Raw genomic sequence first — 60,948 nt, forward strand, 5'->3', positions numbered from 1 at the left:
TGCCCTGCTCCCTGTAAGGCCATCATTCAACCCTCCACATTACCTTTAATGGAAGAATTATGTAGAGAGTGAAAGAATTGCTTGTTATCAATGGGGGAAGATATCTTACTATCAGGGAATCATTTTCCATGTAAATATTCCATGGCGGAAATGTGCAAATTTGTAAAGAGCAGACACAAGCATTTGATTTACCTGGCTGAAAAATGGAGACTGTAGCCTCGGCACCATATTCTCCCTTTCTGGTCTCTTTTCATCTTCCTAAACCTTTAACTCTGGAGCACTCCCTTAATCAGTCTGGGGACCTTTCCTTTTCTCTCTCTAAACTATGCTCATTCCCATAGTGATCTCGAGTTTCATGACTTAAAGTACCACCTATCATTGATGATGTCACATTTACACCTCTAACTTGAACCTGTCCTGTGAAATGCAGATCACACGTCCAGCTGTTGATTAGACAGATCCACTTGGACATCTAACAGACATTTCAACCTTAACACGCCCCTCACTGAATTTCTGGCCACTCTTTCTCCCCAGAGTCACTCCACCTGAGGCCTTCCTCATCTCAGGTAATGATGGCTCTATTCTTCCTGTTTCTCAGGTGAAATATCATTCTGACCCCTCTCTTCCTTTCCCATCTCATATTCAATCCATCAGGAAATTCTTCTGCCTCTACATTTAAAATGTATTATAAAAATATTAATAAATCAAGTGTATTCAAAACCCAACCTTGTCTCACCACTTCTATTGTTTTTCTCATCTAAATCATATATATTTTTTTTTCATCTGGATTATTGTATTGCTGATTTCTGCTTCCAACCTGGCCCTCTAAAGTTTATTCTCAGCACAGCAGCCAGACTGGTTTGTTTTTTAATTTTTGTCTTTTTTTTAATTACAGTTATTTTGGCCAGTTTCTCACAGTTCCCTGCAAGGTGCCTCCTACTGGCCATCCACAGCTTTTCTGACCTCATCTCCCACTCTTCTGTCCTCGCTCCACCCCAGCCACCCTGGGCTCCTCTCTGTAGCTCAGACCCACCAGACCTGCTCCCCCATTCAGTATCTCTCACTGGCTAATTCTTCTGCCTGGATGCCGTTACTGCAGACATCCAGATGATTCACTGTTGTATCTCCTTCAAGTTTTGCATCAAATGTCTCCTTCCCATTAAAGTCTTCCTTGAGCATCCTGTTTAAAATTGCATGTCATCCCCTCACATATCCTAGCCTCCTTTATTTTTCTCTTGGACTTACTTTCAAATACACCACATTTATCTAATTTGGCTACTGTCTCTCTCATCTCCCTGAAATGTAAGCTTCGTGAAGACAGAAATTTTTGTCCATTTTGCCCCTTGATCTACAGTACTTATTACTTGATCCCATCCAAGTACTAAGTACTTAGTACTTGATCCCAGTACTTAGATCGAAGCCTGGCACATAGTAGGTACTCAATAAGCATGTGCTGAATTGTTAAAGTACAAGTGAATGAGTGAATGGACTGGAACAGATGACCTCTGAGCCATATGTTGCTGGTGCACATATGCATGCGGATAGGAGGGATAATAATCGAAAAATCAAGAGCAAGTCTTCAGCTCCCAAACTTAGAGAGACCTGCCAGTGTTGTCAAATTCATGCTCCATACTCAGAGTCAAGGTCAAGTTCATACTCCAGAGTCAGGAGTATCCTTTGGTGGAAACGGCCCAGTGCAGTTTCTTGGGGTCCTTGCACACATGTGAGAGTTAAAAACAATCCATTCATGCATCTCAACAGCCAGCTCCCTGCTCTAGACACTGGACAGGCTAACACATCTTAGACCTGTGGAGCACCTGATCCTTCTCAGCAGGTTCTAGAACTTCCCCCTGGTCCAGCATGCACAGATGGGAATGGGAATTGCTGTGATGACAGAGGAGCATGGAACACTCCAGGGAGTGAGTGGGCACCAGTGGGACAGAGGGTATTCTGGGCAGGTGGTCAAGATGAAACAGGAAGCTGTTTCTCTCTGGACAGCTGCAGAGTCACCGTGTGTGCGCCAAGCCCTCCTAGGTGTCCAAACTTGAGGAGGGATTCTATAACGAAAGAATTCATCACAGGAACCTTTTGCTCTTGCCCTCCCTCTGGAAGGGACTAGTATATCCCTCTCCTCCCCATCTCCCCAGCTCTCCAGGGATATAAAGCGAGCTATGGTTAAAGGACCGACCAGACACAGCTAATCAGAAGCCGCTGTGGAAATCCCCTCCGGGTGCTCACCCTTCTGCAGCCTCTCCATCCTCACTCGTCTCCTTTCCAGCCCTCCACCTCCTCCGCACCTGCCCGCTGCAGTTCTGGAGTCTGCTGTTTTCACTTCACCTGTGATCTCTCTAACCTCCAGTCACCATGATCTGAATCTCCTGTCCACCCCTGTCTCTGAGCCCAGGTAAGGAGAAGCCTGTGGGGTAGGAGAGCAGAGGATGAGAAACACCAAGAGCAGAGCATGGAAACTAGGGACTCACAATGCTTCCCAAGTAGGTTTGCCCTGGAGAGATCACTTCTTGTGAGGGAAAGACCCCCCTCCTTAGATCAGATCTGCTGCCCCCACAGCAGTAAACCCTGGAGCACTCGATGTTCAAGGTGCTGTCTCCTGTGGAGCCCTTCAGCCCCGGGTGCCCTGAGGTGGGGAGAGGGCTTGAGAAACGTGAGGTGGCCACAGATGCCAGCACTGTTAGATTCCGCTTCTATTTTTATTGAATGGCCTTTGCCCAAATGCCTCTCTTCTGCCTCAGCTTTCTCATCTAAAAAGGGGAGAATTCTGTCTTATCAAACAAACAGAGGTTTTCACAGTGAGGGACATCCAATGATATTTCGGTTCTCTAGAATAACATGTAAGAATAGAATGGAAGAAAATATGATTTCTTCAACTCTCAGAGGCAGAAAAGAAAGTACTCAAGAACATTTTACCTGTGATTATCATTTTACTTCATGGAACACAAAAACTTGACCTCTGACAATGCCATGACAGGGAAGCTTCCACAGACACCTCCCATACTGGACAAAGAATAAAATCCCTGGGCCCTAGACACATCAACCACAGGGCCTCCCCTTGAAGAAGATCCAGGCCCCCGTCAGAGCCCACCTTTGGGCTGGCTGAATCTTGTGCATTCTATCTTATTTCCTCTAGGAATTTGTTGCTCCTTCTCAGCAACCATGGGAGTTTTCTAAAGCAGGAGGTTGGTGGGGGGATATCCCATTGGAAAAAAGGTCCTGAAGCCAAAAGTACGCACACAACTCTTGCAGATAATGGTTTTCCTGAGATGCCTGTGACTTTCTGAGGAAATATTCCAAAGAAATCAGCAGCTCTGTCTTCTGATAGGTGGCTGGCTCAGGAAATCAACATTTTTCCTTAACCATGGTGGGTTTTTTTCCATTTTAATGAATCATGAAAATATCCTGACAGAAGAGAGGTAGCTTCAATTTCTTCACGCATTTCTTAGTCCCAGCTCTCTCAGTCTGTGACCAACAAGAAACAGTCTTCTGGGTTTTGGGGGGAACTCTCTATTGTGTAGCACCAGATGAAGTTGGAAATTAAAAATATTTTCCAACCTACTAAAACCAACTTCATGGAAAATGATAGTTGATTTTCAAAAAATTTTTGAGAACAAATTAGATTTTTTATAGAGTGAAAATGAAAATATTTACTCAAGTAGACAGAGTAACTGACCCTAAGGCCTAGAATACTTTTTAAAAATGTAACATTGTAAAGTAATTAGCCTCCAGTTAAAACAAATAAATTTATATTAAAAAAAATGTAACAACACAATGATCATACATTTATGTGTGATAAGCTGACCTTCGTGGTCCCAGAACTGGGACAGTCTCCTTGCCAGACAATTTTGATGTTGAAGATTAAAATGCTCATTTTTGAAGCATATCCCTCTTCCTCTGGTGGAAGGGATATTAATTTAAATGGGTGCTGCTTCGTTCAAACGGAGTTTTTTTTAAAGCATTAAAGGCAGAGCCGGCTCTAAAATCAGCAGGACGCCTAGGTTTGTATGGTTCAAAGCTCCTCTCCAGATGAAAGTGGAGAGACCGGCAAGCCTGAAATGACACTTCACTCAAAGTTCTAATCCCACTATTGATTTTTGGAGAAAAGAGAACTAACAGTAGCAACTATTCAACTAACAGCGGAACTCAACACAAGTGCACACATTGTCACGATTCTGAATTGTCAGGCAGCTGAGGACAATACGTTGACCAAAATGCAAAACCCAAGGTAACATATTGACCCAGAGCTGAAGAACCAAAACGTCCAGAATTGTAACCATCATTTAAGAAGGGGTCCAGAGCAGACACAGGAAATACCAAGAGCATCTCATTTTTATAACATGTAGAAGGGGAAAAGCAAGAGTGTTTGTATAAGGAAAACATTCCCCATTAAATCTACTTAAATGCTTCCAGGGGATAAAGATGCCAAAAAGAAACTAGCAAGGACTTCTTTTATTTAGACTTTCAAAAGCCTTTGACAAGCTATCTTACCAAATTTAGTCATGGGGACTCAGTAGACTGCTTTATCATGTAAGAGAAACTGGTTCACAAGACAGAAACATCATGCCAGAAAGGAGGCTCATATCCCAGGGGTCGACGCTGAGATCATAAATGGTTGGAGGCGGGAGCACAGTGAAATCTCTACAACCAAAGATGATATTTAGCTCCTTTGAGTAAAGAAATTACTAGACTGATGCAAAAATACACACACACACACACACACACTAAAAGATGTAATTTTGCATGACAAAGCATGAAAAAGGTAAATGAGGTTTTTTTGTAAACAAGTTTTTTAATTTAGAACACAAATCTGAATTTGAAATATATAAGAATGCAAATATATGTTAATTAATGAGGTTCACATTACCTGTCATAAACCAAGGAAAAGGCCGATGACATAGGAAAAAGAGTTATTATAGTAATTACAGCTGTCAGTTGCTCTGCAGGTGGCACCCATAGGCTGACATGATGCTGTAGAAGTTGGGTGATAGCATGGTGTGATTAACAACCATCTCTTCATGACTGCTTTGTGCCCAGCCCTGTGCTGTGAGCTTCCTCTGTAGGACGCCTAGCAATTAGACACTGTTACCTCTGTTGAGATGTACAGAGATGGAGAATCAGGGAAACTGAGTACGTCAACCGCAGGTAATGTGGCCAGCAAGTGACTGAGCCAGGATTTGAATTCACAGATGTCTTCTTCCAAAATCTGTACAGGCTTAGAAAGATGATGGGAAACCAAAGGGAAAAAAAAGTGGACAGATAGGGAGGTGGGGGAAAGAAAAAGGACAATGAAGATAGACAGAGACTTATCTATTATGTCTATCTTTGCTTCTCTCCCCGTGAGAGAAGCATTCTTCCTTAAATCCAGAATACTAGGACACCTTTGTTTCACAGATCCCAGACAATCAAGGGGTGAGGAGATTTTCGTGATGGAAAGATGAATGTTCAGAGGAAATGTGATCTAAGCTCATCGAGGCATGAAGGACAGAGACGAGAATGCTTTCAGTCTTGTGGGTTTTGTGCTCGCTTTTACATGTTATCTCACAGAATCCTCACGTGTCCCTCCTTTGCTGCCCCCATTCAACATAAGGAAGCAAGGTTTCAGAACGTTAATTAACTTGTCCATAACCTGAATCGAGCATCAAATACCAAAGCAAAAATTTAGACTGTAGGGAGTCTTTCTACTTCACTGAGGATTAAGGAAAAGAAAAAAAAAAATCTTTCCTGCCAGGCTTCTCTGTGCATGGAATTTCCCAGGCAAGAATACTGGAATGGGTTGCCATTTCCTCTTCCAGGGGATCTTCCCGACCAGGGATGGAACCCGCCTCTCTGTGTCTCCTGCACTGCAGGCAGATGCTTAATCACTAGCACCGCCTGGGAAGCCCTTTAATGCACAGTGTGTATTTTTCGTAAGAAGATGCACTGGACGAAAACAGATTTCAGAACAATTTGTGTAAATTCATAGGCCAGATGCTCATGACAGGTTATTAAGTCAAATAATAGAAATTCGGGCATATTGGCAATTCTTTCTTATGGGACAATGATCTGATATTTCTGTGACCTCTCCCCTGGTGCTTTTGTAAACAATAATACTAGATCCATGGCCTCAGGTCTACTCTGGAAGACAATTCTGGCAGCAAACAGAACCATCAAACAGGAGTTCTGAGTCCAGTTCTGCTGCCAACAGATAGTGGCGAGGTCCCAGGCTGGTTCTATGACCTCTCTGCAGCATCCCTCGCTGTAACATGAAGATCCGGACCATTTGACTTTCAAGTTGGTTCACTATCATATTTTATGGAATCTTCAAGAGGGGCCTGACCTGCCTGCCTTTCAAATCTCCCCACAACCTCTCCTTCGAAATGCTTCAACTGGCTATTAAAATGACCAGCTAAAAACATCATTATTACAGATAATTGTATTTATTCTACGTAGTGAGGAATCAAATCCCAGATCTATGTCCCCAGCCCAACCACATCCAGATGTCCTGAGCCACCAGGCAGCCATTAATCTGCGAGTGCTCCACAGAGCCTTATACAATCAGGAAAGCAGATCGGCCAGGACAGTAACAATAGGAATGAAGAATGTCAAGGCGAAGTGGAAATTCTTTTTAAATCTGCTGTCTTAGATCATCTGTATGCCTGCTTACATCCACATGTCCTCAAGGGAAATGTCAGCAAAGGGAAATGTGAGGACGGAAATGTCTTGGAGGGTGCAGGTAATTCCTGGGCAAGGGGAGGTGGGAGATGTGGGTAGAGGATCAGAGTGTGTCTTATGTGAGAAGAATTTTTAGGAGACTGATAAAGAGGGAAGACAGTTATAGTGGATAAAACCATGGACTAGCAGGGACTAGAATTGCTTGAGTAGAAACCTGGCTTTACTGCTAACTAGCTTCATGACATTTAATTCCTTTAGTCCTCAATTTACCTGTTAGATAAGTACAATAAGAGTGCACCTCCTTCGTTAGATTGTTGCTAGGATTAAGTGAGTTAAATGTACGAAGTCTGTACACGCATTTGCCTGACACTCTCTCAGCTGAGGATATGGCCCTTCTGGCCCTGAAGGAGGAAAGTGAGGCTTTCTTTTCCCTCTGTAGCTTCTCCCACTAGGCTAGAGCCTGGTTTTGAACAAACCACTGCAGTTGTGAAAGTGTCTGTTCTCCTTCTCCCTCCCAGGGAAAAGACTTTTCTAACACACATTCCTAGAGATTGTGAGAAATCCTTCTAAAAACTCTAGACAAAGTAGAAACACTCCTCAGTCTCCTTTAGATTGAACTGAGCTGTCTGGCTTGCTTTCCATGTTTGTAAACATGATGCGCCTCGAGCTTAGGGTTACTGGAGCCACTACCCAGCCTTTTGCAACATCTCCATTTCTGTGAAGTGTGAACGTGAGGGGGAAAGAAATGGATTGCTTGAGTCTCTCTGCCCTCCACTCCCTGCTTCCCTAAGGAGATGAAAAGGAAGAAGTAAAAGACGGAGGGGGTCAGCAGAGGCAGAGTGAAGAGAGCTGGTCCCTGCAACAGCTTCGTCCTGCCTGAACCTCCAGGACACTAGGCTTCTGTCTCTTGGTCACACCTGGAGGCGACGAGGCTGCCGACTCGACACAGGTTTGTCAAATTTGTTCAAATGACTGAACACAGCGGGGCGAGGAAGGGAATGATAGGAAGTGATTCCACATCCCCCAGACCCACCCACACCCCCACCCTATTCCTCCCCCATCAATGCAACAGCGCAAACATCTGTTTCAAGGCATTCCCCTCAGATGACAAAAAAGAGCACAGGCTGACACTGACAGATGCAAATCCCCAGAACTCTCTTCAACAAGGAGCATCAATAGCAAAGAGCAAGCTCTTGGCATTCCTTCCCGTTCCTGTATTCAGTTTACCTGTTGCCAGCGCCCCAGTTTTACTGCTGTTGCACTCTGTAGTATAACAACAAATTCCACCTCCAACACTGATTAGAAACAGTGACTCAAGGGCACTAAGAGGAAATAATAGTTGAGCTTATAATTTAAATTAATTTAAAAAGAGATATCATTAATAACTAGTGGAAAAATCAGACATCCTCCTCTAGTTGGCACGGCTCTGAATTTCTTAGCACTTGATGGTCCCTGACTCCGGAGGGTTATAACAATTGCAGCCAACCTACACGCTATCAATGCTCTCCACTGTTGCCTGTAATGAGTCACCGGATAATACTCAGAGGCTCTGTTCTGACAGCAGATCTGGAATGTACTGCTACCTCCGAAGGGCAAGTTAGAACAGATGTACATGGCTTTTTGTCCTGCTGACGCAGTACTAATAAGACTGTTAGGATGCATTGTTCCAGATGGGCCCAGCCAGGCCTTTCCGCTAACCATTGGCTGCTGTCTGTGTCCGCCTTAATGCCAGGCACAGACTCGGGTCTCTATTTAAAGCTGAATCAGTATGGATTGACTAACTAATGCCAGGGACCTTTCACATCCTCATATAGGATCATGGGAAGTTCTGGATTCAGTCTCAGGAATGCAGATTCTGATTCTAATTATCTGTCAACAGTTAAGCCCTTTATCCTGTCCCTCCCCAGCTTTTTTCTTTTTTTTTATCTTTAAAATTATGAGGTTGAATGAGATGGTGACTAAGGTCTTCACCTGCATTAAAGTGAAGTCGCTCAGTCGTGTCCAACTCTGTGACCCCACAGACTGCAGCCTGCCAGGCTCCTCTTTCCATGGAATTTTCCAGGCAAGAATACTGGAGTGGGTTGCCATTCCCTTCTCCAGGGGATCTTCCCGACCCAGGGATCAAACCCAGGGCTCCTGCATTGCAGGCAGATTCTTTACCTTCCGAGCCACTAGGGAAGCCTTATGTTTTTCTAATTCTGCGGTACAAGGAAAGCAACTCAGAAATAGCAGCACAGGGCAGGAAGGAGGAAATAGAAGCAGAACCTATAGACACAGTGCCTGCCTCCGGGCAGCCAGCTAAGGCTGAGGTCGACTAACACTGGTGGCTGTACAAGACCCACAAAGCAAGTGGAGTCTGAAGAAAGGGCATTCTTCCTAGGTGGAGGTCAAGAGAGATGCAAAGTAAAGAAAGGGTCTCAAATCAAGGTTTCTTTACAAAGAGCATGTTGAGAAAGGAGTTGTAAGAATTCTAGTCCAGGAGGCAGGAAAAACTGGACCAATTTTCAGAAGACAATAAGATGTTCCTGGTGGCTCAGAGGGTAAAGAATCCGCCGGCAACGCAGGCGACCTGGGTTCAATCCCTTGGTTGGGAAGATCCTCTGGAAGAAGGCATGGCAACCCACTCCTGTATTCTTGCCTGGAGAATCCCCAAGGACAGAGAAGCCTGGTGGGCTACAAGCCCATGGAGTCACAAAGAGTCGAACAGGACTGAGCCAATAACCAAAAGGCGGGGTGGAGTTGGAAATAAGCACATCACCCGGCCCCTCTCTCTGCAGCTCTACTGGCTCCTACCCTCTTAATTCCATCCAGCCCTTTCTTCACCAGCAGGGCCAGAGGAGCGGAGCCCACAAACTCCCCCTTCCCCTGCTTCTTTCCCACAGGTGCCTCTGGACCTAGACAGGTGGGTGCATGGCCAGCCCCAGCAATGCCACCCTGCACCGGGGCTTTCTCCTGCAGGGCTTTGCGGAGTTCCCGCATCTGAGGCCGGCGCTCTTCCTGCTGCTGCTGGCCCTGCACCTGGCCACCCTGAGCGGGAACCTGCTCATCCTGCTGGCCGTGGCCTCGGCGACCACCCGGCCGCCCATGCACCTCTTCCTGTGCCAGCTGTCAGCCATCGAGCTCGGTTACACGCTGGTGGTGGTGCCCCGCACCCTGGCTGACCTGGCCTCGCCGAGCCTGGGCCGAGGCAGTCCCATCTCCTTCCTGGGCTGCGCCGTGCAGATGCAGATGTTCGTGGCCCTGGGCGGGGCCGAGTGCTTCCTGCTGGCCACCATGGCTTATGACCGCTACGTGGCCATCTGCCACCCGCTCCGCTACACGGCGGTGGTGACCCCCGGGCTGTGCGCGCGGCTGGCCCTGGCCTGCTGCCTCGGGGGCCTGGCGGTGTCCGTGGGGCTCACGGTGGCCGTCTTCCACCTGCCCTTCTGCGGCTCCCGCCTGCTGGTGCACTTCTTCTGCGACATCACAGCGCTGCTGCACCTGGCCTGCACGCGGAGCTACGCCGAGGAGCTGCCTCTGCTGGGCGCCTGCCTGCTGCTGCTGCTGCTGCCCTCGCTGCTCATCCTGGCCTCCTACGGCGCCATCGCCGGCGCCCTGCGCCGCCTGCGCTCTCCGCGGGGCCGCCGCAAGGCAGTCTCCACCTGCGCCTCGCATCTGACAGTCACCTTCCTGCACTACGGCTGCGCCACCTTCATGTACGCGCGGCCCAAGGCCAGCTACTCCCCGCACCGGGACCGCGCGCTGGCGCTGGTCTACACCCACGTGACGCCGCTGCTCTACCCGCTCATCTACAGCCTGCGCAACCACGAAATCGCCGCGGCCATCCGCCAGGTGCTGGGGCGCTGGCGACCCCGCCAGGCGTCGGGTCAGGAGGGTCTGTCTGTGTGAGCCCTGATCGCAGGCAGGGACCAGGCCAGAGTAGGCAGCTCTGCTCGCTTAAGTTTCCCCTGTCAGCACGTGTCTGCATTGTGGAGTGCCCGCGGGGAACTCAAGAATCAGATTCAAGAAGAGAGAATCTGGAAGCGTGTCCGCCTAAGAAGACCCTCCCAGCAGTGGCTCCATCCTCCTCCCCTCCCATGTGGAAGAGAACCCTAGACCCACACTTAGCAGCTTCAGGAACTAGACAGGTGACCTGGGTTCAGTCCCTGGGTTGGGAAGATCCCCTGGAGGAGGGCATGGCAACCCACTCCTGTATTCTTGCCTGGAGAATCTGTGTAGTTCTTCGCACATGGCAGGCCGGGGCAAAATCGTGGGCTTGGGGTGACAAAGAAGCCACAACACATGCCCCAGAGAGCTCACAGGGAGAGGGGAGGATGTGAGGAGTAAACAGGAGATGGATGAAGTGGGCTCGTGTCAGAACTTTCATGGGGAGAGGGGAGTCAGGCGAAGCTTCTTGGGGGACAAAGATGACTCAGTGGAGAACTGGACGATGGGAAGAGGTCAGCCTGATGAAGAGGAGAGTGAAGACTGCTCCAGATAGAAATGGTTAAACAGGGGTGGGGGCATTTGGGGGAAGGACCTTGCAAAAAACTGAAGGGTTTGAGTTCATGAGAAAATGTGATAGCTTGCGTCTCCTTGTGTGGTCACTCTGGCCGCAGCGTGGAGACTGGATTGGAGACATGGAGACCCATGGAAGCTGCTACCATAATCCAGGAGAGAGGTGATGGAGTCTGGACCAGAGTCGTGACACTGGTGACTAAAGGATAAGGAAAGACCCAAACGATATGCAAGTAGAGACAACTACAGCATCTTGGTGAGATGTGAGGGTGAGGAAGAAAGAGGCGCTAAGGATCGTTTCTAACCTAGGTCACAAGGTGGACGGTGGGACAATTTGCTGAAAAGGACACAGGAGCAGGTGCAAGGGAGAAGTGGGGGATGATGGGGATTTCCACTTAGAACATGTGGAGTCAAAGGGCGGCCAGGACAAGCCAGTGAAGACAGTAACTAAGGAGGCAAAGGCACTAATCTAGAGTTCAGGGGAGAGAGCCAAGAGGAGGGATGGATTTGAAATTGCAGAGAGCTACCGAGATCAGGAAGTGATCATTGCTCTCTAGGTGATGAGACTACAGGTGATTTATATTTTCTTGATTATATATTTTCCAAATCTCTCATAATAATTTTCAGTGGGTGTTATTCTTACATATAAAAATTATTATTTAGGGCAAATAATATTGGAGTCCCTCAGTGAATCAGAGGGGCTCCTCTGATCTGTCGATCCCTAGGATAAATGCCTGAAAGCTGTCTCCTGAAAGGTATGGAGTGAAGTGGCAGGGAATTCTACCCATGTGGTTCCACAGAAGGAGGGCATGGAGGTGGTTTCATCCAGTAGCTTGGTGGAAATATTACTGTCAAAGATAAAGTGAGAGGAGGTTCAGAGGAAGAATTACTAATCCACATTGCCTTGTAACATTGACTACAGTAAATGTATTCCCTTGAGGTAACTATTTCTATACAATGTTACTACATCGGTATATCCTAGTATAGTAAAGGGAACACATTGGCACAAAACTTAGGCTACATTAGGAAAACTCAAGAATTTATTCCTCCATCCATATGTGCAGCAAATAAATGTTTTTTGAATGATGGTTCCATGCCAAGGACTAGAGAGTTAAGGATTCAACTCTGATCAAAATGCCACTATATACCTGGCACTGCAATCCAAATCATTAAAGGAATGAAGGTGAAGCTCATGTGGAGTTGGAAGTCTTCTAGGGGATTCAGGCAAATAAATAGGCATTGTATTACCATGCGACGAGTACTATGGTATGACAAGATCCTGTTGGAGTGTTTTTCCTGGACTTGGGGTGGTGGGAGTTATCAGGAGAAGGTTCAGTTCAGTTCAGTCGCTCAGTGTGTCCGACTCTTTGTGACCCCATGAACTGCAGCACGCCAGGCCTCCCTGTCCATCACCAACTCCTGGAGTTTACCCAAACTCATGTCCACTGAGTCAGTGATGCCATCCAATCATCTTATCCTCTGTTGTTCCCTTCTCCTCCTGCCCTCAATCTTTCCCAGCATCAGGATCTTTTCAAATGAGTCAGCTCTTTGCATCAGGTGGCCAAAGTATTGGAGTTTCAGCTTCAACATCAGACCTTCCAATAAACACCCAGGACTGATCTCCTTTAGAATGGACTGGTTTGATCTCCTTGCAGTCCAAGTGACTCTCAAGAGTCTTCTCCAACACCACAGTTCAAAAGCATCAATTCTTGGGCACTCAGCTTTCTTTATAGTCCAACTCTCACATCCATACATGACTATGGGAAAAACCATAGCCTTGACTAGATGGACCTTTGTTGACAAAGTAATGTCTCTGCTTCTTAATATGCTGTCTAGGTTGGTCATAACTTTCCTTCCAAGGAGTAAGTGTCTTTTAATTTCATGGCTGCAGTCACCATCTGCAGTGATTTTGGAGCCCCCAAAAATAAAGTCTGACACTATTTCCGCATCTATTTGCCATGAAGTAATGGAACCAGATGCCATGATTTTAGTTTTCGGAATGTTGAGCGTTAAGCCAACTTTTTCACTCTCCTCTTTAACCTTCATCAAGAGGCTCTTTAGTTCCTCTTCACTTAGTAATGTATGAGATCTAAGGGCAAGTGAGATAGCTAGAGCCAGACAAAGATAGCTGAGGAAGGAGAGTCCAAGCAAAGGAAACAATAGGAGCAAATATTCCCAAAGTAAAAGACCATGATTCATTCCAGGGACTTGTCAAGAAGACTGATTCTTATTGATGGTGATGGGGAGTGGAGTGCTCTGTGTTGTCTGTATTAAGAGATTATGCTAAAGGTACAAATGTGGGCCAGATCATGTAAGCTCTGTGTGCCATATTAAAGAGTTTGGATTTTACCCTAAAAAAAAGGAGAAAAAGGAGGAAGGAAAGGAGAGAAAAGTAGGGAGAAGAGGAGAAGAAGAAAAAAAGAGAAGGAATTGAAAATATTTAAGCAGGGTAGTGACATGATCCAGTGTGAGCACTCTGACTACTATGTAAAGAATAAACTGGAGAAGGACATGACAGAAAGTTTATTTATTAGGCAGCTAGTGTAGAAACCGGAGAAAGCAATGGCACCCCACTCCAGTACTCTTGCCTGGAAAATCCCATGGACGGAGGACCCTGGTGGGCCGCAGTCCATGGGGTCACTAAGAGTCAGACACGACTGAGCAACTTCACTTTCACTTTTCGCTTTCATGCATTGGAGAAGGAAATGGCAACCCACTCCAGTGTTCTTGCCTGGAGAATCCCAGGGATGGGGGAGCCTGGTGGGCTGCCGTCTCTGGAGTCACACAGAGTCGGACACGACTGAAGTGACTTAGCAGCAGCAGCAGCAGTGTAGAAACACAGGTTAGAGATGATGTTGACTCACTTTAGGCAAGTGGTAATGGAAATGGAGAGAAATGGACAGATTGAAGAACTGTTTAGAAGATAAATATAATAGAACTTTGCAGATTGAATGCTTAGGGATAAAATAGAAAAGGGATTCATTGATAATATAGACTCTGATCTGGAAAAAATGAAAAATTGGGTTTGCTGAGATGGAGTGCATAGAAAGAGTAATCAGTATGAATGCAGGACAAAGCTAAAGCAATGAGCTTGGTATTGACTATGCTGACTTAGGCTGTGGAGATGTATAGTTGGCAGTGAGTATGTGTCAGGAGAAACATGTCTAGAAATCATTAACACACCAGTGGCAATTGGCATGGCTGAGATGGTCCACGGAGAGTGAGCAGAGGAACAACAGAGCAGTTCCAAGATAGGACTCAGGAAGACCAGCAATGAAGGATGGATGACTGAATGAAACAAAATGCATAATTTATTAACTCCATTAATAAAGCGAAAACTTTACTCCTGGGACACTGTCCTAAAACAAATGAAAAGAAGACAAACTGGGAAGATCATATCTAATGTAGGAAAGAGGTTCATAAGGAATTTTTGCCAATTGAGAAAAAGACTTAATACATCTGCTAAGTCACTTCAGTCGTTTCCGACTCTGTGTGACCCCATGGACTGCAGCCCACCAGGCTCCCCCATCCCTGGGATTCTCCAGGCAAGAACACTGGAGTGGGTTGCCATTTCCTTCTCCAGTGCATGAAAGTGAAAAATGAAAGTGAAGTCGCTCAGTTGTGTCCGACTCTTAGCGACCCCATGGACTGCAGCCCACCAGGCTCCTCCGTCCATGGGATTCTCCTGGCAAGAGTACTGGAGTGGGGTGCCATTGCCTTCTCCGATAATCCCAAAGAAAAATGGGCAAAGAGTATGAAAAGACAGTTCACAGAACAGGAAAGGCAAATGTCTTTTAAACATAGGAAAAGAGTTTCAACCCCACTCAAGAGAAATGCAACACGAAATTAGAAAATGTTATTTAGAGCATTTCCTCCTCAAAAATGTGAACACAGAGTTTGGAGGGTACAACAGTCTCCCCCATATATTGTTGGTGAACATAGAATATAGAATATATTTCTATGTTCAATTTCTATGGAGGCCAATTGGGTATATTAATTAAAATAACTTAGAATTAAAAGATATATCATTTGTTCCAATAACTCTACTTCAAAAATTTGACCTTGCTAATGTATTTGCCTTGTGGGCAAATATGTACATACAAAAATATTCATCTCAGCATTACTTGCATCAGCAAGATTAAAGATTATTTAAATAGCAGTATGTGACTGATTAAATAAATTGTGGTTTAGCCCTATAAGGGAGTCCTGTGCAACTGCTAAAGAGAATGAAGCAGTTTTATCTGTGAGAGATCTGGAGCCATCTCTCATAAATGCTATTAAGTGAAAAAGCAAGGTGCATGGCAGTATGTACTAAGGAGTCATCCTTAATTCTGGCGCATCTTTGATTCTGGCCTTTTCCATGTTATTTTCACTCCTGAAATCCTATTCTTCATCATTCAGATGCTATCTTGGCTCAAATATTAGCTCCTTCTAGAGGCCCTCCCTGGTCACACTATCTAATGTTATCTTTCTACCCTCTCTCATGAACATGCTCTAAATTCTAATCATGTGTCATTACTGAAAATTATCTGACTTTCTCTTAAATTGCCTGCTCCTCCCAACAGAATTAAAAACTCTATTAAAATTTTCTGCTTTACTCACATGGTCTTCCCTGTGCCTAAACAGTGTCTGGCATGCAGTAGTTGCTCATTAGTAAACAGCAGTAAGTTGTTAAAGAAATAAATAAGTATTGTGGAATGATAGTATATACATATAAAAGCACTCATGATATTCACAAGAGAATATCATGTATGTATGAACATATGTGTTGCTTCTATATGTCCTATAGTTTTACACACACACACACAAATTATAATCAAATTAAGAGTCTGAGCAACTGAGCGGCAGAAGTGGAGTAGACTTTTACTTTTTTTGAATACTTTCCTTAAACACATATATACACTATTTACTCAATAAATACTTTCAAAATAAAGGCTAGGCAAAGGAAAAGGAATGCACAGAGGAGTTTTTTTTTAAAGAGCAGTCAAAAAAGTAGACAAAAATCCAAGACAGTATGATGTCATGGAAACCAAGGAAAGAATTTCAAGGATAGAGGGATCAACAGTGCTAAATGATGCTCCCATTTCTAGAACAGTATGATACCGGAGCCAGAGATAACTTTAGAGATGTCTAATCTGGCCCAAAGGGCACTAAACTCACCTGCACAAACCTCAGCAAAACATGTGCAAAGGCCTGGCAGCCAAACTACACAGGCCACTTTCAGAAATGCTATATAGCCAGAGATGATGCAGGGACTGCCTGGCTCCAGTCAGTCCCGAAGAAACCAACTCAAATCGTGTTTAATCACTTGCTGGAGGAGGAAGCAACATTGGCTTTCATTTTTAACGCTGAAATCGTTGGCACCCTTTTAAGATCTGTCCCTGGGATTTGTTTTACTCCAGTATGGCAAGGTGACAGATACAGAGACAACTGCCTTTGAAAGAAGAGTTTATTAGCAAGGGAAGGGGGTGGGCCCCACCATGCAGGCAGCCACGGGAAAGCGCTAGTCAGTTAGGAAGCAGAAGGAGAGGGAGTTAGGACCAGTCCTAACTGGTCATTAGGAAGTAGGAGAGGGAGAGAGCATGACCCTCAGCCACTAGTGTGGTTTCTGAGGAATGGATGGATAAGGCGGTGTAGGAAAGCTGGAGGAAATTTAGGCTTGGATAATTTGAGTAATTCTGGCAGCTCTGGGTCATAGGATGGGTCTCCAGCTGTCCAATCTAGTTGACCTGGCTCTGAGATGATAGAGCATGGTGGCTTGGTGTCTGAGAGTTAAATAAAGATGACTGGGTGTGGGCCCTGGATTGGCTGGTTTGCATATGAAAAGCACACGAAAGGACGGTGCTTTGCAATGTCTGGGAATTAACCAGCTCTTGAGAGGGGCAGCCTACCCCACCAGCAAGGCCCCCAAGATATCAAAACATCATAAAGCATGAAAAATTTAAGACATGATTAATACAAACACAAACTCTACAAACTATAACTGAGACTGTATGTGTGGAATAATTATAATCCTTCTGCCTGGGTTCCAGATTCCATATCTACTTCCTCAGAGAGCTCATACATTACTTACTGCTGCGTCTCCCATGCCTTGAACTCGAGCGTATAAACATCTTTATGATGGGAAAATTTCCGATTACTTTGATTGCAAGGTGCTTTTCTTGAAGTGGCAAATTCCAACCGGGGTGGTAGTTAGACGAATGACTACTCCCCGACCTGGGGTAGGTAAAGGGACAACCTGGTTAGAAGAGGGTAGAGGGAGGGATCTAGAATGCAGTCATCCAGAGAAGAAAAAGAAAGGTGAAGTGAGCATGGAAGATGTTCATTAAGTCTTTAATGAAACTTCCCTATGTATGAGGCAGTTGCCCACATCTAAACTAAGGCTCGGTTAACAGGTGCATGAAAATAGACCTTGAAAGTCATTCCACTGATGTTAATGCTATAAAAACTAGTAGAGGAGGATTTTAAATATATGTCTGATATGGTGATAAGAATCACCATGGTTACAGTACTTCTCCCACTAGAACTCTTAAAAGAACCCACCTAATACAACCCTTGGAGTAAGACTTAGGAAATTCTTGATAATGGGCACTCTTGGTGTAGCCTAAACAGCCTCAGTTTTCTCCTTCCTCAGATGAGATTGTGTCTGTGACATTGCTTGAAAGTAATTAAGCATGATATAAATGTAAGTTCTTTTTTTCTCTTTTCAGGATAAGGAGAAGACAACGCCCTTCTAGCTGAATCGCAGCTGGAGAGTTGTCTTTCTTCCGGGAGCCCAAGGAATTTCTTTCAACTTTTTTTCCACTGGGCTTGGAGAAAGGAGGGAAGAAGTGTATAAGGCAGTTTCTCAGGACAGCACTCTGCACCTGCTCACCCTTTCTTCAGGACATTGGCAGTAAGTTCTCCATCAGCCTGAACAGAGGCAGGATGGGAAGGGCTGGTCGCCTCCATCAATAGCTTCTGCACCCATATCTACTCTTCAATAATCCTTCTCGGCCCCTGCACTCACTTTCCTCTTGAACTCCCTTCAGGCTTCAGTATCCCCGTGCCCACACCACTTGGTCAGAAGAAGGCTTCTTGGGCTGGAATCTGTCCTCTCCTTTGGCTCAGTCCCAACTGCCCTCTCCAGCTCTGCAGAACAGGAGCTTGGAAGTTCTCTACATATACCAAAGCATGAGCATCAGTTCCAACCAGTGACGTTTCTAAAAAGGTACTTCCAAAACGTCTCTCACAAAATCCCAAAGTGGCATGAAACATTCTGTATCTGATGCAGAAAACCGTGGGAACAGCTTGTATCTTGCAAAAGAGAAAACAAGAAAATTTTGAGTTTACAGGGCTCAACGGGATAGAAGTAAATGTGTGAAGGCGAAGAAGTAGTTTTCTATTTGTAGCGCTAGTTTGGCTAGCATCTTTTTTCTAAAGTGTTGAAAGTATTTTAAACATAAAAATACCTAACATTGGTTGAGGATTCACCATAGAATAAGACCCTATGTTGAGGGCTTTATATGTGTTCTCCATTTAATCCTCAAAAGAGCCACACGAGACAGATATTATCATTCTCAACACTTTACATTTGAAGAAACTGAGTCAAAAGAGGCTTTAACGTGCCCAGTGTCATCAATACACCAGGCGGAGAGTCAGGATTCTGATGCTGGCATTCAGGTTTAGGCACTTACACTCTTAGCCACCAGGCTTTGCTGCCTCCAGCCATGGTCATGATCTGCTAAGTAGATAAAACCACCTCTGCTACATTGAGTCCATTTGAGACTTTTAAAAGGTTTGAAAGTCTTAGGCAAGGGTCACAGCCAGGATGGAACTCCCAGACTCTAGACCACCGGATCTCAAGGGAACTAAGAGGAACTGGCTCATCAAACACCCTGAATTCTCAAGGTATAAGCAAAAAATAACTTTATTCCTTCTCACCTCCATACCCTCACATCTGCATTGTGGGGTACCCTTGGGCTAAATCCACAGCATGGAGCATAATGTCCTGGTTCCCATAGAAAATATAAAGTTTTATAGCCACTTTAGTTTCCCTAAACATCCCCATTTCGGTATATCAAAAATAGCCAACTTTGTTAGGGCAAAATTGAGGCAAATGTTGAGGCCTGGAGGTGAGAAGACTCTGGAGAAAAAGGCATTTCAGCTTCCTCATCTAGCAGCCCGGCAGCCAGTTGTATCTAAGAGTAGCAGGAAACATCCGGCCAGAACTTTTCTCTGCTCCTTTTGAGTGAGAGACTTGGTTTCCTTAACTGGGGCATGGAAAAGATCCCAATGCAGGAAGATACTGCTTCCCCTTCTGCTGACCTCTATGAAGTGAAGTTCAGAACATCAGGGCATGAAGAGACTTCTCTATTCTTCCACTTGCAACCCCTTCGTTTCAGAAGGAAAAGAAGGGTGGAGGTAGCATGCTCTAGTGAAAAGAGACTAAGATTTGATGTCAGACGTATGATAATTTTCATCTTAGCTGCATTTTACAAATAGCCTAGCTCTGGCGGAGTCTGTATCACAGTTGTTCTGAATTTGACAGAACACTGTTATCCTCTCCTCACTCCCTGCGACATGGCAGATACCATGTTCAGTATCTGGTATGGCAGATACCAGACCAGTCCCTCTTTAGGGTCAAGCCCATACTAAGCTAGGGGAACTCAGAAAGTGAAAGTGAAGTCGTGTTCAACTCTTTGAGACCCCATGGACTGTAGCCCATCAGGCTCCTCAGTCCATGGAATTTTTCAGGCAAGAGTACTAGAGTGTGTTGCCATTTCCTTCTCCAGGGAATCTTTCCAACCCAGGGATCGAACCCCGTTCTCCTGTACAGCAGGTGGATTTACCATCTGAGCCACCAGGGAAGCCCTAGGGGAACTCAGAAGGGACTCTCAAAAAGAACCAAGCAGGCTCTTTAAGCAAAGCGTTTCACACGTCTTATGCTTGAAAGTGAAAGTGAAAGTTGCTCAGTCGTGTCCGACTCTTTGTGACCCCATGGACTATACAGTCCATGGAATTCTCCAGGCCAGAATACTGGAGTGGGTAGCCCTTCCCTTCTCCAGGGAATCTTCCCAACCCAGGGATCGAACCCAGGTCTCCCGCATTGCAGGCAGATTCTTTACCAGCTGAGCCACAAGGAAAGCCCAAGAATACTGGAGTGGGTAGCCTATCCCTCCTCCAGCAGATCTTCCTAACCCAGGAATCGAACTGGGGTCTCATGCATTGCAGGTGGATTCTTTACCAATGGAGCTATGAGGGAAGCCCATCTTATGCTTAGTGATCACAATCTGATTGTCATGTAGCTGCTTGGTCCTGTGGTCAGAATTGTCCTGATATATTCCTTTAATCTTTCCTCTTCCTAGATGGTTCCACAGTACTAGTCAATAGCATCCATGGAAGCATGGAATGGAACAGAATGACTGGAAATTCAGGAAAAGGCCAAGAAGGAGAAGCTGCATGCTAGATGAGGGCTGGGACACATATGGAACACAGAGATTAAAGGATGGAGAAGTAATAGAGGGAGGGGAGGGTCAAAGGTAGAAATGTGTTCTTGATCCCCATTTGGAAACCTCGAAGGAGATAGTTGTTCAGGGAGGCCAGAGTACAGCAGGGGAAGAGGGCACCAAATAGGTCTGGGGCATGTTCCTGGCTCCTAGAACATGGGCTGGATGCCCCAGTTCCTGCACATTTCAAATGAGAGGTACAGAAAGCAGCTGAAAGCTCTACCAGAGGACCTGCCAGGATAGGATCAGGTACAGAAAAAGGCCTCCACGTGGACTTTCTAAGCTATGGCCCCAAGAGAAATCACAGTCAGTTCTTGGAGGTGATGTGTGTTCTTGAAGGCAGGGGGAAATCACATCAGAAAAGTCTAAAACAGAGCCATCTCAACAAAAGGATTGCCACTGAACCCTGACAAAGCCAAGACAACAAACTGCCCTTTGGACCCTTGGCCACAGACTTCAATAGCGGATGCCATGGGCTAGATCCAGATTGATCACATCGCAACAGAAACCAGCCATGTGTGTATGCACAGATAAGAGTGATCACCCAACTGCAAAGACCAGTGCCAGCACCAGCCTGAAACACGGTGACTCTATACCCTCATCCCACATTCCACGTTGTCCCATAGCGGTTTTCTCTTACACCCAGAAGCTGCCTTGAGAAAAGAAAGAAACCATTCTGAGCAAAGGCTGAACTTTTAATTAATTATATACCTGGAAAGATTATTTTTAGTCAAAAGATAATGTTTGTACTGTAGGAAAACAACATCCTTCAGTTCAGTTCAGTCGCTCAGTCGTGTTCAATTCTTTGCAACCCCATGAACTGTAGCATGCCAGGCTTCCCTGTCCATCACCAACTCCTAGAACTTGCTCAAATTCATGTCCATCGACTCAGTGATGCTATCCAATCATCTCATCCTCTGTCGTCCCCTTCTCCTCCTGCTTTCAATCTTTCCAAGCATCAAGGACTTTTCCAGTGAGTCAGTTCTTCGTCAGGTGGCCAAAGTATTGGAGCTTCAGCTTTAGCATCAGTCCTTCCAATGAATATTCAAGACTGATCTCCTTTAGGATTCACTGGTTTGATCTCCCTGAAGTGCAATGGACTCTCAAGAGTCTTCTCTAACACCACAGCTCAAAAGCATCAATTCTTCGGCACTCAGCTTTCTTTATGGTCCAACTTTCACATCCACACATGACTCCTGGAACGATATCCTTAATAGGCCATATTATATTGTTTGCTTTTTTTGGCTTATCCCATACTAAGCATCAGAACATAGACTTAGGATGATAAGATCACTGTAGGAAACAAAGCTACACTTTCATTTAACATCCATGAAGAGTGTATTTAAGGTTGTTTTGCCATCTTGAAGTACAGGCTGCCCCGTGCTCCATGTGTGTGCTAGTAATCTACTACGGAAAGCCTTCTTTTCTAGAAATGGGCTGTACTGTTCCTGCCCAATGTTAATACATAATAAGGAAATTGCATACAGTTTCAAGGAGATGACTCATATAGCATTGAGTGCTCATCACATATTAGTTGTCAAGTGTTTCTTTCTCATCCCGGCCACTACCACTTACGTGGTTTCCCCTCAAGTCGCACAGTTGGTTATGCACAGAGAGGAGACCAAAGCACAGAAGCATCATTTTACATTGCTTAGCGCGTGAGAGGTAAGAATCAGGGTATTCAGACTCTCTCATGACAGAGATAATTAGTGATGAATTGTAGCCAAAGCTATTTAAGCTACTGTTAAATGTAGAGGTCATCAACCCAGGTAACCTGCTTCCTATAAGTTGCCTATTGACATTTCATGGGAGAAAGCTTGTCCTGGTTAAGAAAAAACAGAGTGGGAACTTCCCTATTGATCCAGTAGTTAAGAGTCCACCTTCCAAAGCAGGAGACACGGATTCCATCCCTGGTCCAGGAAGAGTCCACACGCCTCGGGGCAACGAAGCCCATGCGCCACAACTACGGAGCCCACGCGCCTACAGCCCACGCTCTGCAACAAGGGAAGTCACTGCAATGAGAAGCCACGCCCTACAATGAAGAGTAGCCCTGATTGCCACAACTAGAGAAAGCCTGTGCACAGCAACGAAGACCCAGTGCAGCCCAATAAAAACATAAATAAATAGATCAATAAGTTTTAAAGAGAGAGACCTCTTCTTTAAGAAAAAAAAAAAGAAGAGTGGAAAGAACTAAAAGGGGGTGCTTAACTGAGAACTAGATAACTGGGAATAAAGTAAACTATTCCTAGTGACAGGAAAGTCCTGTGTCAAGGAGATAGCCTGGGAGAGAAATAAGGGTGAGGAAGCAGCAGTGATGCGGCAATTTCATCAGACAGAAGGGAGAGACCAGGGAAGCAGCAGGCCTGGGGCTGCACAGATAATTCACTGCAGGAAGTGAACTATCTCCAAGGGCTGGGGATTCAAAGAGCGCATAAAATATCAGTTCTTCCAATGAAACTCCTCATGGGAATCAGGCTGGAAGGAGGTAATTACTCCTGTGGACCACAGTGTGGATCCCATGATGGCTGACTCCAGTCTCAGACATCAGTAGCCAGGAGAATGCGTCAATGTCCACCCTGGAAGACACAGACTTCCAGAGCTGCAGGGCCCCTAGAGTCTCACTGAATCTGTTTCACAGTGTAAAACAAGGAAAGCAAAGGACGTGCCCAAAGTCATAGAGCTATTTTCACCGGAACCAAACACCAACTATCCTATCCCCAGTCCAGAGTGTTTGTTATAGAATATTTACAGATTTACCTTTCATGGTATAAATGATTTAAAGCCTGTAGTCATCTCTATGTTGCTAAGGCAGAATTTTAATCACTCCTTCTCTCCACCCCTTAACACTCACCCATTTTGTCCAAGGGCCAGTCAGTAGTGTGGGACATTAAGCCAGCAAGCTAACTTCCCAGCATCCCTGTCTCAATGTGATATATCAATAATAATTTCAAATTTTAATTTGGATTCATATTGGAACAATTATGTTTATTATAGACATTTTTTAAACTACAGATGAGCAAAAAGAAGAAAATAAAAATACCTCTAAACCTATTTCAGAGAAAATCCGTTGACATTTTATGATCATCCTTCAAATTCTTTCTCTGTGTTTGTCCTTATGCACATCTAACTGTATGTGTATTATTCTTTTTAACTTATAATCTTACTAAACCTACTGTCTTTAACCTTTTCATTTCATCCAGTTACAGGTCATCTGTAACCTTGATACTTGGGAAAGTATGAAAGATGATTTTTTGCTTTAACAGCAAGGAAATATTTGTATTAGATGATCAGGCACTATGTCACCTGAAAGACGGTGCCCAGCAGTCCTTTTACCCTTGAGTCACCTCTACTGGTTTAGAACTCAGTCCATCTTTGGTGTGCACCAAGAGTCCCGCCTGTCAGTTGTCAGTCTCTCTTTCTCTTCTCCCTCATGGCACCCTCAGACTTCTTTTTTACCTCCATGCTCCCTTCAACTTTTGGCTCAAACTTTCAGTTCAAAGGCCCCATCAGTTTTCGCCACTGGAGGCTGGGAGAGCTTCAGATCCTTTGAGTCCTGGGTTTATCTGAACAGGGGAAGGAGCGGAGGTGAGCCTGAGGCGGGACAGGTCCTGCATAAAGGGAAGGGCAGGGAGTGAAACTACCTTTCCTTAGCCCATCTTCATGAGCATGACAAACCTTCAAGATAGTTAAAAGTTTACCTTCCTGATACTGGGCAACTATTACAGAAAAAACTCTAATGGATTACTCGATAACACTGTCTCTCTTTTTTCTTCTCATCTTACTAAAGAATCATGTTCTACTGTTCAGTTCAGTTCAGTCGCTCAGTCGTGTCCGACTCTTCGCGACCCCATGAATCGCAGCACGCCAGGCCTCCCTGTCCATCACCAACTCCCAGAGTTCACTCAGACTCACGTCCATCGAGTCAGTGATGCCATCCAGCCATCTCATCCTCTGTCATCCCCTTCTCCTCTTGCCCCCAATCCCTCCCAGCATCAGAGTCTTTTCCAATGAGTCAACTCTTCACATGAGGTGGCCAAAGTACTGGAGTTTCAGCTTTAGCATCATTCCTTCCAAAGAAATTCCAGGGCTGATCTTCAGAATGGACTGGTTGGATCTCCTTGCAGTCCAAGGGACTCTCAAGAGTCTTCTCCAACACCACAGTTCAAAAGCATCAATTCTTCGGCGCTCAGCTTTCTTCACAGTCCAACTCTCACATCCATACATGACCACTGGATGGAAATGGATAAGTAAATAGGGAAAAATTCCCACACTGCCCTACTGTTTTCTCTGCTCCTTGGAGTGATTCTGGTGAAGAGACTGAATCTTTCATGGAAGATGATTAAGAACTGGGAAGTCAAGTTTAGTGAAAAATGGACAAGTGTTTGATAGCATGAGAATACACAACTCAACAGTAATGTGAGATGGGAGACCACCAAGGAGACTGTGGGAGGATTTCAATGACTGTGAACTTGCGACTTCTCAAAGGCTTCCAGGGCATGGACGTGACAGTTCTCCTTGACAATTTTTACTTTACTCACTACTCCCTGGTCACTAAAACTATATATGTGGAAGGAAGGGAGAAGACGCATTCATCTTTTTGGAGTTTAGTTCTACTTCTTCCCAGTTAACTTCAATCCTTCCCCCTCAAGTCAGAGGTGTAAACAGTCTTGTCTCCTGACTCCTGCCGAAAGTCCTCAGCAAGTCATAGCCTTGAAAAGCAGTGAAAGACCCAAAAAAGTCAGGGAAGAGCTCATCAGTCTGGAAACTAGAAGGACAATTAAAAGTTGGGATAAAACATTTTCAGAATGTCTATCCCATTGGGAACTTAGAAGAGTGGGGAGCTGTGGTTGCTGAGACGAAGCTGGAGTGGGAGGAGGGGAAGAATGAGTGAAAAAACACAGCAAGAGCAAGTAATTGCCCTCTGGGGATTCTTAGGTTGTGAAAAGTTATCTCTAAGACTGAGAAAGTAAAGCTTCATTTCCAAGAAGAGGATGGACAGCTGCCTCAAGGACTTCCTGAAAGACGGTTCCCCCTCACCTAAAGTGAGTTCCATGCATAAGGTAAGCACTCAGCCTTGGTGAGTCCTCCACCGAGAAGAATAGGAGGAAGGTGAGAATATAGAACCCAAACCCCCGGGAGCAGCCAGGACTGTCCTGGGATCCTCCACTGGGTTTTTCTCACTGATTGCAGTTGGAGGCACTTTGATTCTTCCCACCCAACAAAATCCTTGGCCTGGTCAGTCATCCAATCCCCCCTATAAACTGAAGTGCTCAGTATATACAGACATACATTCAACGAGCTGAAGAGTGGAGATCAAAAGACTTAAGATTCTTTTCTTAGTCTTATGACATTTGTATTATATTGAAAAGGAACAGAGAAAGCGGGATTGGTATAAGAACCAAACATAGGCATGGACTCCTTGTTTTCTCAGGTTTGGACCGGGATCTGGTGTTAGGAATTACCTGGCTATATGAAATATCTGGGATGAACTTTGAAAAGAAACTCGTGTTAAAGCCTACAAGTCTTTCTCCTGTTTCTATTTGTTTTGTCCCTTCCCTATTCCCTTAGCCTCTGGTTTTCAAGCCAACCTGGTCTCATTCATTGGCACCTCACCAAACAGCTATGTGTGATATTAATGCTTTGAACTTTAAACTCAGTAACCCATATCTTATTTCCTACAGTCTCACCAGCTACCCATATTTAGGATGATCAAAAGCAAAGATTTTTATCTTACATGCAGCTTACATAAATTCATTTATTGCAGAGCTTTAGAACTGGTAGAAATGTTAGCCTAATTCACTCATTTTACAGATGAAGAAATTACAGTTCAAAAACATAGTTACTTACAACAATACCTAGATGGTTTATCGATACAAATTGAAAACCAGGTCTCATTACTACCAATCTACATATGCCATAAACCATATCTACTTTTTCAAGAAGCAAATGCACTGTTTGTTTCTTTGCTTCTACATTAGTATTTCTACATACCTCCCTGGCTATTTACATAGTCCAACTCTATTAACTCCAAGGAGATCAAATCAGTCAATCCTAAAGGAAAGCAATCCTGAATATTCATTGGAAGGACTGATGCTGAAGCTGAAGCTCCAATACTTTGGCCACCTGATTCGAAGAACTGACTCACTGGAAAAGACCCTGATGCTGGGAAAGATTGAAGGAAGGAGGAGAAGGGGACAACAGAAGATGAGATGGTTGGATGGCATCACGACTCAATGGACATGATTTTAAGTAAACTCATGGAGTTGGTGATGGACAGGGAGGCCTGGCGTGCTCTAGTCCATCTACGGGGTCACAAAGAGCTGGACACAATTGAGCGACTGAGCTGAAGTGAACTGATGTCTCCAGTTACCACTTGATACTCAAATGTTCTCTGATAAGATCATGGTAATTTATCCTCTCTATCCACCTGCCAGGCTGAGTTTCTGGAGATGGAGACCAGGCTGTTTTGATCCTTCTCACCCCCGCACCTGCCACTGGTCCAGGCTCTACTCAGTGCTCAGTAAATGTTCACTAAGTCAAGCAAAGTGGAAAGAAATTCTCTAATTATCCTCAAAAGCTGAGAACAAAGCCATCTATTAATACAATCAATGTTTTATCATCATCTAAAAACATCAAATTTTTGTTGGAAAAAAAGATATTATGCTTATACTGTATGTGGAGCATGGTATACTCACTGGGTATAGACAGACTCTACCTTAATTCATTTGATTTAAACAGATCTTTTTAATTAGGTGACTTAGGTAAGAAGATTTATTGCAAAGGGGCTTTATGGCCCACATTCTGCTAACTCTCTGGCCATTATAGCACAAATTCATATTGTTTCTTATCCCCTTATCATCAGGCAAATTGACCTCACCTGTTAAGTATAATAAAATAGCCCTTTGTGTTTACTTAGTACTTTACAAAGCACATTCATATTCATATCTTTATCTGTTCTTACTCAAAATACAGTGAGACAGGCATTATTATTATTACCACATTTCACATGGAGAAACTGAGGTTCAGTGAGGTCAACTAACTTGCCCAGGGCACACAGCAAGCTAACTAGAACTTGGATCCCTTGATTTCTCATTCAAAGATTTCCCCATTCATCACTCAGCATTTCTCTGCATGGCAGGATAGCTGTCCTGGATTTCCAATCTAAGATTCTTCAAGTGCCTCCCTTCCTAGACCACCCTTCCTAGCCTCAGTGAGACCTGAGGCTGTGCAGCACAGCGTGAAGCCTGGTTCTAGGTTTGCTCCCGGGTAGATCTGACACCAGTGTCAGTCACCTCACCCCTGTTCCTTGGTTTCCATCTGTAGAATGAAATGGATGCAACACCTGATCTCTGTGGTTTCTTTCCTTTCTAACATTTTTAACTTTCTCATACAGTAACAGGGTCCTTCTGGAGGGAATGTGAATCCATGACAGCAACTCTGAAGGTGAGGATTCTGGATGGTGCACCACCTCCAGAGATCAGAGCTGAATTGCTTTCTCTACTGACTCAAGGACTAGGCTCTGCGGGTAGCCACGGACTCCTTGGGGCAGTGCTCGGAATCCCAGCTACCAACTCCTGCACTCCGGACACAGAACTGAGTTCCAATCCTGAGACCCTAAAGCCAGTTTCTATTCTTTGCAGTTTCTACAGTGACACCTGCTGGCCACTGCAGGCCCGGGGCTGAACAGAAGGCAAGAGCTGCCTGCTTCATCCAGCTCTTGGCTCTCGCCTCCACCAGAGTCCAGGCCCTGCTCCCAGCCAGAAAGACTCTGAATTAGATTACCCTTCTCAGTTCTGTTGTACTTGATTATGTGGCTCCACTCTGGTTTTCTTAACACTGATATATTGCCTTTGTCCTTTGTTACACTGTCTCATTTGATTCTCATCGACTTTCCCAAGATCCAATTTTTTAAATTTTTTATTTGATTCTTTGGCACTGCTGATTTTCTAAAACAAACTCCTAACATAGAAAGGCAGGATTTCCCAGAAGTTGGTTGAAAGCATAGTGCCTCATGTACTTAATAAATATTTTGAATTGAATTAATTAATTTACTAATTATTTTAAGAGCAAGAAATACACCTTAAGATTCTGTTTCTATTAAGAAAAAACTGATGACATTTATTTATGTTTATAGAAGACTGGTCGATGTGCTGGAAGGAAAATAACCCAGTGCAATCTTAGCTGAGAAAGAATTCACTCCCCCTAAAAAAATCAGCGGATGTCTGTCACTTCATACTCAGTACAAACATGTAAGTATCAGTGGTTTATGAATGCTCTCATTACATTGTTTACCATTTATTTAAACACCTAAATAAATGCCCACAACTTACTATATAAATTGCATAGTATTGAGAAATAAGGCACAACTGCAGTCATAATTTAATTACAGCTGCAAATTTAATTAACTAGTAAACTTGTTCTTCTCCTTCCTAGCACTTACCACAATTATACTTAATTAATTTTTGTAATTATTATTTAGTCTGTGTCTCTGATTAAATTATAAGAACCAAAGGAACAGAACTTTCACTTCTGTATTTCTGTTTCACAGACAGGTGTCTGATGTCTCGCACAGTTCGTGACACACAGCAGGGGCTTAGAGATACTGATTTAAACTTTATCCAGACTGCTGGGCACAAGAGCTATGTGAGGAGACTAGGCAGAGACCCAGACCTGAACCCCAGAGAAAACATAAGGAGCAAATGAGTTCAGACCTTTAGGCATCGACCCCTAGGCCCTCCTCTTAGTCTCAAGGGGCTTCTTTGGCCACCCACACTGGAGACTCTTTCCTTTCTTCCCTGCCTTCCACTTTCCTTCCCTCCTTTTTTGCTTTCCCACCTCCCTTCCCTAGTTTTTCTTTCTCTTTTACTTCCTTTTTTCTTTCCTATCACCCTTCCTCCCTTCTCTCCACCACCTTTTCCTCTATCTTTCCTTTTACACTGATCGTTTATATCCTATGTAACTGTAACTGTGTTGGATCCTAGATGTATAAGGACGAACAGAACAGGGACTTCATCCTTGAGTCCACCGTGAGAACTCAAATCTTTTCCCTCCCACCTCATGGCATTGTCCCCTCAGCACCTAGGTTAAGGAACCTGAGGGGAGGTGCCCCACTTCCAGCTCCAGTCCTGGCCCATGGCTTAATCCCAGACTCCTAAGGAGAGACCTTTACTTGCCCTTCCCTGCCTCTGCTCCTCCCTTGGCAGCCTGGCCCGCCTGCTCCATGGGGAGGGACAACCTGACCTGGGTGAGTGAGTTTGTCCTACTGGGCCTCTCCGGAGACCGGCAGACCCAGGCTGGGCTGTTTGTCCTGTTCGGGGCCGCCTATCTTCTGACCTTGCTGGGCAACGGGCTCATCCTCGTGCTGGTCTGGCTGGACCCCCGCCTCCAGCTGCCCATGTACTTCTTCCTCGGCAACCTCTCCGTAGTGGACATCTGCTACACCTCCAGCGGGGTTCCCCAGATGCTGGCGCACTTCCTCCTGGAGAAGAAGACCATCTCCTCCGCCCGATGTGGTACCCAGCACTTCTTCTCGCTGGCCCTTGGGGGCACCGAGTTCCTGCTGCTAGCCGCCATGGCCTATGATCGCTACGTGGCCGTCTGCGACCCCCTGCGCTACGCGGCCGTCATGGGGCCGCGGCTCTGCGCAGGCCTGGCAGGCGTCTCCTGGCTCGTGGGCCTGGCGAACGCGGCGGTGGAGACCGCGGTCACCGTGCGTCTGCCCACCTGTGGGCGCCACGTGCTGAACCACGTGGCCTGTGAGACGCTGGCGCTCGTCAGCTTGGCCTGCGTGGACGTCACCCTCAACCAGGCAGTTATACTGGCATCCAGCGTGGTGGTGCTTTTGGTGCCCTGCTGCCTGGTCGCGCTGTCCTACGCCCGCATCGTGGCCGCCGTCTTGCGGATCCGCTCCAGCGGGGGGCGCCGCAAAGCCTTCGGGACCTGCACCTCGCACCTCACCGTGGTCTCCATGTCTTACGGCATGGCCCTGGTTACCTACATGCAGCCCCGCTCCACCGCCTCCGCCGAGCAGGACAAGGTGGTGGTGCTCTTCTGCACGGTGGTGACCCCTATGTTGAATCCGCTCATCTACAGTCTGAGGAACAAGGAGATAAAGGCCGCTCTGACTCGGGTTCTGACGAGGAGCTCTGAATCAAAACGGTAGCCTGGGACCTTGTCATTCAAGAGCTTCGCTCTGAGGACGGTGGGCAGGGCAGCGCGCCTGCCGCCTACTGTGCGTGCATGTACGTGTGTGGGCATGTGAGTGCGTGTGTGTGTGTGTGTGTGTGTGTGTGTGTGTGTGAGCCGATGGGAGGGGCCACAATCCCGCACCATCGTTTGAAGTCACAGAGAAATGGAATTTTATCTTTGGGCTCTGTTTTTGGTCCCTGACTTAGTCTTTTAAAAATGTGAATTACAACCACTTAGAAATGCATACAGTCCACAGAAAATTATATGGAGGGAAAAAAAAAGATATACTGATATATATGAATTAGAAAGGAAGACTACATCGAAATCTTGGGCAGTGCACAGAATTTATGCCAAGAAAGTCTATTTCCTAAATTCTACAGCCACAAGTCTCAGCCTTTCTGAAATCAGTGGGGTAAAAAAGAGAGGAAAAGTTGTGACTTACAAGATTCACCATGCCCATGGGATCAAACAGGCCTTGGGCCAGAGGTAAAAGGGTCATCATGTGGTCACCAGCGGTCCCACTCAGCTCCAAGGGTGGGGAGTTCACAGGCGGACCTGGAGCCAAAGTTGCAGTAATTATCCGCACATCCATGAGGAACAGGGCTGGCTCTATGTGAGTCAGTGGATATCATGCCGCTCATTTTCCTTTCAAACTTGCCATGGTGGCAAGTGGCTGGCCAAAAAGTGAAAAGTTCATAACCGCAAACATCTCTCTACATAATCAGGTCTAAGGATATGCTCTTATGAAAACTGAAGGATGTATTCAGAACTCATGCTTGCCTAAGAATCGTGCACATACCATCCATCAGAGGTAAGTCAGGCTACTTAAGAAAGAAGGGATCACAACTCCCTGTTAGTGATCCTTTCACTCTACTGACACAAAAATTAATGATTGAGCTCGAAACATCCTAGAATACAAAGTGAGACCATGATATTTTATCCAGAAAAATGTTTAAAACTACTTTTAAAAATTAGAATGAAGCATCTCTTACCTAAATATTACAGCTCTCTGGTTTATCTTACCTACAAACAAAATATAAATTGAGAATAATTCAAACTGAGTTTGTTAAGAAAATATCAAAAAATTGAGGAGGAGGAAATGAAGTACCTTTGAAAATTCCTAGTAAAACAATTTTTCAAAATTGAGGTAAAATTCACATCTCATACAATTCAAGATTTTGACCATTTAAAGTGTACAATTCAGTGGCATTTAGTATATTCACAATGTCATGGAACCTCATGCTTACACAGTTCCATAACATCTTCATCACCCCCAAAAGGCACCTCATACCCTTTAAGCAGGACATCATGGGAAATGCTGAACTGGATGAAGCACAAGCTGGAATCAAGGTTGCAGGGAGAAGTATCAATAACCTCAGATATGCAGATGACACCACCCTTATGGCAGAAAGTGAAAAGGAACTAAACAGCCTTTTGATGAAAGTGAAAGAGGAGAGTGAAAAAGCTGGCTTAAAATTCAACATTCAAAAAACTAAGATCATGGCATCTGGTCCCATCACTTCATGGCAAATAGATGGGGAAACAATGGAAACAGTGACAGACTTTATTTTGGGGGGCTCCAAAATCACTGCAGATGGTGACTGCAGCCATGAAATTAAAAAACACTTGCTTCTTGGAAGAAAAACTGTGACCAACCTAGATAACATATTAAAAAGCAGAGACGTTACTTTGCCAACAAAGGTCTGTCTAGTCAAAGCTATGGTTTTTCCATTAGTCATGTATGGATGTGAGAGTTGGACCCTAAAGAAGGCTGAGTGCCGAAGAATTGATGCTTTTGAACTGTGGTGTTGAAGACTCTTGAGAGTCCCCTGGACCGCAAGGAGATCAAACCAGTCGATCCTAACGGAAATCAGTCCTGAATATTCTTTGGAAGGACTGATGCTGATGCTGAAGCTTCAATACTTTGGCCACCTGATGAAGAACTGACTCATTGGAAAAGACCCTGATGCTGGGAAAGACTGAAGGCAAGAGGAGAAGGGGATGACAGAGAATGAGATGATTGGATGGCATCACCGACTCAATGGACATGAATTTGAACAAGCTCCAGAAGTTTGTAATGGACAGGGAAGCCTAGCATGCTGCAGTCCATGGGGTCGAAAAGTCAGACACAAATGAACGACAACTGAGCGACTGAACTGAACTGATTCTTCCCTCCTTCCAGGCTCTTAAAGCCACAAGTCTGTATTCAGTCTTTATGGATTTGCCTGATCTGGACATTTCATATAAATGGAATCGTATAATATGTGATCTTTTGTGTCTGGCTTCTTTCACTTAGCATATTATTTTTGAAATCTATCCATATCGTCAAATGTAGCAGGGCCTCATTCCTTTTTATGTCTAAATAATGTTCCCTTGTATGGCAATAGCCACATTTTTTTTACTTATTCATCAGGTGATGGACATTTGGGTTTTTTCCTAACTTTGGGCTATTGTGAATAGTACTGCTATAAACTTTCATGTACAAGTTTTTGTTATTAATAGAAAAACTTGTTTTTAATTCTTTTGGGTACATACCCAGGAGTGGAACTGTTGGGTCATTTGGTAATTCTATATTTAACTTTTTGAGCAAATGCCAAACTGCTCTTCACCATAGCCGAACTGTTTTACATTCCCACTAGCAATAAATGAGAGTTCCAATGTCTCTGCTTTCTTGGCAACATTTATGTTCTGTTTGACTGTAGCCATCCCAGTGTGTGTGAAATGACATGATATTGTGTTTTTAATTTGCATGTCCCTAATGACTAAAGATGTTGAGCATCTTTTCATGTGTGTCTTGGCCATTTGTGTATGTTCTTTAGAGAAGTATCTAGCAAAACTTTCATTTTTAATTTTATTGAAGACCCCCCTTCACTTCCCTTCCTCTCACTCCTTGCTTTAGCCCCTCTCTGCTGCCCTCTCCCCCTAAGACCATGGCCACCAGCCTCCATCCTCCTCTTAATCGCCTCCCTGGTCCTTTCCCCTACCATGTATGTGTGTGCCAAGTCGGTTTTGTCATGTCCAACTCTTTAAGAGCCCATGGATTATAGCCCACCAGGCTCTTCTGTCCATGGGATTCTCCAGGAAAGAATACTGGAGTAAGTTGCCATGCCCTCCTCCAGAGGATCTTCCTAGCCCAGGGACTGAACCCATATCTCCTGCTGTGGCAGGCAGGTTCTTTACCACTAATGCTAACGCCACCTAAGGAAGCCCCTTTCCCCACCACTCCCACTCCCATCTGAGGCACTGAGCCCTATCCTCTGGGAAAAATTTGTTAACTCTCTTTTTCAGACTCTTCTCATTTTTATATTATCAATTTCTCCCCTCAGATCAACATATTATCTTTTCCTTTCTATATTCCTTCTCAAAGGTCTCTCCCCCAACCAAAGCCTTCACACTTAGACATCTGCCTGCCCTTTACGTGCTGTCTGTGATTTCTACAGCAAAGAAACCTCAGGAGTTTTTCCTGAAAGAACAAACCGAAAGCACTTTTACTTTGGTATATTTTCTTTTACCCTTATCACAGGTCTATGGAAGCAGCTTTGAGCAGTGTGATATTCTACTACACTTTCAAACATAACCTGCCTACAAAAATGATCATCAAATAGTTGAATGAGAAAATTTTGTGGATGAGGTTTGATAAAAACCCATTAAAAGTTGGAAGCGGTCAACTGATTTTGGTTCTATACTTGTTGAGCTATAATTCTTCATCAAATTATGATATAGTTGGGAAAGCAATCTACTGACACCTTCTAATCCTAATAATTACAGAGACATTACTTTGCCAACAAAGGTCCATCTAGACAAGGCTATGGTTTTTCCAGTGGTCATGTACGGATGTGAGAGTTGGACTGTGAAGAAAGCTGAGTGCCAAAGAATTGATGCTTTTGAACTGTGGTGCTGGAGAAGACTCTTGAGAGTCCCTTGGACTGAAAGGAGATCCAACCAGTCCATCCTAAAGGAGATCAGTCCTGGGTGTTCATTAGAAGGACTGATGCTAAAGCTGAAACTCCAGTACTTCGGCCACCTCATGTGAAGAGTTGACTCATTGGAAAAGACTCTGATGCTGGGAGGGTTTGGGGGCAGGAGGAGAAGGGGACGACAGAGGATGAGATGGCTGGATGGCATCACCGCCTCAATGGGCATGAATTTGGGTAAACTCCGGGAGTTGGTGATGGACAGGGAGGCCTGGCGTGCTGCGATTCATGGGATTGCAAAAAGTCAGACATGACTGAGTGACTGAACTGAACTGAATCCTAATAATTAAAACATATCTTTTGTAAATAAAACTTAGTTTCTATTGTCCACAGTTGTAGTGCATACATGTAGTTTATCCAAAGAAGATACCAATTCATGAGATTATAAATTAGAAAAGAAGGGAAAGTGTACAAAATATTTTCCTATTTCCTATTTTCCATTTCCTGCTCCTATTCCATTATTTGAGCTTTAGGATTTTTTTTTTCAGCCCTTTAAAGTCTTTTTGGCCCTTCTGAGTCTTTAAAGAGAAACTCAATGTATTTAAAGGACACTTATTATCAGGAGGCAAAAACTCTATTATCCTTCAAGAGACCCTTCTGATTAGAGTCATTCTTGAGCTGGTATCACAGAGTGAACTCTGTGAAAACATCAACAGTAAAGTTCTACACTGAGCTCCTAGATAAGACAATGAAATTGTAAGAAATTACAATTCATCTTAAAATTGATGAAATTTTAAGAAACCACTTCTCAATGAGTAAATGATGTTCATTCATTCAGTCAGTCCACCAGCTCTATATGCCAGTCTCTGTTCAAACCAGAAAGGGCACAATAAAAAGAAGAAAATACTCTCTCTATCCTTTAAGCAGTTTGTTTGTTAGAAGTCACAAAAGGGGAGTGAAAGAGCTGGGCTTAGTGGAGGCGGTTTTCCAATTCTATCTCCTGGCTTCAGAGAAAGTTGAGAGTCCAGGTATGTGGGCTCCATCCTTCTATTTCACTATGGGGTGGATGTTCCCCTTTTATAGATAGAGTGGGAAGAGGTCAGTTGGTACTTGGCAAACTGGACCACCATTCCACTGATCTGGCCAAACTACACTTCAGTCTGTTTTCCTGCATTCAGTTAAGTCATGTCCAATTGTTTGTGACCCCATGGACTGCAGCACGCCAGGCTTCCCTGTCCATCACAAACTCCCAGAGCTTGCTCAAACTCATGTCCATCAAGTTGGTGATGCCATCCAATCATCTTATCCTCTGTCGTCCCCTTCGCCTACCTTCAATCTTTCCCAGGATCAGGGTCTTTTCCAAGGAGTCAGTTCTTCACATCAGGTGGCCAAAGTATTGGAGCTTCAGCACCAGTCCTCTTTCAATGAATATCGAGGACTGATTTCTTTTAGGATGGACTGGTTGGATCTCCTTGAAGTCCAAGGGACTCTCAAGAGTCTTCTCCAACACCACAGTTCAAAAGCATCAGTTCTTCACCACTCAGCTTTCTTTATGGTCCAAGTCTCACATACATATATGACCACTGGAAAAACCATAGCCTTGACTAGATGGATTTTTGTTGGCAAAGTAATGTCTCTGCTTTTTAAATGCTGTCTAGGTTGGTCATAGCTTTTCTTCCAAGGAGCAAGCATCTTTTAATTTCATGGCTGCAGTCACCATCTGCAGTAATTTTGGAGTCCTTTATGGCAGTTCAAAGTTTCCATCTGACTCCCCAGGAGCAGCATCCAAACAGCACATCTTTTCTGACACCCCCTTCCCTATAAATCAAACCTGTCCCACATTTCATTCTATGGTGATGCTGCTCCCCAGTAGTGGCTGTGACACACTCTTGATGCTCCAGATGGTAGCATATGTGATGTAACAGGAAGAACGTGGGATTGTGGTCATCAGATTTCAGATTCAGTTCCAGTTTTGCTCCCAACTGGCAGAACAATCCTGAGAAAATCACTTCTGTTTTCTGAGCCTCAGCTTCTTCACTTGTAACCATCGAGGTTGAGATGTGATCCTAAAATTTCCTCCTAGCTTGCGTTCTTTTTTGTGACTCTCACTGTGCATTTTACTTTCTTCAGTGGTGAGAATTTCAGGTGCTCTTCTCGGCACTCATGAACCACATTTGGGGACCATAGCTTGGTTACTTACTGCACTGATTAAAGAAATAGGCTCTGTGGAAAGCCAGGGCTGGGTATTGTGCCAAAGCCAGTTTCTATTTTTGGCATTTTCTACAATGACACTTTCCAGCCACAAAAGGACTGAAAGAAGGAAGTGGGTAGGTTCCAACTCAATAGGAAAGACAGAGGATAGCATAAAGCTGCTCTGCCCTCTTCACCCACTTCCAGCCAGAGACCCATCTTCAAACCCTGTTAGAAAGACTTGGGTTGAATTGTTTTCATTTCCATTTCATTAGATTCTATGGCCCATCCCGCATATCTTTACTACAAATCCTTTTTATTTAGATAATGCTCTGAAGTTATGAGCATTATCTAAATGCTCTGGAGCACCACTGGAACAAGGGTGAGGAGATACCCCACGCCTGCCATGTGGTGCTGGAGCAGCACCTGCACTGTGCTGGAGTGACTAAGGAGATATCCCACGCCCAAGGGCAAAGGAGAAGCCCCAGCAAGATGGTAGGAGGGGCAAACACGTTTAGAATCAAAGCCCATACCTGCCAGAGATGCTCAAAGGGCTCAAACAAAACTTGTGTGCACACCAGGACCCAGAGACCCCACAGAGATTGAAACAGAACTGAGTTTGTGTGTCTCCTGTGGCGGTATGGGTCAGCAGTGGACTGCCGTGGGGTCAGGGGCTCTGGATGCAGCAGACCTCAGTATGGCATAAGTCCTCTTGGAGGATGTCACCATTAACCCACCATAGAGCTGCCAGAACGTACACAGGACTGGGAACAGACTCTGGGAGGGTACAAACAGGACACTGTATGCACCAGGACCCAGGAGAAAGGAGCAGTGACCCCACAAGAGACTGACCCAGACTTGCCGTGAGTGTCCAGGAGTCTCTGGCAGAGGCATGGGCCATTGGTGGCCTGCTGCAGGGTTGGGGGCACTGAGTCAGGCAGTGCACACATGGGACCTCTTGAAGGAGTTATCTGCATTACCTCCACCAGAGTTTGGCCTCAGGTCAAATGACAGTGAATCACAATAAACTGTGGAAAATTCTGAAAGAGATGGGAATACCAGACCACCTGATCTGCCTCTTGAGAAACATATATGCAGGTCAGGAAGCAACAGTTAGAACTGGATATGGAACAACAGACTGGTTCCAAATAGGAAAAGGAGTACGTCAAGGCTGTATATTGTCACCCTGCTTATTTAACGTATATGCAGAGTACATCATGAGAAACGCTGGGCTGGAAGAAGCACAAGCTGGAATCAAGATTGCTGGGAGAAATATCAGTAACCTCAGATATGCAGATGACACCACCCTTATGGCAGAAAGTGAAGAGGAACTCAAAAGCCTCTTGATGAAAGTGAAAGTGGAGAGTGAAAAAGTTGGCTTAAAGCTCAACATTCAGAAAACGAAGATCATGGCATCTGGTCCCATCACTTCATGGGAAATAGATAGGGAAACAGTGGAAACAGTGTCAGACTTTATTTTTGGGGGCTCCAAAATCACTGCAGATGGTGATTACAGCCATGAAATTAAAAGACGCTTACTCCTTGGAAGAAAAGTTATGACCAACCTAGATAGCATATTCAAAAGCAGAGATATTATTTTGCCAACAAAGGTCCATCTAGTCAAGGCTATGGTTTTTCCCGTGGTCATGTATGGATGTGACAGTTGGACTGTGAAGAAAGCTGAGTGCTGAAGAATTGATGCTTTTGAACTGTGGTGTTGGAGAAGACTCTTGAGAATCCCTTGGACTGCAAGGAGATCCAACCAGTCCATTCTAAAGGAGATCAGTCCTGGGTGTTCATTAGAAGGACTGATGCTAAAGCTGAAACTCCAGTACTTTTGCCACCTCATGTGAAGAGTTGACTCATTGGAAAAGACCTTGATGCTGGGAGGGATTGGGGGCAGGAGGAGAAGGGGACGACAGAGGATGAGATGGTGGATGGCATCACTGACTCAATGGACATGGGTTTGGGTGAACTCCAGGAGTTGGTGATGGACAGGGAGGCCTGGCGTGCTGCGATTCATGGGGTCGCAAAGAGTTGGACACGACTGACAGACTGAACTGAACTGAACTGAGACAGCATATTAAAAATCAGAGGCATTACTTTGCCAACAAAAGTCCATTTAGTCAAGGCTATGGTTTTTTAGTCATGTATGGATGTGAGAGTTGGACCATAAAGAAGGCTGAGCACTGAAGAATTGATGCTTTTGCATTGTGATGTTGGAGAAGACTCTTGAGAGTCCCTTGGACTGCAAGGATATCCAAACAGTCCATCCTAAAGGAAATCAGTCTTCAATATTCATTGGAAGGACTTATGCTGAAGCTGAAGCTCCAATCAATACTTTGGCCACCTGATGTGAAGACCTGACTCCTTGGAAAAGACCTTGATGCAGGGAAAGATTGAAGGTGGGAGGAGAAGGGGACAACAGAGGATGAGATGGTTGGATGTCATCTCTGACTCGACGGACATGAGTTTGAGTAAACTCTGGGAGTTGGTGATGGACAGGGAGGCCTGGCATGCTGTACTTCATGCGATCGCAAAGAGTTGGACATGACTTAGCGACTGAACTGAACTGAAGTTATGAAGAGCTTTCTCACATATCATCTCATTTGACACTAACTAGTTCTTCCATGGAGCTAAGATATTCTTGGAGAAGGCAATGGCACCCCACTCCAGTACTCTTGCCTGGAAAATCCCATGGACGGAGGAGCCTGGTAAGCTGCAGTCCAGGGGGTCGCTAAGAGTCAGACACAACTGAACGACTTCACTTTCACTTTTTGCTTTCATGCATTGGAGAAGGAAATGGCAACCCACTCCAGTGTTCTTGCCTGGAGAATCCCAGGGACGGGGGAGCCTGGTGGGCTGCCGTCTATGGGGTCACACAGAATCGGACACGACTGAAGTGACTTAGCAAAAATAAAAAGATATTCTAAAACATTTGTTTTGGGTCAGACCTTAAAAGGTTAAGGGCTTCCTGGCGCTCAGATAGTAAAGAATCCTCATGCAATGCAAGAGACCCAGATTCCATCCCTGTGTTGGGAAGATCCCCTGGGGAAGTGAATGGCTACCCACTCCAGTATTCTTGCCTGGAGAATCCCATGGACAGAGGAGTCCATGGGGTCACAAAGAGTCAGATATGACTGAGTGACTAACACTTTCACTTTAGAAGGCTAAAGCTAAGGGGAGACCCAGCACACAAAAGGCAAGATGTCCAGGATCACCTTTTAACTGATTCAGTGGGATTTGAGGCAAATCATTTTAACTCCCTTGGCCTCAACTTTTCAAACAAAGAATGAGAAGTTTAGGTCAAAGATTTTTCCTCCTCAAAAACTCTTCTGGGTTTTTATCTCAAAAAACTACATCCTGAATTTTCGTAAATTAAGGTTAAAAGTTCCCACTAAAGCAGTGATTCTCAAACATGTAATTAAAGTTTTACACTTTAGTTACCAGGAAACAGTAAAGTTACTAACACATGAATGTCTGGTTTTACCCTCCTGAGATCCTGTCTTAATTACTTCAGAGTGTGGTCTGGGCTTCTGGAGTTCTCAAAGCACCCCAGTGATTCTAAGGTATAGCTGATGTGGAAAGCACTGCTCTGGTTCCTACCATGGGTCCTGTGGGATCTTCATAGGCAAACCCTTTAATCTTGAGTTTTTTCCTTCCCTCTCAAACTTCCCCTCTTCAGTTCAGTCACTCAGTCATGTCCAACTCTTTGCAACCCCATGGACTGCAGCACTCCAGGCTTCCCTGTCCATCACCAACTCCCGGAGCTTACTCAAACTCATTTCCATCGAGTGGGTGATGCCATCCAACCATTTCTTCCTCTGTCATCCCCGTCTCCTCCCGCTTTCAATCTTTCCCTTCATCAGGGTCTTTGCCAAAGAGTCAGTTCCTCACATCAGGTGGCCAAAGTATTGGAGTTTCAGCTTCAGCATCAGTCCTTCCAATGAATATTCAGGACTGATCTCCTTTAGGATGGACTGGTTTGATCTCCTTGCAGTCCAAGGGACTCCCAAGCATCTTCTCCAATACCACAGTTCAAAAGCATCAATTCTTCGGCATTAAGCTTTCTTTATAGTCCAGCTCTCACATCCATACATGACCACTGGAAAAAGCATAGCTTTGACTAGATAGACCTTTGTCTTTTTAACCTCTTTGATAGAGGTTAAAGACCAGCAAAGTAAACAGGGAGGTGTTCCAAGGGCAAACATGTCTTTGCTATGACAGAAGGATTTACACATAACAAAGCTCCAAGGGCTTTACAGGCACTCCCTTACTGACTTCATCAGTGGGCACCGTCAGTTTCCAAATGTTATTGCAAGTAAGTGGTGTGTGCATTCATCCTTTATTAATCACTTAGTTTAACATTCAAATGAGTGCCAGAGTTTCACCAAGGAAATAGCATAATCACAAAAAATTGGGACATAATTATAGTTGCTATAATGTTCTACAGTGAGGCCTTGATCTTATCATCCTAGGACTAAGCCTATTTAATCAGTACATTGAGAACCAAATGAGGGATTTTTTTTTTTTCCTGTCACTGACCCAGCCTGGATTACAGGAGAAGCCGGAAAACCACTGGCTCCAGAATGAGTAATAAGGACAAGGGAGAGTTTCAGAACTCAAGTCTTGTGTTTTGGGATCAGATAGTAATCCTCAACACTAGCACTTGAAAACTGTTTTATTCATTTCCCCAACACAAAGTTTTTTATTGTGAAACATTCATTAGAAATCTTTGTATGCAAAGAAAAGTCAGGAAATGTCCCTGACTTCAAGAAGCTCAGAGTCTAATGGAGAAAACATACAAGTACTTGCAGTCTTACTTAAAGTCCTTTGTTCAGACCCAGACTGTGAATTCTGATTCTGGACTCTTTAAGCCACCACCTCCTCAGGTAGCCTGACCTGCCTGCTCCATGGGGAGGGACAACCTGACCTGGGTGAGTGAGTTTGTCCTACTGGGCCTCTCCAGGGACCGGCAGACCCAGGCTGGGCTGTTTGTCCTGTTTGGGGCCACCTATCTGCTGACCTTGCTGGGCAACGGGCTCATCCTCGTACTGGTCCGGCTGGACTCCCACCTCCAGCTGCCCATGTACTTCTTCCTTGGCAACCTCTCTATAGTGGACATCTGCTACCCCTCCAGCGGGGTTCCCCAGATGCTGGCGCACTTCCTCCTGGAGAAGAAGACCATCTCCTCTGCCCGTTGTGGTACCCAGCACTTCTTCTCCCTGGCCCTGTGGGGGGGGTTCAGTTCAGTTGCTCAGTCATGTCCGACTCTTTGCGACCCCATGAATCACAGCATGCCAGGCCTTCCTGTCCATCACCAACTCCCAGAGTCCACCCAAACCTATGTCCATTGAGTTCATGATGCCATCCAACCATCTCATCCTCTGTCGTCTCCTTCTCCTCCTGCCCTCAGTCTTTCCCAGCATCATATAGACTATATAGTGAAGTCGCTCAGTCATGTCCGACTCTTTGTGACCCCGTGGACTGTAGCCTACCAGGCTCCTCTGTCCATGGGATTTTCCAGGCAATAGTCCTGGAGTGGATTGCCATTTCCTTCTACAGGGGATCTTCCCAACCCAGGGATCGAACCCAGGTCTCCCACACTGTAGACAGACGCTTTACCATCTGAGCCACCAGGGAAGTCCTAGCATCAGGGTCTTTTCAAATGAGTCAGCTCTTCGCATCAGGTGGCCAAAGTATTGGAGTTTCAGTTTCAACATCAGTCCTTCCAATGAACACCCAGGACTCAGGGACTAAGTTCTCACTGCTGACAGTGATGGTCTATGAACACTATGTGGTCACCCCGCTGCACTGCGGAGCAGCAATCAGTCCAAGGCTGGCAGTGGTCTCTTGGCTTGTGGGCCTGGCTAATTCTGTAGTGGAGATGGCAGTCACCATGCACTTGCCCGCCTGTGGGCACTGTGTCCTGAACCATGTGGCCTGTGTGGGTGTTGCAGTGTTCCCTCCTAGTGTTGAGAGAATCACGGGGCCCTGGACACCAGGCAGGACTTGGAGAGAAATACCAATCAGTAAACAGACTTTTGTCAAGCTCCACTGTGTTCAATACACCATGCCAGGTGCTGTAGGAGACACACCCAATCTAATATGAAGTCCTTCCCCATAACCTGGGGATTATATGAAAAGATAAAAGGTAAATACCGAAAAGAAATTGCAACATAATTCAGTAATGGCAAAGTACAGTTAGGCAATATTTGGTTAGCTGCCAAATATGAGATAGACATTAAAGCCCATGGAATTCACAAAATTCCCTTATGAAGGAAAAAAAAATATAGCTGGTTTGCAAAAGAATGATGGGGAAGGAAAAATTAAAATGGCCATAGAAAATGATAGAACTTGGACAGATGAGAGAGTAGAGAGAGAGTTCATTCTTGGCTCAAAGGGAAATGATGCAATCCAGGTGAGGAGATAGAAAACACCAAGGTCTGTCTGGGAAAGAGTGAACAAACCAGTTTGGATAGAGCAAAGGTTTCATTTTGGGGAGTCAGTGAAGAGGAGGTAAGGCTGGAAAGTGGGGGTGGTGTGCATAGTAGGGCTTTGAAAACAAGGCCATGGAATTTGCATTAGAGGCAATAGCAAGACAGCACAGTTTTTGAAGTCAGGAATAGCACACCTAATATATAATATTCTAGAAATTATCGTCTTCTTCTCCACCAAGCATGTTAGACTAATTGAGACAAACTATTTTCTTCTTTTAGTCCAGCAAACTCTCTATTTCATGCTTCACTAGTGGGAGTAAGTGAATCAGCTGTTTATAATTCAACTTCCTTTATTTAGGGCAGACTATAAGATAAGGTTGAAAGACCAAGAGAATTGGGAAGCTAGGGGACACAGACCAAAAGTTATTTACAATAAAGAGAAATGTTAGAAATAAAAATGAATGATCAGGTCCTGAAGTTGATAATTGAACAGAGGTTATAATGATAGATAAAGCACCTTCTATTTTCCTTTTTTTAATGGAGAGGATAACCATGCCATCTGAGTAACAGCTGAAGATCAAGCAAAAATAAACAGAGCTTACTTGGTGTTTTATTTAAGTGTTAGCTCTGATGACAACCCTGTTTTTCTGTCTTGGGGTTAGACAACAATCCCCTGGTTAGGTAGGTCCTGCCCCAGTTCGGAGGGATTTGGAGTTTGTTTTTCTAATGTCGGTTCACAAAATGAGTCTGACTCTCACCAAGGCACTAGCCCAGGAAAGCCTTCAATTTCTTTTTTCATGGAGAATAAATCAGTGCATGAACCCCATGAAAACAAAATTCAGGGTCCAAAATGGAAGCCAGATTAAGAGAATATTTCTGGAATCACTTAGAGACAAGGGAGATAACAAACATAACATCTGTCTGGACCCACCTGGAAACTTCCAAGAGAGGGTCCCCTGACTTCAGGACCTCCTGCTCATTGGACACAAACCCAGTGTCTTCTACTGAGAACAAAATCTCCTCCATAGCATTCTCCGCTTTACACACTCAAGACCAGGAACACCGCTAGAGAGCAGGGCTTCTTAGTCCGGAACTCACTGACAGGTTTGGGGGTCTATGAGCCCCCAGAATTGTGGGCTAGAGTGGTGTCTCATCCCTTTTTTATCATTTCCTGAGGAAGCCCTGCTAGTGCGTGCCTCTTCCCAGCCACCCACCCCCCACCAGCTCTATGCCCGAGTCCTCCTGCTGCACACTCACAGGACACCATGGTCTCCCATCCTCACACTGTCCCAGTTTGTCATGACATGCTCCCCTGAATGACTAGACACTATTCCCAACTCCCCACAGGACTGAAAATTCCATGGGGTAGAAGCTTAATCTGTGATACTAACTACTTTATCCCCAGCTCAGGGTGTTGTCTACAGGTAAGCACTCAAAAAATATTTGTTAACTGATACATTCTCAAAGAATCTGTGGCCACCACAAAAGGTTAACAAATGCCAATTTATGTATTGAGTTTTAACATGTTTTTAAATTTTGGAAAATATGTTTTATAAAAGCTTCAGTAGTAAGCTGTGATTTTTGCCACTGAGTGATAAGACGGGGGCGGTTAGACAAGCTTCCCTGACATTATAGAATTGGACTTGCGTGCATGCTAAGTCACTTTAGTTGTGTCCAACTCTTTGCAACCCCATGCACTGTAGTCCACCAGGCACCTCTGTCTGTGGGATTTTCTAGGCAAAAATACTAGAGTGCGTTTCCATTTCCTTCTCCAGGGGATCTTCCTGGCCCAGGGATTGAACTCATGTCTCTTATGTCTCCTGCATTGGTAGGTGGGTTCTTAACCACTATTGTCACCTGGGAAGTCCATGGAATCCAGTTCATTTCAGTTGAGTCGCTCAGTCGTGTCTGACTCTTTGCGACCCCATGAATCGCAGCATGCCAGGCCTCCCTGTCCATCACCAACTCCCAGAGTTCACTCAGACTCACGTCCATCGAGTCAGTGATGCCATCCAGCCATCTCATCCTCTGTCGTCCCCTTCTCCTCCTGCCCCCAATCCCTCCCAGCATCAGAGTCTTTTCCAATGAGTCAACTCTTCACATGAAGTGGCCAAAGTACTGGAGTTTCAGCTTTAGCATCATTCCTTCCAAAGAAATCCCAGGGCTGATCTCCTTCAGAATGAACTGGTTGGATCTCCTTGCAGTCCAAGGGACTCTCAAGAGTCTTCTCCAACATCACAGTTCAAAAGCATCAATTCTTCAGCGCTCAGCTTTCTTCACAGTCCAACTCTCACATCCATATGTGACCACTGGAAAAACCATAGCCTTGACTAGACAAACCTTTGTTGGCAAAGTAATGTCTGCTTTTGAATATGCTATCTAGGTTGGTCATAACTTTTCTTCCAAGGAGTAAACGTATTTTAATTTCATGGATGCAATCACCATCTGCAGTGATTTTGGAGCCCAAAAAAATAAAGTCTGACACTGTTTCCACTGTTTCCCCATGTATTTCCCATGAAGTGATGGGACCAGATGCCATGATCTTCATTTTCTGAATGTTGAGCTTTAAGCCAACTTTTTCCAACTTATCATTAAAAAAAAATTGCCCCAAAAGAACATGTGATCATGGGTCCACCAATCTGATTTCCCACTGATCTAACATGATTTCTAACACTTTTTTTTTAGTCTTTTCAATTTTCAATATAACAGCGTAGCACAGCAACCTTACAAAATAAAATATAAAGTCTAAGGGTAACAGCTATTGTATAGTAACACTCATTATTCCATTATAATCTCATCCTTTCTCCTTTATTTCTTCAAAGGAAAAAAATAGAGAAAAAATAACTTCTAGTTCTTTTCTTACTTCCTCAGCTGATGTCAAAATGCTACTTAAGTAAATTATTCTCTTAGTCACACCCTCTAGTGAACTTGCAGTGGTCTTCTCCAGCATCAGACTTCCTTCTCAGTGATTTCTTATCCACCACAAGTGGCTTTTCTTTATCTCAGTCTCACTTAGCATATTTGCACTGCTTGGCAATTCAAAAAATTGAAAAAAAAGAGTCAGAGAAAGAGAAAGAAAGCCTGGTCTTTCCTGGTGGCCAGAAAACTCCTTGTCACTCCTTGTTTCCTCTACTATTTTCATACTGATGAAGATACAGAAAATAATTTTTAAAAATAACATTAACTATGCATTATTATAATACTACTAACAAATTATGATGAATACTGTTAATATGTCATACACATATATTACACATTAAATCTTTGCAATTATTCTAAAATTAGTTTTTATTGCTCAGTCACTAAGACATGTCCAATTCTTTGCAATCTCATGTACTGCAGCATGCCAGGCCTTACTGTCCATTGCCAACTCCTGTAGGGGTTTGCTCAAACTCATGTCCATTGAGTCGGTGATGCCATCCAACCATCTCATCCTCTGTTGTCCCCTTTTCCTCCTGCCCTCAATCTTTCCCAGCATCAGGGTCTTTTCAAATGAGTCAGCTCTTCGCATCAGGTGGCCAAAGTACTGGAGTTTCACCTTCAACATCAGTCCTTCCAATGAACACCCAGGACTGATTTCCTTTAGGATGAACTGGTTGGATCTCCTTACAGTCCAAGGGACTCTCAAGAGTCTTCTCCAACACCACAGTTCAAAAGCATCAATTCTCCAGTGCTCAGCTTTCTTTATAGTCCAACTCTCACACCCATAGATGACTACTGGAAAAACCATAGCCTTGACTAGTCGGACCTTTGTTGACAAAGTAATATTTCTGCTTTTTAATATGCTGTCTATGTTGGTCATAACTTTCCTTCCAAGGAGTAAGCATCTTTTAATTTCATGGCTGCAGTCACCATCTGCAGTGATTTTGGAGCCCCCCAAAATAAAGTCTGACTCTGTTTCCACTGTTTCTCCATCTATTTGCCATGAAGTGATGGGACTGGATGCCATGATCTTTGTTTTCTGAATGTTGAGTTTTAAACCAACTTTTTCACTCTCCTCTTTCACTTTCATCAAGAGGCTCTTTCGTTTTTCTTCACTTTCTGCCATAAGGGTGGTGTCATCTGCATATCTGAGGTTATTGATATTTCTCCCGGCAATCTTTGTTCCAGCTTGTGCTTCCTCCAACCCAGCATTTCTCATGATGTACTCTGCATATAAGTTAAATAAGCAGGGTGGCAATATAGAGCCTTGACATACTCCTTTTCCTATTTGGAACCAGTCTGTTGTTCCATATCCAGTTCTAACTGTTGCTTCCTGACCTGCATATAGGTTTCTCAAGAGGCAGGTCAGGTGGTCCAGTATTCCCATCTCTTTCAGAATTTTCCACAGTTGATTGTGATCCACACAGTCAAAGGCTTTGGCATAGTCAATAAAGCAGAAATAGATGTTTTTCTGGAACTCTCTTGCTTTTTCCATGATCCAGCGGATGTTGGCAATTTGATCTCTGGTTCCTCTGCCTTTTCTAAAACCAGCTTGAACATCTGGAAGTTCACGGTTCATATATTGCTGAAGCCTGGCTTGGAGAATTTTGAGCATTACTTTACTAGCGTGTGAGATGAGTGCAATTGTGTGGTAGTTTGAGCATTCTTTGGCATTTCCTTTCTGAATGCAGGGTAAAAAAATTAGTGGAAACTGTTAACAGTTTTGATATTGTACTATAGCTGCATAAGATGTCATCACTGGAGAAAGCTGGCTGAATAGTACATAGGATTCTACTCTTTTTGTAACTTTCTGTGAATCTATAATTATTTCAAAATAAAGATGCTTTTAAAAATTAACATTAGAACCAAGAATAAAGTAACATAAAAACATTGAGGGTGGGGCAGTGTTTGCCATTCACATCAAATAATAGAGCTAATTTTGCTAAGATATAAAGAGTTCTTACAAACCAATAAGAAAAAAGCTAGGACTTCCCTGGTGGTCCCGTGGTTAACAGTCCACCTATAATGCAGGGGACATGAGTTCAATCCCTGGTCTGGGAAGATTCCACATGCTGTGGGGCAACTAAACCCATACAACTACTGAAGCCTGCCATGCCCTAGGACCTGTGCTAAGCAACAAGAGAAGCCATTCTGACGAGAAGACCACACACAGCAATGAAATCCAGTCCAGCCAAAAAGAAAGAAGAAGAAAAAAGCCAAAATCCAAATTCAAAATTAAACAAAGATATAGGCTTTCCACAGAGAATAAAAACAAATGGCTCTACACATATAAAATAATGATAAACCTTACTCAGAATAAGTCTTGCAAATTACAACTACACTAATATGCCACCTTTTACTGATTGGCCAAAAAAAATGAAAAGAGTAAAAATAAGCACACTCATAAATTGCTAGTGAGGCAGCAAATTGATCGAAACCTATAGACAGCAACACATCCAAATTAGAAATGCACACACCATTTGACCCAGTAACTCCATTTCATGGGCTTTATTCTATAGTTAATTTGTACAGGTGCAAGAGACAGTCAACACTGCACCATTGCTATCAATATTATAACAGCAAAAGACAGGAAGCAACTATAACTGACCACAAACAGGTAACATTTTTAAAAATGGTGGTACATCTAAAAAAGGGAGGAAATGTATGTGTGTGCATTTGTGTACATCTCCAAGATTCATGTTAAATTTTGTTAAAAATTTAAAATTTAAAAATTGTTAAACAGCAGCAGTGAGGTATAGAGAAGCGTGAATCATCTACAACCATCTGTGTAAAGGCCACAGGTGATAGGTAGCAACTCAGATGGCTAGTTGGTTGCGAAGAGTCAGACGTGACTGAGCGACTAAGCACAGCACCCGGAATACAGTAGTTTGTAAGTAACTTAGTTGAAAGGTTTGTTAGGTATTCGGGGCTTTCTGTCATAGAATAAAATATTTTTATAAGGACAGACTTGAAACTGTTAAGAATACCTCAGAAGGGGAAAGTAGGAGATTTTTTTTATATATACTCTTCAGTACTTTTTGAATTTTTAACAATGTAAACATATTACCTATTAAAAAATAGTTAAACCTAAAGTGTAGGATAATTTGCCCAAAGATTTTAGTTCATGAGTGTACATCCACTCAGCAGCATATACCCTGATCAGTAAGGAAATTATTTTTACTCTCAGAGGAAATTAAAATTTCTATAAGGAATCCAGTTGCAGGTTAGTCTCTGAAATAGACACATTGATATTTTAGCAAAAATTTTTTATATTCTGCCTTAGAGGCACCTAACTCTAATTAAAATGTTTTTCCAAAATTATCTCTTGAAACTTCTGCATAGTAATTGAAACAAACTGTTTTAAACAAATAGTTACACATAAGATTTAATGGGGTGATTCTTAAAAAAAAAAAGTTAAACAGTTTTGAACACAAACTAAGTGAAATTCTTTATATTTTTTTCAGAACAAAAAGTACATGTTTATTTAATTCATGTATTTAATTCACATGTGACTTTGAGACATTTGCTTTAGGAAAAAGTTTGAGACAATCTGAAAAAGAAGAAAAATCACAACATGTGATTCCAAAGGAAGAATAAACATGGGAAAGGTCTGGCTGTCACTTAGAGAAAATCAAAACCAGAACAACAGAAATATTAAGGAGAATATGTGTTGTGAAGAAACCTAGTAGTTTTACTAAAGTTAAAATCGAAGTATCCAAGTTTGATAAGAGAAAAAGAGTCTCAAAGAAAGAAGGACCATTAGGTCTCCCAGCCCAGGCCACTGTTCACCGCAATTACTGTCCTTTGGGGCTCACATAGTGACCATTACATTATCCTCAGGAAGGTCACTGCTTCCCCAGCCACATACTAGTTCAGTAACAGACACGATTTTTCTTAATTTCCCAGCAGACAACTGAGATAAGATAGTGCAGTTAAGGGGCTTCCCTGGTGGCTCAGCGGTAAGGAATCCACCTGCCAATGCAGGAAACACGGTTTTGATTCCTGGTCTGGGAGGATCCCACGTGAGAAGCCCATGTACTACAACTAGAGAAAAGCCCGTGCAGCAACAGAGATCCAGCACAGCCAAAAATACAGAAATAAATAAGATTACTTTTTTAAAGACAGTGCAGTTAAGACTTTTTAACCAAAGGCTTCCACATAACAGAGGGGATACAAAGAGAGAGTAACACAGAATTTTTATATTCTGACCTTCTGGATGATGCTGGCTCTCTGGGACCTCTAGGGCCACATTTTAACAGTGTTCCAGGAAGAAATTATACTCAAAGAGTTCCCAGATTTTACTCCCCTCCTCTCCTTCCCAAAGGAGAAAGCCCACAATATGATCCAACAGATATTGAGGACATTGTCATATATTTGGACTGTGGCTCTGTCATCCTCACCTGAGCCTCTTCTGATGGATTGGTTAAGGGGATCACACCACCTCAACCACCTAGAAGCCCCTGGCCAACAGAATCAGCTGCCCAAATGCCCCCCGAAGCCTGAGGTTGCCAAGGATGAGGATAAAGGGATGGATGGATGTGCACGAGTAGGTTAAAATTTGCCATGGCCAGTACCAGTCACTCTCTGAGGAGCAGAACCCTTCACCATCGATGATCAGGGACATGAAAGACAGAGTATAAAGAACAAGGAAGGAGACTAGTGACTTCAGAGCTCTGGTGTGAGCCTGGCCACTGGGGTCCTGCAGGCTGTGAGCACTGTGCTGCATCCTCCATGCGTGTCTCCTCAGAGAGTCAATCAACAGAGCAATCGAGACCAGAAAAACAGAGCCAGGAATTGAAAAGGTGATCAGTTTCAGGGGCAGGAAATAGTACATTTCCAGAATCCTGTTCCACTGATAGTAGGTCATATTCCCGAAAGGTTTTCTAGTGAAGGACTCTTTATACAAAGCGTGGTTCCCCCCAAAAAACAGTAGGGTGACAATGAAGGAGGTGAGGAGAGAGCCCAGCAAAAGCCAGGGCACTGACCTGGGGAACCTCCACTTTAGCCAGAGGAAGCCAGGGTGGGTGAAGTTAGCAACCTTCATGCAGAAGAGGACGCTGAGCCAGGAGCCAAACCAGGCGGTGACAGAGTTGAGGAAGTCCCAGGGTAGACCAAAGAACTGCCGGGCGGGACCACTGCAGTAGTCAACCAGATGCAGGAAATAGTAGAAGTTATTCCCCATTCCAACCCACTGCAGGCAGAAGCGGGAGAGTCCCAAGCTAAAGAGAATCAGGTTAGAGGGGAGCAGCCTCCCACGTCGCACCCATTCTCTGCTCAGCACCAGCACAATGAAGCCATTGGCCAGGAGGCCCAGGATACACAGCAGGACAAAGAGCAGCATGAAGAGGACTGTGAATGCTGGATGCATCTTGGCCCGTCCTCCGGTCACCACCCCAGGCCTTGGTCCCTGGCCTCCTGCCTCCTCCATCCACAGTCCCTGTTTCAGGGAATGTGAGAAGAATCCCTCTTTTCTGGGGATGTGAGAAGAAAGCTCAGGCTCTGCATCTGAGCCAGAGCTCCCTTAGAAGGAGGATGCTCAGGCTTCAGAGGAAGGTGATCTCAGCTCAGTGAGGATGCAAATTTCCCCCCGGGCTCAGTTACCATCAGGCCCACCGACTCCCCCCATTTGCCTTCTCTGGTTTTGCCTGCACGTGGCCATGGTTAGTGTCAACGTGCAGGGTTGTTCAGGGTGTCTGTGACTGAGTTCTGAAGGAGGGAATTTTCATGTACTGAGGTATGGGGAAGTCATTCTGGCTTATCCATGATTTGGCTTGAAATTTACACCAACTAGAACGGCCTGTTGTAGGGCCTGTCAGACATGCATGGTATACCTACTTAAAGCATTAAAAAAAAAAAAAGAGTGCATTTACCAGATTGTCTAGAATGTCCACTTTGAAGATAGGAATAAAGACCCTGCCCCCTTCCTAGGATGCCAGTGTTAGTTACTTGTTTAAAAATGAGGGTCCCTTCCCAGGAACCAAGGACATGCTGACTCACTGTGTACATGCTAATCTTCCTCTTCTGAAAGTTTGAAGGAATGTACCCCTGTTGTATTTGATGTTTGTTCTCTGTTCTGATAAGATAAAAACTGTGATTCAGGCATCTAAAATGGAGCTGGGTAGCCACCGTGGATGGGGTTTCAAACACATTCTTGCTTCGCCAAGAACTTGAATTTTATGAACTATATCAAATTCAAAGGACACCAACAGTGGTTTTCAAAACAGTATCTGCTAACAACTGCCAACTGCAATCTTAACCGTCTCAAGGTTTCCCCTTGCAACCATTTCAGAGCCCAACCTATTTTTGCTTAACAAGCACTATTCCTAGCCAGTTCCAATCTTAATTCTTGACAAACAATTTATGTAACTTAGTGGATTTTGCCTATATACAAGCTTCTCCCATATTTTAGTCCAGAGGAACACAATCCAAGTGCTTCTTGAATCTGTGTCTCCTGGACTGTAGTCCTCAGTTTGGCTTGTATAAAATTCTTTTCAATTCTTATGATAGACTGTTTATTGATTCTGTTGACAACCCCATCCCTCTTATTCCACCTTTGGGCCCCATAAACACATCTCTCCTCATCGGATCTTTGCAAAGACATTAAGTATATGGGCAAAAACTCATATGGCCAAGACCTAGGAAAGTGGTGATGCTGGAGGAATATATCCCCAGTTGAGTTTTCCTGCTACAGATCTATTCTCACCTATGAGCAGTCATCCCTTTCAAGGTCAGATTCTTTGATCCACCTTTCTACCAAACCTCTTATTAAATCCTTCATGGACCCTGAAGTGTTAATGATTGATAATGGTTTAAGTGGAGTTTGTTTCCAGTAAGAGAATTTCTTCCTTTGTTGTGGAATTGAGGGTATCTGCTTCTTGCTGGGTGTCAGTTGAAGGCGCCCTCAGATCCTGGTGGGCACCCTCAGTCTTTACCAAGTGAACTGTTTCAACATAACAGCTCAAGCCAGCAAAGAGAGCCCCTAAGAGAAGAGCTGGCTAGAAAGATGTGGGTTAACTACCATAACATAATCACGGAATGACATTCTATCACTTCTACCATATTCTATTAGATAGAAGGAAGTTGCAGTCACCATGGACCCTCATAAGAAGGGGGTTCCACAAAGGTGCACTTTCCAGGGATGAGAGTCCTGGGGGCCAATTTAGAGCGTGCCCCCCACTGAGATTCCTTAGCTTACTGGGCATATGTGAGTCCTGCCCTCCAGTACCAACAGTGAAGAGAGATGTCTGAGAGACCATGTCGAAAAATAAAAATGTATTATTGAGTAAAAATATATTCGAATCGATCTATAGTCAAATGTTTTTGGTTTAATAATACTTCAAATTGGTCCTTCCTACATGTTTGTTTAAAACTTCCTTAATGTTGTGTTTCCTTTTGTAATATGACTTTTTCATGAAAGTGCCTTTAGTCATACAAATAATATGACTGTTGTTACCACCACAGGATGAATGAATTATTGTGTGAAAATAAAAACCCCATTGAAGTGGGATGAATGTGCATTTTTCTCACTCTTAGACCTATAGTTTTTGCTCATTCATTCACTCAAAAAATACTTAGTGAGCACTTATATACACAGGGCACCTATTGTAGTCAGTGGGGATATAGCCGTGAGCCAAAGAGAAAGGATTCCTGCTTTTATGGAACCAAGGGAAGACAACTGACAATAAGCAAACACCTGAACAGGATACTTTCACACTGTAGTCAGTGCTTTGAAGAAAAAGAGGAGTAAAATCGCTGAAAAACAGGTGGAGAAAAAAATGTTGCTCCTTTAAACCTATAGGCTGGGGAAGGCTTTCTCAGGGGATAATGTGAGGGATCAAACAAGCAGAGCCTTTGCCATGGGGAGCTGGCTGTACTCATAATACTATCATACCATAGTTTTATTCATTCTCTTCTACTATTTCTTCCAACTTTATTCAGCAAGGGAAACTTCTCCAGCCAGAAAGAAAGAACTCTAGCGTGTCATATGAATTTACTTTTCACTCTTGTCAAACAGGTCATCCCAAGATCGCTTCAAGTCACAAAGCAGCCTCAAGCCAGAAATTGGACATTTCAATGCAGTAGATGAAAACTAGACAACCACAGCTTCGACCCCTCTGAGACTGGCTGATGCAGATGGAGACTGGTAAAGGAGCAGGAAGGGTCCTTTTCGGATTAGAACCAAAGTAATCTGGCTTTGGCCACCTCGTGCGAAGAGATGGCTTGTTGGAAAAGACCCTGATTCTGGGAGGGATTGGGGGCAGGAGGAGAAGAGGACGACAGAGGATGACGATGGCTGGATGGCATCACTGACTCGATGGACGTGAGTCTGAGTGAACTCCGGGAGATGGTGATGGACAGGGAGGCCTGGCGTGCTGCGATTCATGGGGTCGCAAAGAGTCGGACACGACTGAGCGAATGAACTGAACTGAACTGAATCTGGCTTTGTGTTTCCCAGGCCTGGTGGAGGTTTAATGCTGACTCTCTTCCTCACGGGAATTTTCAGGACTCTGGAGGTTCCCTACTGAGCCCTCTCTCTGCTGTTCTGTGTGCTGGGGCAAAAAGTCTCTATTTTGAGTCATCTCTAGGACTCCTTCCTCAGTTTCGGGGAATTCACCAACAAGAGTTGCAGCTGGAGCTTCCACAGTCCACTGGACAGCCCTGGTAGTCAGATCTCAGGACACCCTCACACACAAGCTCTCCTCTTGAGGCCCACAGCTGGCCATTAACCCTGCCCCCCAGTCCTAATGTAGCCATATTCTCCTGACTCTGTCCCCAAAATCACCCAGCTTTTTTCTCATTCTCTTAGTCCTACAGGCAGAAGCAAGACCCTAGTCCATTTCCCAACAGAAGAAATAACCCAGTAAGTTTTATGCGTGGCTGCATGGAAGCTCCCGACCACCACCAGGTTCAAGGGGAGGAGGAGACATTCCTAGTCTTCTTTGGTGGAATATGGAGTTGGACTCAGAGTGTAGGATTTTCTAAATATTTCTCACAAAATCTTCTCTCTTCTACTGTCTCAACTCTTTTATTTTATCAAAGAGTTTCAAGACTTATGAAAGGTTTATGTCCGTTTCCTTTGAACATCTGCATACTGTGAACTGGTAACTCAGTCTGAAATCTCCTTTCATTAAATCTTTGCACCTGGTAGAAATTTCAGCCTTTAACATGCTGTTATTTAAAGGACAAGATCAAGAAAGTCATGTGGTCAATGGTAAGAAATTTGGATATCATCCACATGTAACTGAAACCATTAGAGGGTTTTAAACAGAAGAGCAGGATAACTTATGTTTTCAAACATCTTCTGGACTATTATGTAAAGAATGGGGTTGAAAGAGGCTAGAGTGGAAGAGAGCAGTAAGAGACTACTGTCTTAAACTGGGTACAAGCAGAGGGCTTGTCCTTAAGTGGAAGCTTTGGAGGTGGTAATCGGGCATAAGATGCTGGCATATTTGCAAGGCAGATCTGATAGGATTTTTTGATATAGGGATGAAAAAAAATCAGGGACAAATCCTAAACTTTTTATTTCAGCAACCAGGAGAATTTTATGTAGCCTTTTACCTAGAGAAGGAAATGCAACCCACTCCAGAATTCTTGGGAAATTCCATGGACAGAGGAAGCTGGCAGGCTACAGTCCGTGGGGTTACAAAAGAGTCAGACACAACTTAGCAACCAAACAGCAACAACAACCAAGATGAGGAAGACTGAGAGAAGAAGTGGAAGAAGCTGTTTTGTTTATGTTAAGTTTGAGATGCCTATTAGAGATCTGAGACGAGACCTGAAGACGACAGTTGAAATACAAGTCTGGATCTCAGCAAAGATTTACGGCTGGAATAACGAGTTTGGGAGTCATCACCACTTATGTGGTATTTAAAGCCATTAAACCAGATGAGATCATGTAGGTGAAGAACGTGGACAGAAATAGTTAAGGTGCTGAGAGTAAGCCTTGAGCCCTTCAACTTTTAGAGGCTGAAAGCCGAAAGGTCCAGCAGAGGAGGTTTGGCTGAAGCAAATATCAGGGAGGGCTTCCATTCCCTGAGTTCATGCTCAGGGACAAGTGGAGGGCAAACAAACAAGTGCGGAGGGCCATGTGGAATGATAAACATGCTAGAGAGATTCTAGCTGTCCAGGGTGATCTGCATCAAGGGGTTGTGTGCTATGCTGTCTGGGAAGATGCCCTAAGGCAGACGCTGTTAGTATGTTCTAAGCTTGAGAGGACCTCTGGTTGGGACCCACAGTTCATAAAGAATGTCAGTGTTGAAACTAGCATCTGCCCTGTACTTTACCTGCAGCCTCAGCAGAGAAGTCCTATTTATCATTCGTCCATTCAACAAAATCCATTTAGCGTGTAGCATGTACTGTCTGTCAGGTGCTAGGACAAGCCTGGAGGTACAAAGATTCAGGCAGTCTTGAGAGGGAAAGACAAGTAGACATATAATGATGGTTTAGTGTAATAAATGATAAAATAATAACTAGTATTTACTCAGCGCTACTTGCATGCTAGGTACTGTTCTAAGTGCTTTATAGAAATTAATTCTTTGAAACTCATTAAAACCTAGTGAGTTTCAAAAATGATGCTGGGACAACTAGGTTCCACATTGTTGGTGTTTAGTCTCCAAGTCTTATCCGACTCTTTTGTGACCCTGTGGACTGTAGCCTGCCAGGCTCCTCCATTCACGGGATTTCCCAGGCAAGAAAACTGAAGTGGGTTGCCATTTCCTTTTCCGGGGGATCTTCCTGACCCAGGGATAGAATCCACATCTCCTGCATTGGCAGGTGGATTTTTTACCACTGAGCCAATGTAACTTACAACATGATAAATATGAAGAACACTGCTACATTATATATTAAAGTCATTAAGAGAGTAACTTCTAAGAATTCTCATCACAAGGAAAAACTATTTTTCCATTTAATTTTATATCTATATGAGATAATGGATGTTTACTATACTTATAGTCATCATTTCATGACGTATATAAGTCAAATCATTATGTGATACACCTTAAATGTATACAGTGCTATATTCAATTATATTTAAATAAAACTGGAACAAAAAAATGGATCAGGACTGAATAGTTATTTCCCCAAAGATAATATACTAACAATGGTATATGGCTAACAAGCACATGAAAAGATGCTCAACATCACTAATCATTCAGTTCAGTTCAGTTCAGTCGCTCAGTCGTGTCTGACTCTTTGTGACCCCATGAACTGCAGCATGCCAGGCCTCCTTGTCCATCACCAAGGAAAATGCAAATCAATACCACAAAGAAATGCCACTTCACACTCATTGAAATGGCTACTAGCAAAAAAAAAAAAAGAAAAACAAAGGTAGAAAATAACAAATTTGATGAGAATGGGGAGAAATTAGAACCTGTATGCTCTGCTGGGGAGAGTATAAAATGGTGCAGCCACTATGACAGTTCCTTAAAAAATTAAAAATAGAATTACCACATGATCCAACAATTCCACTTCTGAGCATACACTCAAAAGAATTGAAAGCAGGATCTCAGAAGATTTTCGTACTCTCCTGTTCATAGCAGCATCATTCATAAAAACTCAAAAGCAGAAATACCCAAGTATCAATGGACAGACTAATGGATTAAAAAAATGTGGCATTTACATACAATGAAATATTATTCAGCTTTTAAAAGGAAGAAAATTGTGACATACAATGAAAGAACATTGAGAACAAGCTAAGTGAAATAAGCCCATCACAAGAAACCAAATAATGTGTAACTAACTTATATTTAGTACCTAAAGTAATTCAATTCATAAAGATAAAAGTAGATGGTGATTGCCAGGGGCTGGGGGATGGAAGTGCATGAAATGAGGATTTTTTTGTTTGTTTAATGGTTATAGAGTTTCAATTTTGCAGAATGAAAGAGTTCTGGAGATTAGCTGCATGACAAGATCAAGATCAAGGATCAAGTGAAGTCGCTCAGTCGTGTCCGACTCTTTGCGACCCCATGGACTGTAGCCTGCCAGGCTCCTCTGTCCATGGAATTTTCCAGGCAAGGATACTGGAGTGGGCTGCCATTTCCTTCTCCAAGAGATCTTCCCGACCCAGGGAGCAAACCTGGGTCTTCCATACTGCAAGCAGACTCTTTACCCTCTGAGCCACCAGGGAAGGTTCAGTGATGCTGCATGACAATGTGAATATATCTGATACCACTTAACTGGACACTGAAAAATGGTTATAATGACCAATTTTATGTTATGCATTTCTTGCCAAAATTAAATTTTTTAAGTAAATTTTTAAAAAGAATTTAAGTGACTACTTCAAGGTCACTAGAGGAAGATTTTCGAGTGAGATTTTCTCTTTCTGAGTTCTATTCTCTGTCCCCTTACACTCTGCTCTCATCTACTCGGCACCTCTGCACACACAGCTATGAGAGTGAAAGAGCGAGAACTAAGGTGATGTCACCAAGATGATGACAGAAGAGGCTTCTGACTTTCCCTCCCCCCATGGATACAACAAACATACAACTGTACTGGACCAATCCCTTTGAAAGAAGCCCAGAAACTAGTTGAATGACTCCTACACATTGGGTGACTAAGAAGATACCTATGTGGAAATGGGTTCAACAGGCTAAGACACTCTCTCACCAGAAACCCCATCCCTGGCATAGTGCCTTATAATAACAAGGGAGCCCGCAACTGCCGGGGTCCAGCCCTGGTGGATCCAGGGAATTCGAAGCGGGGACGGCGTCGGCGAGGATCAGGAAACAACTGCTTAATTAAACTTTAATTAAGGATATAAAGAGTAATAGAATAAGGATAGCTCAGTGAGGAAATTCAGTGGAGAAAAGAGGCTGAAATAAGGATAGCTCAGTGAGGAAATTCAGTGGAGAAAAGAGGCTGAATAATTCAGCCAGAAGGTGAGAGAAAGAACGACAAGGGGAGACCAAGTTTCGGTGAACAAGGCCCGCACTTTATTTTCCAAAGTAGTTTTTATACCTTAAGTTATGCATAGAGGATAATGGGGGAAGGGGTAGAGTCCTGCAGCAAGCCAGGCTTTCTTCCTGCAAACTTATCATATGCAAAAGCTTAGGTGATTTGCATCATCTTCTGGCCCGGAGGCCTGTTAACATTTTAAGACCCTTTCTTCAGAAAACTTATTTTTCTCTAAAGGTGATAAGTCAAGCGCCACCCTCCAAAAGCATTAGATAAAGTTGCATTCCTACAGGGCAAAGGTGTGGTGGGCTATAACAAGAAAAAGAATTAACTCAAGGGTCCCAGGTTACAAACATTAAAGCTACTATTTACACCAATTATATCCATCAATACACTGCCAGGGACACAGCAGGTAAGGGATATGGAGACTTAGCAGCAAACATTGGCCCAACAAGTGAAAAACCCTTCACCAATACAATTTCTAATCGATCTTTTAACTGCTCAAAGGAATCTGTATTTAGACAGTTTAGAACATCTCATGCTTCTCACAGTTTGGAGGCTCTGAGCAATCACATGTAGCCGGAAAAACCTATTCAGGCAGGCTAGAGGACTTCCAAGGGAGTTTGTAGGTTGAAACACTGTCACACCCAGGAATTATTAACTGGAGCTGTAAGCTAACTCTTTTTTCAGAGAGAGGTAGTGGGGGACAGCCCCCCGTAAAGTCAGAGGTATAGGTGAAAGCACAAAGCAGAAAGTAGGCAGACTCTGGTTTTGGGGGTAGATTGCTCGAGAATTTCCAGGGAGACTCCTGAGGCTTGATCCCGCCTTTGCGTATGCCAAGCCTCCTTCCTCATGACCTTTGCCAGGGGAGGAGCTCGCTCCCCGCAGGCAACTATCAGCTTCCCCCAAAAGAACAGAGTTTGGAATGCACATCTAGTGCTCCAACTTTTCAGGCTGCCCCCGCCGAGGCACAGGGCCCCCTCAAATCATCTCATTCTGAGAGCTAATGTGACTTGGGTTCACAAGTCCCACAGGACGGCAGCAGACAAAGCGGTTGTTAAATGGTCACACGAGCACTTCCCATAGCTATCTCTGGGCTCAGGGCAGAGGGAGCCTTCTCAATAAACTGTGCTGTAAAAACTGGATAGCTGCATGCAAAAGAATTAAATTGGGCCCCCATCTTAAACCATACACAAAAGTCAACCCAAAATAGATTAAAACTTGAATTTTAAGACCTAAAACCATAAAACTCCTAGAAGAAAGCTTTGGGAGTAAGCTGTTTGACATTGGTTTTAGCAAAAATTTTTTGGATTTGCCAGCAAAAGCAACAAAAGCAAAATTGAACAAGTAGAACTACATTAAACTCAAAAGCTTCTGCACAGTAAAGAAACGGTCAACAAAATCAAAAGACAGCCTATGGGATGGGAGAGGATATCTAAACCATATAACCCATAAGGGGACTATCTAAAATATGCAAGGAACTCACACCTCAGCAGTTAAAAACAGACACTCCAACTTAAAAATGCATAAAACCCCCAAATAGACATTTTTTCCAAAGAAGACTTACATGAAAAAGTACTCAATATCACTAGGCATCAGGGGGAAATGCAAATCAAGGCCAAAGCAAGATATCACTTCACACCTATCAGAATGACTGAGAGTGTTAGTTGTTCAGTCGTGTCTGACTCTGAGACCCCATGGACTGTAGCCTGCCAGGCTCCTCTGTCCATGGAATTCTCCAGGCAATAATAC

At 44.0% G+C, this 60,948-nt stretch overlaps 4 protein-coding genes across 4 annotated transcripts; 3 read left to right on the forward strand and 1 right to left on the reverse strand.

Annotated features, from left to right (window-relative positions):
• The first annotated feature begins 9,573 nt into the window (after positions 1 to 9,573).
• On the forward strand, positions 9,574 to 10,551 carry LOC113891798 (olfactory receptor 10AC1). The gene has a single exon (XM_027540281.1). It carries the CDS (start codon positions 9,574 to 9,576, stop codon positions 10,549 to 10,551), a length of 978 nt encoding a protein of 325 aa, XP_027396082.1.
• Positions 10,552 to 29,868: 19,317 nt separating this feature from the next.
• Positions 29,869 to 30,810, forward strand: LOC113891799 (olfactory receptor 2F1-like). The gene has a single exon (XM_027540282.1). The coding sequence runs from the start codon at positions 29,869 to 29,871 to the stop codon at positions 30,808 to 30,810; it is 942 nt and encodes a 313-aa protein (XP_027396083.1).
• An 11,043-nt stretch (positions 30,811 to 41,853) lies between these two features.
• On the forward strand, positions 41,854 to 43,052 carry LOC113891800 (olfactory receptor 2F1-like). The gene is made up of 2 exons (XM_027540283.1): positions 41,854 to 42,187; positions 42,694 to 43,052. The coding sequence occupies exons 1-2, from the start codon at positions 41,854 to 41,856 to the stop codon at positions 43,050 to 43,052; spliced, it is 693 nt and encodes a 230-aa protein (XP_027396084.1).
• A 7,700-nt stretch (positions 43,053 to 50,752) lies between these two features.
• Positions 50,753 to 51,670, reverse strand: LOC113891832 (taste receptor type 2 member 41-like). The gene has a single exon (XM_027540311.1). The coding sequence runs from the start codon at positions 51,668 to 51,670 to the stop codon at positions 50,753 to 50,755; it is 918 nt and encodes a 305-aa protein (XP_027396112.1).
• Positions 51,671 to 60,948: the final 9,278 nt, after the last annotated feature.

The sequence above is a fragment of the Bos indicus x Bos taurus genome, chromosome 4 (genome assembly GCF_003369695.1).
Source record: "Bos indicus x Bos taurus breed Angus x Brahman F1 hybrid chromosome 4, Bos_hybrid_MaternalHap_v2.0, whole genome shotgun sequence".
In the NCBI taxonomy this organism is placed as follows: domain Eukaryota; kingdom Metazoa; phylum Chordata; class Mammalia; order Artiodactyla; family Bovidae; genus Bos; species Bos indicus x Bos taurus.

Bases quoted from the DNA above. Each gene is read 5' to 3' on its own strand.
- LOC113891798 (XM_027540281.1), top strand. From the start codon at position 9,574: ATGGCCAGCCCCAGCAATGCCACCCTGCACCGGGGCTTTCTCCTGCAG.
- LOC113891799 (XM_027540282.1), top strand. From the start codon at position 29,869: ATGGGGAGGGACAACCTGACCTGGGTGAGTGAGTTTGTCCTACTGGGC.
- LOC113891800 (XM_027540283.1), top strand. From the start codon at position 41,854: ATGGGGAGGGACAACCTGACCTGGGTGAGTGAGTTTGTCCTACTGGGC. The intron at 42,188-42,693 runs GTTCAGTTGCTC...CCCAGGACTCAG, and splicing joins GGCCCTGTGGGGGGGGTTCA to GGACTAAGTTCTCACTGCTG.
- LOC113891832 (XM_027540311.1), bottom strand. From the start codon at position 51,670: ATGCATCCAGCATTCACAGTCCTCTTCATGCTGCTCTTTGTCCTGCTG.